This window comes from Halichoerus grypus, chromosome 7 (assembly GCF_964656455.1).
Source record: "Halichoerus grypus chromosome 7, mHalGry1.hap1.1, whole genome shotgun sequence".
Classification (NCBI taxonomy): domain Eukaryota; kingdom Metazoa; phylum Chordata; class Mammalia; order Carnivora; family Phocidae; genus Halichoerus; species Halichoerus grypus.
The window spans coordinates 121,940,910-122,012,998 of NC_135718.1; the positions used below are offsets into that span (position 1 = coordinate 121,940,910).

General features: G+C 42.4%; 2 long non-coding RNA genes across 2 annotated transcripts; both read left to right on the top strand.

Annotated features, from left to right (window-relative positions):
- Positions 1 to 12,271: 12,271 nt before the first annotated feature.
- LOC118528353 (uncharacterized) lies at positions 12,272 to 43,609 on the top strand. Its single transcript, XR_004913587.2, has 3 exons — positions 12,272 to 12,497; positions 42,543 to 42,708; positions 42,963 to 43,609. It is a non-coding gene; the product is annotated as an uncharacterized LOC118528353 (long non-coding RNA).
- Positions 43,610 to 53,991: 10,382 nt separating this feature from the next.
- LOC118541126 (uncharacterized) lies at positions 53,992 to 59,622 on the top strand. Its single transcript, XR_004919965.2, has 3 exons — positions 53,992 to 54,052; positions 54,609 to 54,709; positions 58,679 to 59,622. It is a non-coding gene; the product is annotated as an uncharacterized LOC118541126 (long non-coding RNA).
- Positions 59,623 to 72,089: the final 12,467 nt, after the last annotated feature.

A 72,089-nucleotide genomic window follows, 5' to 3' on the forward strand; every position in this document is an offset into this window, starting at 1 on the left:
AATTCAAAAGTAGCTTGATGGAAACATCTTAGCCTCAAATCCAATTGCTTTCAACAGGGTAGTGATGAAACTGGCTCTGTTGATAAAAGCCGGCATATCTCCCCTCTCTAATTGCATCAGCTTGACCCTCTCTTCTGATTAAATGCTTATAATTTTTCTCCCAGCATGTAATTTTTTAATTATAATATGTTTGAAGAACATCAAAATTATTTGGCTGTTTGCAGGGTGATTGTTGACAACAGAGTCAATAAGTTTCTCCTCTGATGTGCTGAGCACCCAGTGCGTGCCTGTGAAATAGTAATTGATGATGGAGACAGAGATGTCCCTGTGGATGGGTGATGGGCTCACAGAGAGTTATGTGTGGGGAGAAGTCTCTGGATCCACCAGGTGCTGAATTCCTGCCTCCCCATGCCTTTGGGTTTGTATGAAAGAGAAGAAATACTGGATTATATAACCATGCTATTACTCACTGTAGAGAAATTTCTGCTCAAAGGCCTCCAATTAGTTCAGTTGGTTTTCTCTGGGTTTGGGGATGGGATACAAAAGGAGATCAGGCTTCAGTCTCCAAATTTCAGTGAGAGGGGGATAAATGGTTGGCCTCAAAAAACTGTCCTCGGACTCTGCCTCATCACTTACCAGCTGGGTAACCTTGAGTAATGTATTTGTCCTCTCTAACCCTTGCTTTCCTCATCTGTAATAGTGATGATGGTGTACCTAACCACATACATGGTGATGCTTATATGAAGCACTATCTGTAATAGTGAATAGCATACTCCTCCACATAGTGAAAGTGCTTGAAAATGGGCAACATCCGGTAAAATATCAAGAAGTTTCTGAACCAGCATCAAGGGGCAGGCCTCTCCCTGTGAAAACTGTAAACACAGTTTAAATCCATAGCTGTCTGGACCTCTCTGAGTCTGTCCTTTCTGGAAGCAAGTGGCTGGACAAGATGCCCTCTGGAGGGTTCCATCTGAAGGAGCTATTGGTTCCCATCTCTGAAGGCATGGCCCTCTGGCTCCCTTACCTGCTTTTCTGGTGTGTGTGTTGGGGGAGGGGTTGGGGGGGGGCTGTTGTTTGTGTTTTTTGTTTTCCCTGAGTCAGCCCCATGACCCTCAGACCTGAAAAGGATACTGAATTGCCAATTCAATTTACCTAAAACTGGTGGAGCCTGAAAGCCTAGCCTACATTGACATACAACTAATCTAATACAAATTGATTTTGGTTTTAAATCCAGGCAAGTCAAGAAATTGCTGTGGATTTTTCCAAAACACAAAGGACCCTGCTTTGCTATACTGCAGAGCCTCTGACTTAGCTTTCTGGGTCCTAGTCTTTGAAATCCTATTCATGAGCCCCATAGCTGAGGCTGCTACCCCCATTTCCTCAAACACTTCAGCAGCAAATGCCAAGGATCTAAGGAGATAGAGCTCCACACTGTAGTGCCCCTTTCCTGCCCTGAGTACCAGTTTGGCTCCATCACTGAACCTGAAATCTGATCACTGACTGACTCCATAACCATACACTATTGTTCTGCTAGCTACATGCTTGGGTGTGAGCCCTTATCCAGAGTAACTTGTGACTAATTCGGGTCCCATAGAACTGAGAATCTGCACTGTTTGGGGCCTCTATTTCTATCAATAAGGACTGATTTCCTGAATTCTGGGGCAGGGCTCAGAGCCCTACAACTCAGGACCCTTCTCCATTGCCAACTGTCTGCCTGCTTGCTTGGGTTTCCTCCACCTCCTGATGTGGGACTCCCCATTGTCCATAACTCACTTCAGATTTCACAGACATCTGGGCTGGTTTTCTCTTGCCCAAAGCAGCTATAGTTACCTGTCTACAAAGGACTCTCCAAAAGCATTTTTATTGAGCTAGCCGTAAATCAACTTTAGTCTGGATTTCCGGATATGAAGGAAAAGCCAGGATCCAGATGTGACCACTGGGGGGCCCATGGCAAGAAAGATCACTGTGTCACATGTTTGTGGCAAATTAGAAATCACATGTTAACTTTTCCAAAGATGTGTCCAAATGTAGCAAAATAATAATACCTACTGAGTGAAGTTGGGGCAAAGAAATGAGATCATGGCACGTAATAGTCACTTAACACATGGTGACTGTAGTCTTACGGTTTTTGTAAAAGATTTTCTTTGTTTATTAGAGAGAGAGAGAGAGAACAAGTGGGGGGAGGGGCAGAGGGAGAAGCAAACCCCCCACTGAGTGGGGAGCCTGACTCGGGGCTCGATCTTAGGACCCTGAGATTATGTCCTGAGCATGTCAGACACTTAACTGATGGAGCCACCCAGGCACCCCTGTCATCTTACATTTTTTTAAAAGCCTGAATCAGCAGGATGGGAAATAGGCCAACTGAACAGCATCAGAACCTAGAAGAACCAGCCAACTGAGGTGGAACTGGGCCCAGGGGGAAGGATACCTCCAGTTGCAGGTTTCAGAAAGACGTATGGTCTAGTAAATACCTCTTTTTTGTGGAAATGTGGCAAACGTCAGCCAGCATCAGGCTGCATGTGAAGATCCAAACAAGCAGTCAGGTAGGCAAAAAGTCAGCAAGGGAACAATGGAAAGGTCTTGGATCTGAGAAAGGGATAAGGAGTTCAGTTCTTAGTTGTATGGGATAGTCATTCTTAAATCTAATGTGTGTAAGAATTACATGGAGTGCAAATTAAAAATGAAGATTCCTGGGGCACCTGGGTGGATCGGTCTGTTAAGTATCTGACTCTTGATTTCAGCTCAGGTTATCTCAGGGTTCTGAGATCCAGCCCTGCATCTGGCTTCGCACTGGGCAGGGAACCTGCTTAAGATTCTTCCTCTGTCCCTGCCCTGCCCTGCTCTCTCTCTCTCTCTCCTTCTTAAAAAAAAAAAAAGGAAGAAGAAAAAGAAAAAGAAGAAGCTTCTCTGCCATCATCTACAGTTTTTGAATCATTTAGTCCTAGACAGGACACTTCTAACAAGTTGTTTAGATGGTTCTGATGTTGATGGCTTAAAGACCACTCTCGGGGAAACCTGAATTCAGAGAGATAAACAATAGCAAGCAATCCCAAGGACTAGAGGAACCAAGCCACTAAGAAAGTTAATCAGAGGAAGACTTAGGTCCAGGATTTGGTTAGCATGACTGCAGTGTTAGGAGACTGAGCCTTAGGAAACAGAGCGAATCCCCTTATTCTTTTGACTATTAAGGGAATCAAGTCACTCTAGAGGGGGTATGGAAGGTTTCAAGAATGAAATGAGTCAAATATACATGAAAAATGTGTTTTTCTAAGCTCAAGAAAAGTAATGATTATTTTGCCCCCAAATCTGATGCTGTTTGCCTTTTCTGTCTTCCATTCATTCCGGTAGACACTCATTTATTCATTTATGTATAAGTACATCAAGATTCCTTCCTCTATTGCTCCAACTATGATCTTGCTCCTGAATCTAAGAATTACACCCCAAAATCCTCTTAAGAACTTGATATATACAAAGTCTAATTCATCATATTTCTTTTCATCTCCAATTAACTTTCTCTCCTAAATTCTTATTCTTCAAAGGATCAGGAGAGAAAATGAGAGTCTCTTGTTATATCTCTGTGCCATGGACTAGAATACCAAGAAGTTTACCTATCTTTGCTATGACAAGTGGCAGAGGGACAGGGGATTTCTGGCCATTTCACACACCTTGAAACAGAGGCTCAGAGAGGGTGCGTGGAGAGGTAGAGGTATGAGCCCTGCCATCCTGATTCCCAGATTGGGGTTCTTTCCATTTTGTCCCCCACTATTGAGCTGAGTGTCCCTGATGTGGTGTGGACATAGAAGGAAGGGCTCCATCTCTGTCATCTGCAACAATAGCTTGAGGCAATACCTGAAATTCTACCCTCAGCAATTCATTCTTTTTTTTTTTTTTTTAAGATTTTATTTATTTATTTGACAGAGAGAGACACAGCAAGAGAGGGAACACAAGCCGGGGGAGTGGGAGAGAGAGAAGCAGGCTTCCCGCGGAGCAGGGAGCCCGATGCAGGGCTCGATCCCAGGACCCTGGGACCATGACTCAGCCGAAGGCAAGCGCTTAACGACTGAGCCACCCAGGCGCCCCTCAGCAATTCATTCTTTAGAAACCTTGTTTTTCAATGTAAATAAGTGCCATGGCCCAAGGAACTAATAACAGCAAAGGTTTTTCAAACTGAGTTCCCAGGACCCCTCACAGGGTCTCCTGACTCCTTTCCCAGGACGACCAGAGAGGGCAGGACACACCAACCTTACCCACCAGCTTTGCTCAGAGGACCTTTTCTTCTCCCTCCGGGGAGTGTAGCAGCTTCCATGCAAGAGCATTTACAGAAAAAGGTAGTTTATGTTCAGAATGTTAAAAATCATAAGCTTATTTTGATCTTTGAATAAAAACTAGTTTTAAAATTTTTGAAAGTTATGGCACCAAGGTACCATTGGTCATCATTAACATCTTGGCAGTTATTACTTATTGCTTTCTTTCCACAGTGACAATTATCTCAGAGAAAAGGAGCCCTGAACAGGTAAATGTCTGAGGAGGAAAGGGCTCACCTCTGGGGTGTTGCCTCGCAAAGAGTTAGGAGGTATGGACAGTTCTGGCCTCTTTGGGGCGCTGACATTTAACAGGAAAATACTGCCTGATCGGGAGAAAGAATGAATAAGAGAAAAAGACTCTCTTTTTCCGTGCTTTTGCTTAGTCCTCTTATAATATCATGCAAATGATTTTCAGCAGAGAAGCCGGGTTCCTAGGGCAGGAAAGTGAGAGTCAGCTATTGAAGGAAAATCATTTTGTTTGAGGGATGGGAAGGCTGTTATCTGGGTTGGACAATGATTCTGATGAAATCAAACAGACTGTGGCTCAACTCCTCCTCCTGAGCCTGGGTAAGAGGCAGAGGACTTGTAGGTCTAAGGGTACTGGAGTCAGAATGCCTGGGTTTGTGTTCTAGCTCTACTAATTAATAACTGGTGACCTCTGTGCAATGAAGGAATTAGACCAGATTTTCTCTAAGTTCCCTTCGAACTCCAAGCTCTGTTATAATTCACACACAGGCAGAAAACTTCCAAGGGCTTCCCACTCTCTCCTCCACCTCTGATCCCCTCTTCCAAATAAGCTCCAAGAATAAAGTATCTGCCCCCCTTGCTGTGGACCAGCTTCTCCCTGGCTCACGTGGGCATGCGTCAGTGCAAGTGTGCCCACGTGCCAGGCTGAGCCCTTGTCCCCATGCTCCCTCATCAAAGATGGAACCTCTGTTCTTTTACCAGGGCCCCATGGAGCAACGCTGTCCGGGCCCTCAGTCGCACTCACTCAGATGGAGACCAACTTGAACATCACAGCTAATGAAGCTGCATCCTCGAGTGGACTCTCAGTGTCCACCTGGGAGTGCAATTTAGGTGGCCCTGGCCAGGTTGTCGTCTGATATACAAAATCATTCTTACTCTCTTACCCTCTAGATGGGGAACCCCAACTTTCCGCACCTCCCCCTCCTCCCACCCTGGCGTTAGGGGAAAAGTCGGTGGTGACTTGGAGCTGATGTCGGAGTGGAGCAGGGGCACAGGTCAAATGGGGGGCACCTCGGATCCAGCCCAGAGCAAAGCCCCACTATAAACAAGCTGCTGCCTGGGGATTCTGCATCCTGTTAACTCAGCCTCCCCCCCGCGTTGCTTGCTCAGCTCTCCTGTGGGTGGTCCTGCTGGAACCTGTGGTTTGGAGAGTGTCAAAGAGCTCGTACGTGTAAACAGGGCGTTCCAGCCAGCAGAGGCAGAGCACACAAGCCAGCCAAGCTAGGAGTTCCTGGCTCCTATTCCTTTTCCCTGCTTGCTCAGGCAAGTCTCTCTCCGTGAGCTGGATGGGTTTTCCTGCAGGTCTCAGGTTATGAGAGCCACAACTTCTGAAGGATCTGAGAACTGTCCTCGACTTCTCTCCTTCACCCACGATCCAATCAGCCACTGAGTGCTGTTAATTCAATTTCCTAAAGTTTCCTCAAATCCGCATACTTCGCTTTATCCCCCCTCCTTCTCAGCTTTTATCACCCCTTTCTGAAGACTTGGCCTCTCAATTGGCTTCCCTGTGCCAGCCTTCCTCTTGAAAATCTATTCTTGGCTTCATTGCGCAAGCATCCAAATAACCAAAAGCAATCATGAGACTTCCCAAATGCAATCATGAAACCCATGGGAAAACATCCAGTGACCCTCACTTGTTTCCACACACACACAAGGGCCAATCTCCACGTGGCCTACAGGGCCTTGGGCAGCCTGGCTCTAAGTCCACCCCATAACAACAGCAGTGGGAGCAGCTCCTGGGGGCTAAACGACCAGCAGGTCCCAGATGACAAACTGGGCATTTCACATAGGCAACGTATTTTAGAAAATCAGATGCAACTGATTGGTTGCTATTCTTAAACATGTCCAGCTCCCTTAAACCTCATCACTTCTGTATATGCCATTCATCCTGCAGAAAGTGCTGTTCTCATCAATCTTATTCTCTGTCATTCAAAATCCAGCCCAGTGGCTTCCTTGGAGTCCAAGCTCCCCTGCACATGGCTAACTGCTCCCTCCTCTGAGTCCCCAGCAATCCTGGAGCATCCCAGTGCTTGTGGCAAGGCTTGCAACTGTGAGCACGCCTGTCTCCTCATTGGGTTGGAGCTCTTCAGGAGGCAGGGACTGTTTTTTATTCGTCCCTATGTTGTGTCTTCCACTGTGCTTGGGGCTTATTTAACTCCGCTTTCAATAAATGGAGGAGAGAGGAGGACTGTGTGGTTGGAAGGCAGGAGTTCAAGTACAAAACATCAACCTGCAGAGTCAGGTTAGGGCACTCCACTAGGATCTCAGGTTGCCCCAGAAGCGGAGAGCTTTCCTTCTCCTCCTCACACCCCCTCATCATAAGGTGGGGCTGAGCGGGGAGCACAAAGCCTCCCTCCTATAGGGCTGGGGAGTTTGCCACTTTAAGCCTTTGCAATTTGGAGCTTGCCTTCCCCAGTTCCTGGCTGATGGTTGAGTATAAAGCAGGCTTAGTCAGGCTGGATGCAAACACTATTTTATTGCAATGTGATGAAAACCCTGAACCTCCGTGACCCAAATAGGTAAGTTGACACAAACAACCTTTAGTTGCTAAAAGCCTGATGAACCTGTACTCATTGATCAGGCTCTTTCAATCACCTCCAGGCGAATGCCGCTGCCGCTCTGCACCAACCCCCACTCCAGCATCTGGGGATGAGCGATTCCGGTCCTCGCCAAAGATAAATTAGTATCTATGCAGATTGTCGAATCTTGGTCAAAGGGTTCTTTTCTACCCACCCCCCATCTCTAATTTCCACTCAGGGAATCCCAGCTGTGACAACCACTGAGCCTCACTGCTTCATCAGCCAGTGGGAATGGTAATAATGTTCTCCACCTCAGAGACATATTGTGAGGATTGCAAAGGTTAATCAAGGCCTTAATGCAGATAAATATGACCTAATAATAGCAACCAGAAACTCCTTCCATGGTACAGGAATGCTTTAGACGCTTTTCAAATTGTCATCATTTGAATTTCTCTTCCCAGCTTATACAACTGGATTTCCCCAAATCACCATCCTCCAGAGCAACTGGTGTCTTCAGGTCATCTTCTTAGGTACCTTCAGCCAGAACAAATCATTCTGTTGTCTGACCTCTTTCTTTCCCTGTTTCTCCCCTTCCTCTTTGTACTCAACTCATGTCCCGGAAAAGACACGAGAAACCTCACCTTTCCAGACCTCTGTCCCATCTGCATGTCCCAGATGTACAAATGAGTCTAGGATGTCGTATACAACTGTCTTGGGAAAACAGAGGGTAGGGACAGAGAAATGGGGATATTTACCCCCAGATGGTCATCTGATCTTTTTCTTTCATTTGAAACAGACAAATTCTCCCCAAGTATTACTGTGTAGGCCCAATCTCCCAAAGCAAAGACGGAGGGAGAAAACCAAACTTAACATGACTAACTGTGTCTCTCCTTGCCTAGCCCTGCCAGCTCAAAGAAGGGGGTGGGAACATCTAAGAGTGCCCCCATCTCATGCCTAAACACTGCCTGATTTAGACTCTGAGGCCCCCGGCACTCAGGGAAGAAGCAGAGCTGAAGGAGTCCAGGGAGTCTGCGCTATAATCCACATGCCTGTGGGCCATGTTGCCCACACCCTGCTTGTCTCTCCCCACTGGAACCCACTCTGTCATTTTTCTGAGGATGGCATCTCACCATAGCATCCCTCTGCTCCCCCCACTGCCAATAAACAGAGCCATGCTCCTCTGGCATGGCGCTCAGACACTACAGAAGATCCTCCTGCGATCATCACCAACAACACAGCAGCTCTGCCCTTCTCCCTGCCCACTGAATCATAATTTCTGGTGAAGAGCCTGGAGCTCCCCATTTCTAGAAAGCACTGCAGGTGATTCAGAGTGGGAGAACCATTTTATCATAAAAGGGTCAGCATGCAAGGCTCTGTGCTCTCGGGTTTACTACAACCCTGAGCATGGGGTTCCTGCCCTCCTGGAGCTTTCCTATTGAATGAGAGAGAAGGCTGTGTACATCGGCAACGACAGAGAGGTAAAATAGATAAGAAACTAAAGAGTTGGTTGGAGGAGGGGGAGCAGGTGGAGAGAAGCACGAGGCTGTCCTTGAAGGTGTTAGAGGAACTGGAGTTTTCTGGGAGCCTTGCAGCATGGATAGGACCAGAAACTTGGGGAAGGGAAGGCCTGGCCAAGGGAGGAGTCAGCGACTGCAGAGGGGCACAGGGACAGGGGAGGGAAGAGAATATACAGAGAATGGGAAGTCTGGCACCTTCGCTTGGCTTACACTAGAGTCATGAAGAAATGTGCAAGATTGGGCTAAAATATAGATAAACATGTCCTTAGCTCTTACCCTCCTTTGAACTCCTTTAACTTTTACCATCTGTATCAGCTCAGCTAGATCACTTAGCACAGATGCCGATGTAGTTCTTCCAATTGCCATCAATCGATTTCCAAAAGCAGGGCGCCTGGGTGGCTCAGTCAGTTAAGCATCTGCCTTCGGCTCAGGTCATGATCCTGGGGTCCTGCGATCGAGCCCCACATCGGGATCCCTGCTCAGCGGGGAGCCTGCTTCTCCCTCTCCCACTCCCCCCTGCTCTTGTTCTCTCTCAAATAAATAAATAAAATCTTTAAAAAAAAAGATTTCTAAAAGCAAAGATTTTTCTCATTATAAAACATTTTCATTAAAGAATATTTGGAAAATATAGAAAGGCAGTAAAAATTAAAACTTAACCCCTAAATCTACCAAGTGGAAATAAGCACAGTTAGCATTTTGGTTGATCCTTAAATTCCTTCCTCCGCATCTACATTTTGTATATATTTCCCTATAAAACTGAAATAAGATGGCATAGAATTTTGCATCCTATTTTTGTTGCTTAGGGTATAATGGGCACAAACCCACATCAGTGGATATTCCTTGAAAACATCATTGTTAATGGCTGCCTAATATTCCAACACACAAGCATTCCATCTTTATTTTACCTAGTAATTCCCAAGGGTAATTTTGTGGGATGTTAATAAAAGATTTATTAATAGGTTAAATCAAATTAAAATAATTTCTTTTCTTCCAACATTCTTTAAGTCTTTGAGAAGTCACAATGTAGATTTTGACTCTTCAAGAAGGGAGTGCAGCAAGCAGTAATTTCCTCACATATTAGCAACAGACTCTTTTTTTAAAAACAAGCATCTCATGGGGCTCATTTTCTACCAAAGTCTGGGAAATACTGGTTTAACCTTTCTCCCATTGTGGAACATTAAATCGTTCCCAGTTTTTCACTATTATAAATAATGCTTTGATAATGATCTTTGTACAGAAAATTCAGGCCACAGTTCTCAGTATTTCTTTAGGATAGATTCCTGGAAGTGGGATTGTGGGGTCAATGTGTGTGGCTTTAAAATATTTTTTTAAATGTAATACTCATATTCTCTGCGTGAGTGTCTCTCTGTCTCTGGCTCTATGTCTCCCTCTCTCTCTCTCACTCTGTGTGTGTTTCTCTCTCTCGACAATGAGCCTCCTGAGCTCCATGATTACGCTATGCATTTTTTTTTTTTTTTTTGCATCTCCCTGTTAAATAGCCTGGTGTCCTTTCTTTGAAAAGTCCTCAGAAAGTGTTTGAGGAGAGTGAGGACGACGGTAAGGAGGAGAATGATCAGGAGAGAGGGTAGGTTCAGACCAGGGAGGAATTGTGTCTTTCAGGAGAGAGTGCCAGTATAAAATGGTCCTTAAATACAGGTTATTTGAAGTCAGCCAGCCTGCGTTCAGTTATTCCACTCGTTCTCTGTGTGACTTTGGCCGAATTACAGTGATAATAGTATCTAACTGCTAGGTTAGTGGCAAAACCTAAATGAGAAAATATGGGTAAGACTTAGAGCACATGCCTGGTCACACATAAGCACTGAATAAACATGGCTATGATTATTATTATATTATTATTATTATTATTATTATTATTATTATAAGCTGATGTCTGAAGGCCAAAGGAAAGGTGACCATTTCTTCAAAAAATCGGAAGTGTATGAGAGTTGACCAGGATTGGAGCCAGTAGGAGCGGATTCAAGCAAAGTTTGCAGCAGAGGAGGCGTCCGGGAGCAGTGGTTAGGGAAGAGGTAGATTCTACAGAAATGGCCACATGGCAGTCGGGAAAGACTGAAGCCAGCCAAGGCAACCAGGGACTGCATTAGAGATAAAAAAGTCAAACCTGTGTTGGTGCAGTGAAGACTAACATTTTCATTTTAACTTCTCTCCCACTGGAAAACTCTGTTCTGATCTCATTTCCCATTTTAGAGGTAATCAACCATCTCCCCCTGGACATACTCTGGCAGCCACTAGCCTGGCGCTTACCTGTCAGCTCCCTGTCACTGCCTAAGTGACAGCAGGCCCTCCAAGCTGGAAGCCCCAGAGGAGACCCTACAAGAGCAAGTCAGATGCCTGGCAGCTCCCTGGACCCTCTGGTTTATTTCTCTATTCCAAAGAAGGATTCGTCTCTGTGTGTTTGCAGCCACTATCACCTTCCTCTGGATTTTCTAGGTGCATCCAATCCAGCACCAAAAGCTTGACCATTTGGCTCCAACTCTAAAACCTGAAAGGAGCTGCAACTCAAAAGGCTAAGAAGTGAGCCCAGAGCAGTGGGGGCTAATGACTCCCGGCTGGGTCCCAGCCCTCCTCCAGAGCCTTCCTCTCTCCTCCCTACCCTTCCCCCTTACTCTCAGAGCTGCTGAGAGTTAACAAGTGTTAAAAGCCCTTAGATCTATTTAGAGGGAAGGCCAATTTACTGTGATTAAATGCAAGGTAGCGTTCAATTAGAGGAAGATAAACACAACATATCAACCAACTACGATAATTTTTAAATCAAAAGTTAGAGCACACATAGGCTGCTGCAATAATAATTTACTAATTTAATGATGATGGAGCTTTTTAAGATCTTGCCATTCTCCAAGAGTGTGTATGAAGGACACCCCTAATGTTAATTACAGCTTGCTTCATTAACAACTTAACCAAAAGGCCACACTTTGTGAAATTATTTGGGAGCCTATGAGGAATGAGAGCTGATGGAAGGAAATTACCATGAGGATCTTTCCCATCAGCTAATGAAGGCTCTGATATATAAATCATTAGCAGGGGCCATATGGTGACAATCAGTACAGGAAAGGAGCACTTGGAGTGGATGGATAGGACCAGGGTGGATGGATGGCTATGAACGATGTGGGAAGGCACACAGCTCTTCATATCTGGGCCCCGGTGGCAGCAAAGGCCCGCTCCACCATGCAATTGCAGGGTATTTTATTTGGCAGACAGATGTTGCTTACACCTCTGGGCTCTGCCTGACAGTTCGAGTCCCCTCCAGCAGAGTGCTAAAGCTCTGACAGCCAGCCAGCACATGGGAACTTAGGATGAATTCATCAGCCTAGACTGCAACTGGAGGGATGACTCTTAGATTCAACCCGGGTCCTTCTGTCCCTGCTGGCCGGCGCCTTTGCAGACGTGTGTGCTGGTCCACAACTGTCCAAACTGACTTGGGAAACTGATGGGCTGTTACAGCAGTCCCTAAAGATTGCTACGACTGGGGATCTTTTAAAAACACTAATTTCTGGCTCGCACCCCCAGACATTGACTCCATATAGGGGATGCTGTGCACGGAATGTTTGTGTCCTCCCCAAAACTCCTATGTTGAAACCCTTATCCCCAGTGTGACGGTATTGGAGATGGGACCCTTGGGAGATGATTAGGTCATGAGGTGGAGCCCTCATGATGGGATGGGCCCTTGTAAGAAGAGACGTGAGAGAAGTTGCTTGCTCTCTCTGCTTCCTGACTGGTGAGGATATCAGGGGAAGACACCTGCAAAGCAGGAAGAGGGTCATCACCAAATACTGAATCTGCTAGCACCTTGATCTTGGACTTTCCAGCCTCCAGAATTGTGAGAAATAAACTCGTGTTGTTAAGACCACCCAGTCTGTCATCCTTTTGTGATAGCAGCCCAACGGACTAAGGTAGGGTATGATCTTAGCATCAAGATTTTTTAACGCTCTGCTTCCCTGAGTAACTAATGTGCAGCAAAGTCTGGGGATCACTAGTCTATGATCCATGCCCAGGGTCTAAGGTAGCTGAAAGGTTCTGAGCCCTGTAGCAAATCCTAGAATCTGGAAAGAGCATATTCCTGGCGAAACTGCTGATCATTAAAGGGTGGGGTCTTTAGAAGAAACAAGGTCTTTAGAATTGACAGAACTGAGTCTGAATCCCAGCACCACTGCTTACTCTGGGTAATTAATTACTCTCTCTGGGTTTTCTGCTCTGTAAAATGGGGGTAACAATGTTTTCCTGAGATGTATGAGCAGTAATGAAATAATATATGTAGAAAGCATAGCCTGGAATATAATAAGGGAGAGAATCCTTTATCTAACCAATGAGAATTAACTAACAAAAAAAGAAAGAGAGTCTCATGGGCCAATCTGGATCTAGTACTTGTTTGAAGTTGCCAAAGGAAGAGTGAGCGTTTGTGCAAGTGCCCAAGCTAAACCCAGGCTGCTATGGGAGTGACTGCACTATGTTGTGTGTCAGCTAGAAAGCAGGCACTCTTCCAGGCACCTTATAAACACTTCTTAGGTTGTTAACTGCTAGATAGTCAGCAAAGATTTTCTGGCAAAAGTGGGCCAGAGAATAGTTGTCCATGGGGCGCCTGGGTGGCTCAGTTGGTTAAGCGTCCGACTCTTGATCTCAGCTCAGGTCTTGATCTTAGGGTTGTGAGTCCAAGCCCCCCATTGGGCTCCACATTGGGCTCCACACTGAGCATGGAGCCTACTTTAAAAAAAAAGAAAAGAAAAAGAAAAAAAAAAAGAAATTCCAATAATCCAAAGCACATGCTGCCCATGGCTCTAAGCCACGGGTGTTGAGAGAACAGCTGTTCTTCTCCCAGCAGATAAGATACGATCTGGTGGAAAGCAGACCGGACTCAGGAAATATCCAGTTACACACCTCAGGTCTGCCACTCCCAAGCTGACCAACCGTGGGGATGCTTGCTCACCACTCAGAACCTCGTTTGCTCTGTAAGCTATAAAGTGACCTCACGGAGTGTAAATCATGAAATAAGCTAATATCTGTAAAGGTTCAGGTCATTGTGTCAGGTTCAAGCAAGAATCCAACAAATAGTTTGCAGAGTTACACACTGTAAAGAGCAGAGGGAGGAAACACGGGGTGGGATGTTTATGGGTGGGAGCCTGGGAGCGGGACTCCGGGTTCTAAGAGGAATAGGATCTTGCATGCAGTGCAATGGCCCTACGCCATTTCCCAGCAAACATGGGGTCTAAGGAGCTCTTGCAATTTGTCCTCCTCTCACTCCCAGACATAGTCATCCACCCATGGGTACTTTGTTCCAAGCAAGCTCCTCAGCTGGAGCTGAGTCCACTGAAAGGGCCGGGCAGCCGGCTGGGCGCCCCGCAGGCACGAGGGCTTGGCACCTCAATTAGACTGCGGTCTGAGAAAAGCCAGGCCCAAAGCCCCACTCAGCACCGATCCTTTCTGCAGAAACAACCATCCCCCAACTGGAAAATCAATGGATTTTTCTCCCCACCGATATCTAAATAGCTATTTGAATGTGTTCTGTAACAGGAGGAGCTGTTGAACAAAAGGTCAGGGCCGATTTGAAGTCGGTCTTTATATCAGCAATTGCTTTTAAAGACGCAGTTCTCCAACTCTGCAAGCCCCTGAAGATAAAAAAATTATATAAATGTACAAATGACTTTATGACTTTGATTATGCAACTTCTGAGAAAATGTCCATATGAACTGTTAAGGAAGACTAAAGATATTGTGATAAAGAAGACTCTTTGAAATTCTGCTTTAAAAAAAAATCTATGTCATGAGATATGAATGTAGCCAAAGCCTTGATAAAAGTCGTGTCATCCTTTTGCCATAGAAGCTGCTGAGGCATGAAAGGGACCACGGGCCTGGAGATCTTTGCTGCCTTTAAAGTCTGGCTTATTAACATGCATTAGAGTCATCCTGAAGATGGGTCTGGCCAAAGGTTATCAACGGAAACTTAATTTAATGAGCCCAGAACACAGGGAGAGGAGCCCTGTAAAGCCAACACCGAGAGGAATTTGGGGCAAGGGCATTTCATTTTCTGAAGAGGAGAAACAAAGATAAACTCATTAAAGCAGAAGGGACTATGTTGTTGGTTTTTATCCTCAGAGTACCATTCTCTCAGTATGGGAGTGCCACTCACTCTCAGTTTGGAGGCTAAAACCCCTCCCCACCCAGAATGGAAGCTGATGATAATAGAAGCTTGGGGGGAAGAGAAGAGCCACAGGGAAGGCTGTTCTTTCAGACCAGCAACAGTGCTGAGATGCGACAGCTAATGTGCACCGGAGTCCAACCGGCTCCTCCAGGGCCGCGGCTATGCTCTCGGCAATTTGGTTAGAGGTAGATCTAACCATCATGCTTGTACAGACGCAGGTACAAATTCTGGGAATCCAGAGGACGGAGGGAGTTGCTCAAAGCAATGTTGCAAACGCTCCCCAGCCATGAGAATGAATTGTTCCCAGGCTAGAATGCTGAGGACACCTTTCTTTCTTTCTTTTTTTTTTTTTAAGGTTCTATTTATTTATTTATATTTAGTTATTTATTGAGAGAGAGAGCACGTGCACAAGTGGAAGGAAGGACAGAGAGAAAAGGAGAGAGAGAATCTCAAGCAGACTCCACGCTGAGCGCCGAGCCCAGTCCAGGGCTCGATCTGATGACGCTGAGATCATGACCTGAGCTGGAATCAAGAGTTGGAGGCTCAACTGACTGAGCCACCCAGGCACCCCGAGGACACCTTTCATACAAGGGTCACAGACTGACATGCTTACAGGACACAGGCACCTAGCAGAAGCTAGTGAATCAGGCCAGCAGTGAGATAGAGGGTGTGTTGGGGTGAGATTGTGGCTCTTCTTAATGTGGCAGCAGATCTACCACTCTGATGGATGGTTGCCCTACTGGAAGGGTGACATGTTGCCCAGTTGGATTGTTCAAGGGAATCTGGAAGCTGGAATGTCTCTATAAAATCCCCTAATTTTAAAGTATTGGTGACTAACTTACTGTTTTTTTGGTTCTTTTATTTTTTAAGATTTTATTTTATTCATTTGAGCGAGAGAGAGAGAGAACGGGGAGGGGCAGAGGGAGAGGGAGAAAGAACCTGAAGCAGACTCCACACTGAACGCAGAGCCCGATGTGGGGCTTGATCCCACAACCACAAGATCATGACCTGAGCTGAAACCAAGAGTCGGATGCTCAACCGACTGAGCCACCCAAGTGTCCCTAGCTTATTGTTTTTTAAACTTTTTGTGAGCCAAGCAAAACGTGTCTATGGAATGGATATAGACAAAAGCCTGCCCTGATTTGGGGCATATTATTAGACCAGTAGATGACACTGGATACCATGCACTAATACTGAAAGTCAGAGAGAGAAGTACCTGTTCTAAGGCTGAATGAGTTACAGCATTTGCATTTATTTGTGGAAGAAAATACCATCCAATTAGGACTCTCATGAATGGTCATGCATGTTATATATTACACAACTCCAGGGGGCACCATTTATAACAAAGACCATATAAATGGCTCCTCTTGAAGTCGCAGAGTACACAGTCTACACAACCACACTTCTGCAGCCCTGGTTGTGACACACACCCAGTCCTTCATTTCCCTGGGTTCCTGAGAGATAGAGAGAAAATGCATTCAAGTCCTAATCCTTGATTCAGATGGGCCAGGACACCCATTCTTGACCCTCAAATGGACTTTCATCAAAATCGATTAGAAACGGGTCCTTGGCATTGTAAACAATACCCAGAAAGAATTGAATTTTTTTCTTTCATCTTGCTGGCTACAAAGTAGGATGATCCCGAGTGTCATTAGCATAGACCCAGTAGATTGTACTTTGGTAGTGACAGCCTAAGTATACTCAGTGCAGAATTTTTTTTAATGGAAAAATGTAAGTTATATAAATTCCAGGGGCTTTGTTTGTGGTAGATTTATAAAATTTGCCATGTAAGACTGACTGTTGGGCTGTATATTCTGTACTAGATTAATATAATAATGAAACATGACTTATGCCCTCACATACACAGGGTGTTTAAAGTTGTATCTCAAATGACCCAGAAGTTTCAAAGGCAATGACTACACTGGCTGGCCTCTGGAGTAAGTCACCTGCACAACGGACCTCATGGTAAAGGATAGAAAGGGAGCTCCAGAAATTGGCAGAAGGAAACTTTTGTAGCATCTTGAATCAAGAAATAGTTATTGTCCTTGGAAGCTCAATAGGGACAGAAATATGTGGCTGCAATAAGTATCTTCATGGAAGAGAAATATACAAATGTATTAGCGAATGTGATGAGCTGTATTTCAGTGGCTCGGAAAATATGTAACCAGTAATTCCTATAAATATTTAATAATAAGCCAGATATGTAAAGACAAAGGGGGATACAAACACATTTGTTACACAGTATTAAAAATGCATCATAAACATTTGTTGACTAAAACGATATTTCAATTTACACAATCCCCCAAAGACAGAGTTTCATTCCTGATGACAAACAGTGACAATCCCTAAGGGAGAGGATGAAAAAGGAAGTTGGATGTCTCAGCTGACCCTGCCGCTGCTTGTCTTGGTGGCAGTGGTGGGGCATGACAGATCTCTGGTTTGCTAGATCACTAATGAGGACCTTAATACTCACCCATCTGCATAGGCGCTCTCCTGCGACATAGTCTCCAGAACATAGGGGAAAATACTTCCGAGACACTCATCTCTTTGGTTAACACTGGGTCAGTCTGCAAATACAAATCGAGTGTTCAAAATAAGAATGGCTAGATCTGACGTGTTCAATGCTTTACACGGGGGGGGAGAAATGAACTGCCACAAAGAAATATCAGATCAGAACAGTGTAGGAGCCTAATAAACATCTTCATGAAAAGTTAAAACGGCTGCCTCATTTGTCTGCAGCACGAGTCAGGCACCACTGTGAGGGTGCTTCTACTTCCTTTCCAAGTCAAGGACAATTTGCTGGCTTCAAAGTAAAGAAAGGAAAAGAGAGGGGGCCCTGTCTGGTCAGTGATTTATTTATGGAGCCAAGAAAACTCTTCTCCTCTAAAATGTTATTTTTCCTGGGTTCTAACCCTTCAATCTTCTCCCAGCCTGGGAATATATGTTTCTCTCATCCATGTATTTTTCAGTGGTTTTCATTACTACACGACACAGAGTTCATCTCAATCTACATTGCCAAGATCTCAGCAGGGTTTCCCTGGATCTGAGAATTTTGCTGCTCCAAACTTCAGAATCCATGCTTGGTCTCGCTGGAAGACATGAGTCGCTTCCCCTCTAGAGGAAGGACTGCCCCACCCCAGGAAGAGGTTGTGAGCAGAGTGATGAGAAGCCATGGCATCTGCAGTTGGCAACGTCAACGGTTTGCACACAAATGACTTTTGAAAATCAAGCAGAGAGAAGGGTTGATGATCAAGTGGCCCAAGAGATAGCCTGTTTCTAGGCAGAGAAAATCAGCTTAGCCCATCTCCTTGGAGGGGTCCCAGTTGCCTCAGACTTTAGAATGATTACCCATAGGCACTTGCAGATTTGAGGAATGGGGATATGTAAGAGACTCCAAGCAATAATCCCTGGGTATGGGTTAGCCTGCATGTCAGAGAGTTCAATGTGAACCGAGTATCAATGCCTTCATAGAAAAGCAGGCAGTGAGGGGTGAACGAGCTCCCAGGACTACATAAACATAACAACATAACAAGATACATCCTAGTCCAATGTCCAGGGTGTGAAGGGAAACATCAGTTGGATTGAGAAATGGAGCCATCTGCTTTCTTCTCTGGAAACTCAGAGAAACACACTTCAGGGGATAGTATTTATTTACAGAATAATTCCTTTAGGTAGGTGCGTAATGGTTCCTCATTCCCTGCCCATACATCTACTTAGAAAACTGGCCATAGACCAGAATGCAATTCAGATATCACTTTCTTGAAGAAGCCTTTCTTTCTTCTCTGTATCCTGTACCTACTTATGTGGTTGCACCTGTCACAGAGCTGCAACTCTTGGTTGAATGGATATTTCTCCTTGTAGAATGAGAGTTCTTGAAGGCAAGACCAAGGCTTATTCAGCTCTGCATCTAGTAAAGTGCCCGACACATAGCATAGAATCAATAAATAATTGCTAATTCTGTTTGTTAAGTGGAATTTTATTCTGATTTCCATTTTTCTCTCCCTGCCCACTATGGTAGTTTGGGCATTTTTTTTTTTTTTACCTTTTAGAGTATTTTTTCTGGTCTTCTGTCATTCCCCTTTTGGGGCACTTTTCTCCATCCCTTCTTTCATTCTTATTTGTCACTATATCTTCCCCCCACCCCAATCCTCCTGTTCTAGACTTGGATTTGCATCTACCAATGATTCCCATGGGTGTTTCCTAATAAAGCATCCCCATAATTTTCTTGAAGAAAGGTTATTTTTCAGTTCTTTGACATTCCTTAGAATCACCAGAGAGATGAGATGGTATGAAACAGTGAAATCTTTCAATGGGGTAGAAGGGAGGAAAAAGGAACAATGTCACTTATACTCCCAATGGAATAGGGAACTGGATAGGTAGTGGGGATGCTATGGTAACAACCAGCTTTAAGCCTCACTGGAAAATAGCACAGAATCCATAAGGAGATCCACATCCACTATTTAGGGATTCCCTTACTTAGTAAAATAGGTAGATATAGGTGGCCAGCTCTACTTTAGGGAATCAGTCTTGTTTTGTTTTTTTCCCCCCTATTCAGTAGGGCCCAACCAAAACTGACACATTTTTCTTTCTTAGAAAAGGATACTCTAAGTCTGGAAGTCAGGAAATGAATAGAATCATCCAATGGCAGACTCCATTAGTAACATCTCAATGCTTTCTAAACATAGTCCTCCCAGAGATGCCACATTCAGCAATTCTGAGATGTGCCCATAGAGCCTGTGATATTAATCAAATTCATGAAGGGAGGCTGAGGCCAGAATGCTTAAGGCCAATACATCCTAACATGCTCTTCCTCCATTACGGGGAGAAAGCAAACCTCAGTGTAACGTGACATCATCAATCTAAGTAGGCAAGTGGAATAGATTTCCTGATTACCAGGTTAAGCGATGCATCAAACAGGAGCAAGCTTGGTCATTACTAATCATTTAAATTTAGGAAGACTGAGCTCAGTGACATTATCAGGCCCACATTAAAGAGTGACTTCTCTCTGCTATCAGGAATGTATTGGTGGCCCCTTTAGGATTTATTACTCTGGGAAGCTGCAAGATGGGCTGAGGCAGCAACTATCTATGGCACCAGCACCCCATCCATCATTCCCATGACCCCAACTCTGGTCGGCCTTGAGGGGCTGGGTCTCTCCCCTTGTTGGGGGCCCTTAGGTGGTCAAGTCTATAGGCACACTAAAGAGCAAGCATTTAGAAATGAGTTCAATTAGAATACTTTGTTACATTATCATTAAATCCCCAACCCACTTATTTCTCTCTGATATTCTTTTTGGGAAAACACAATGTTTTATCATACTCCAGACTACAACAACCATCTGAATCCAAAGATGGCTTTTCCCCCAAGATACACAGGTTCAGACCCATCTCCAGAGATTCTATTTCACTGTGCTACAGTGGGCATCAGGTATGTAAATTTAGAATAAAATTCTCAGGTGATTCTGAATCATACACATCATTAATAATCACTGATTTGTAGGATCCCCTTTGGGGAAAACTAGGGAGTGGAGATGATATTTGGGGACTACCCACCAACAAGATGACTAAACAAAGAGTCACAAACTGGACTTGAGAACCAGAGTAAAGACATGGGTCAGGAACAAAGTCTTGGGCATTATCCTCTATACCAGTACTTCTTAAACTTTACTGCACATGTGAATCACTTGGGAAACTTGTTGATATGTAGATTTTGATCCGGTAGGTCTAGAGTGGAGCCTAAGAGTCTCCACTTCTTACAAACTCCCAAGCAATGCCAGTGTTGCTGGCCCACTAAACACAATTTGAATAACAAGGATCTATAAGAATGGTTCTCAACCTTGACCTCACATTAGAATCACCTGGGCAGGTTTTAAAAATCCCAGTGCCAGGCTTACCCCAGATCAATCGAATTAGAATCTCTAGGAGTGAACCCCAGGCATCGGTATTTTTTTAAATCTCCCTGGGTGATTTCTTTGTACAGCCTAGATTGAGAATTATTGATCTATACTGATGAACAGCTCTGCTCCTGTAGGTGAATTCAGTAACTACTCAGTCTTCTATGTTGGCTATTTTGGTGGGCATTTAGTATAAAAATCCACCTTCATCCCAAACACATATGCCAAGTGCTTACAAGGAAGCTGACCCCAATGTCCAGCTCCAAGTATGGATCTGAGCTGTTCAAAGGTTATTTGACTTCCACCAGTGGTTGCCAGTGGTTGTTGAGGAATATGTATATCGCCTAATATGAGTCAATGGGATGCCAAGAGAGGTTCCTGAAATTTATCTTACATATAGATACATGTGAACCAATAAATTTCTTACTGCTTAAGGCAATTTTACTTAGCTGAAGATACCGTCTCATATTGGCACATGGCTTATGTAGAACAAAAGACTGGATAATGCAGTAAAGCCCTCCTAATATGTCCCGAAATGGGAACAGGTCTACCAAATTCAACTAAAACTTATCCCACCTTCCTTAATCTTCCCTCTCCTCCATTTTTTCTGCCATCCTCCTCTCTCTGTAGAAAAGGCAGGGTAGGTGAAGGGAATGGCCTTAGGATTGCATCCTGTGTCCACCCTCTCATAAGAAGAATGACCTAGGAAAAGTCCCCAGCTTTATTTGAGCCACAGTTTGCTGATATTTAGCAGAATAAGAGTAATATCTGTGTCACAAGGTTTTTGTGAGCATCAAATGAGATAATGGATGTGCAAGCATCCTGCAAATGGTAAGTTGTTATAAAAATGTCATCTGTGGTTTTTTTGTGGTTGCTGCTTGCCGTTAGGAAAAATCAGCAGTGATCCCAGAGGTGGAAGTTTATTCATAGTGCTAGTCATTGTGCATCCAGGCACTGTCTTATGGAGAATCCAGGCAAAGCTGGGTATACTGCTGACTCTGGCAGAGTTCCCATCTGAGAAGGTGTTCCTGAGTTATCTAGAGCATTCAGGGTAGAGGAAGAGACATAAATCCTACTGTTCCTTGCAAGAAGCGGGGGGAGTGGGGTGGAGGGAGAGAAAGGGAGGTTGCAACCTAAATGATTTTTAATTATTTTCTAATTCACTACATCATTAGGAAGACAGGGAAAACTCTGAAGACTTAAGACACAGTGATCTAATGTCATTGATTTTCACATATATTTTATGAGTGATGAAATATGATGAAGCTGGGCGAGAAAAGCTTTTCAAATATGATAAGACTAGAGAATCTTCAAGCCCATTTATAAAAAGAAGTCAATTTGAGGGTGAGTTTGCAAAAGTCAGGCTTCAAGATGCCCCCCTGTGGGTGGACCTGAAAGCTTCCTGACTCCCCAGACCTACTGAGGGTGTTTTTACTATCTCCTTGTCAATTGTAAGTTTAAGAATTATTAAGTCTGTGTCTACTAAATGTAAATTTCTCCCTATCATTCACCATCACATCCTCAGCCCTTAGCATAAGGCATGGTGCATAGTAGGCCCTCATATATTTCAAATGAATGAAACCCAAGTATCTAGCACTGCACTGGATCCTTCAGGGATCAAGGAGTATGACTCTCTTACTATTTTCACTGGGCTTATAATTATTTGGAGGCCTATATGCAAAAATAATTTAACAAGAAACAGACAATGATGCAAATCATGCAGTTAAGTACCAAAGAGCTACTACGAACAGTGAGGTACTAGCATTAACTGAGCAAAAAAAAAAAAAAAAATGAGTATTGGCTAGAGTTACATAGACCAGCAGATGAAGTAGAATGTATACCTATTCCTCCAGGCCTAGCATCCTGCCTTGAGCAATTAGGCAGTCTTTACTTTTTAAAAATGTTTTGAAGCAAAATGAAGTCTTCAATTACTCAGTCAAATAGCTTCATTTCCCATTGATAATCTCTTCATTTTTTTCCCCAAGGTGAAAGTAAGCAAAATTCAATCAACCCACCTAAAGTATAAATTCTGAGTAATATGAAAATACACATAGTGAGGCTCACCGTACAAGGGCATATGTTGTATTCCAGGTTTGAAGTTACAATAAATTGTGCATGGAGGGAAAGGTAGTAGAAGGGAGACCAAATATCCCCACGAGAACAACATTGCCTGCCTGTGTTGGAAGGCTCTCTTTCTTGGGTTGTGTTAGGCTTAAGCCATAAGTCATAGTCGGGTACAGGCACAAGGAGGGGAAGTTGGAAGAAAAGGACAACTTCAGCCATTACAAAGTTCATTTCATTCACATTGTTTTGCCATTCTTCTCTCCTCAACCATACCAATACCAAAATCTGGAAAGCAGAATCTATCAAATACTAATAACAACAACAACAACATTTACTTGAGCACCTTCTATGCCCAGTAATCAATAAGTGATTTATTTTTATTTCCCATATTCTGACAACAATTCTAAAAGGTTTATCTCCTGTCCTTATTTTACTGATAGAGAATCTAAGGAACAAACTTCAGTAACTTGCCCAGAGTCACATAGTAAGTAGCAGAACCAGGATTAGAACACAGATCTAGCTGACTGCAGAGACGATGCTCTGAACAGGATGCTACAGCACATCTCTCTCTTGCTGTGTTATTAAACTAGAGATTTTCCAAGAAGAGAATAGGGTTCCACTGCTTTAAGACCTACTTGGAAACAGAGGACAGCCCAGACAGGGGATGGAAGCCTTTTCTCTTCTTCTTTGGGGCCGAGAAACTGTCTGCAATGATCTGGAAGCCTGTGAACCACATGACAACTATAGGTGAACTAGGTTTCAAAGATTACTAGAGTTTACAAGAGTAGGGAATGAAGCTTGGAGTTGGGTAGTCATTGATATGGTGATGCAAGGGCAGAAATGGTAGTCCCTGAAGAGGATGACATAAGGAAACCAATCGAAGATTGGGCTACATCGAATGAAAGAAAACTAATTCTGAGTTCACTACATCTGCATGGGGGTGGGAGGCAAGGAGTCAGAACTCTTTCTATAAGATTGGGAATTCACAAAAAGCCTCTGCTGTGATTGGAGAGATGGAATGTATTTCAGGCCATAAAGGTAAGAAAAGGTCAATAAATGTTTTTGAAAATATGAATGCCAGTTGAAAAAACTATCTTATGAAAATGAGTCTATTAGTGAAGTACAGGACAAACGAAGGAAGGAAGAGGTTGAAGTCAATGCCTCAGGGATTCAGCAAACTTTTGCTACAGTCACAATCCATTACAAGGTTATTATAACACAAGAAATCTTGAAAATGATGATTGATAAAAACATTTGGAGTGGATATACAGTAGGACAAAATGTTTACTTGGAGGCTAGATTACTTAGGGAAGACTGATATCATCAATAAAATAATAGAAAAATACAAATATCCAGTTAGGAGGGAAGTTAACAGCAGTAATGGCTACCATTCATTGAAATATTACTGCACCAATCATTGTATCAAGCACTCTTCAGACCCTACGTTAGTTAGTCTTCATAAATATCCTGTGCTTTAGGCAATTATCATTCTCTTTTACAATCAAGAAAACCAAGGCTCAGGCTAAGTCATTGGCCTAAGTCACATATGTAGGAAGAGACAGTGTCAAAATAAAGAGATCAGCTTTAAACATGTGGTGACACACCATCACAAAAGAAATACTGAAATACAATTTGGAAAATGGGGTTGGAAGAAAACCAACTGGAATTATCATTGCAGTGATTTTTGTTGCCCAAAAGTGCCACCAAGAGCTGTTCCTTAATGGCGTGAGGTTGGAAATGCAAACTAGGGAGCATTTCTCAGGACCTGACCAAGAAAAGATGATTTCTTTAAGAAATACCCAAGAAAGGTTGGAGAGGAGACCACATGATAGGCTTTTGGGAATTCCCATAAATCAAAGACTAGTTGGCCAGTAGGATGACCATTATCCAAAACTCAGAAAGTAAGATGTATGTGGAGAAACTAGAGCATTTGTGCACGGCTGGTGGGAATGCAAACCAGGGCAGCCACTGTGCAAAACAGTATAGCAGTGCCTCAAAAAATTAAGTATGAGTTACCATATCCACTTCTGGGTATCAACACAAAAGAATTAAAATTGGGGCCTTGAACATATTTGTGTCTATTTATATGAGATATCTAGAGTAGTCAAATTCACAGAGACGAAAAATAGAATGGTGGCTTCCAGGGACTGGAGAAAGGGAATTGAAATTATTATTTAATAGGTACAGAGTTTGAGTTTGGGAAAATGAAAAAGTCCTGGAGATGGATGGTGGTAATGGTTGCACAACAGCGTGAATCTACTTAGTGTTACTGAACTATACATTTAAAATGGTTAAAATAGTAATGGCAAATAACTACTGTATTTCAACATAATGGAAAAAAAATTAATGGCTAAAATGATAAATTTTATATTATGTGCAGTTTATCACAATTTTTTAAACAAGTGGTTGGCCAAACTTAAAGATGGGCAGTGAATGCAGGTTCTTCTACTTTGCATTGTGTGTGTTGTGAGGAGGTGGGAGAGCTCCAATTCACCATCTTAAAGGACAGCCCAACTAACCATCTTAAAGAGGCCAGTATTAGAAAAACAACTTACAGGTGTGTGGTTGCCAATTTTTATGCTATGACCCACAAAGAGACTGGGACTAACAAAATGATTTCAAGAATTTAATAGCAAATTCATTAATTTCATTCATTAATTTAACCCCCCAAGAAACATTGTATAGGACATAGCCAGCTCTGGTCCCAATACGACATCAGGGGACCAAGCATCTATAATTGGGATTAGGAATCAAATAACAAAACTAAAAATAAGGACAAATTTTCTCCTGGTGAGAGTTCTTCATCCTGGTACCGAGTGCCTCAGGGAGTAAGAAATCTTGTTTTCTGGAAGTATTTCAGCACAGGACAGGGTCAAATCATCTAGGTTAAGATAAAAGCAAGGAATGGCCACCAATCACCCTCCAGCTTCCTCTCTGCCTTACGATCTTGTAGGCCATTTAGCTATGTGTTGTTTTCTGTTAAGTGTCTCCTACAGACTTGGAGATTCCTCAAGCCTTCTTAGCTTGAGCAAAAGAACAAGCTATGCAAACACTTAAATGGGGGCTGAGGCAGAGGGGTTGGCATTTAGTGGAGACAATTCTCACACACATTTCTCATCTCAGAGATGTTACAACTCCTGACGGCTTCAATCTTTCATTTTAGAGATTTCTATTGATTGGGTAAGAATCACACACATTTCATCCACAGCACAGAGATATCAAAGCAAACTTTTCCCCTAGCGCCATTTCCCCAGGGAATGGAAATGATTGATTTTTATTGGTTCAGTTTCTAAGATACTCACATCTCAATACAGCCAATTTTCTTTGGAGAGAGCCGACTCCAGTCCACTTAATTGTATTTTCTAACCAAAGAGTTGAGAGAGATTTGTCATCTTTACAGTCCAGAGGAGATGAATCTCCAGACTCCTCTTCCAATTGTGTGAGCTTGTTTCTGAAGTTGGTAATCGAAGAAGGGAGCCAGGGCTTCGGGGGAAAATCATGTAAAAATATAAAGCTAAAAATACAGTGACTGAGAGGCCGGCAAAACAAACAAACAAACAAACAAACAACTAATCAGGGCATGAAGGAATTGAAAGTTCTGAGGAGAAACAATTTGCTCCTCGCTTTCCTAACTTTTATCGGACAACAATTACCATAAGTAGTCTTTTATTTCATTCCGAAAGAAGAAGAACCACCTACTGGCTAATAAAGTCACCCCCTTCATCCCTTGATTACATTTTCCTTTCTGTTTGCCTTTTCTCAGGGCTCACTCTGTATTCCCATGAGCCTCCCATGACCCCCACTTCTGCTTCTCTTTCTCTCATTTTTAAATTTTTTATTTAAATTCAATTTAGTTAACATAGTGTATTACTAGTTTCAGGGGTAGAATTTAGTGATTCATTGGTTGCATATAACATCCGGTGCTCATTACATCCAGTACCCTCCTTAATGTCCATCACCCAGTTACCTCATCCCCCCAACCCCCTCCCCTCCAGCAACCCTCAGTTTGTTTCCTAGAATTCAGCATCTCTTATGGTTTGCCTCTCTTAACCTTCATTTAAGCTTACACGGGTTCCCGTGTCTCACCTGGCTCCTCAATAGCTTGCTCTGGAGCATGCAAATGAAGATCCAGAGCAAATTTGGAATGGCAAACTATTTTGAGACTTTAGAAAAATCCATGCCTGTGGCAAAACGGAAGTCCTCCTCCATTGTCTTGGCAAAAGAAAAGGTGCCCAAATCAGGTTTCTTCTGACACTGCCACTTTCCAGCCTTCAATTATGCATTTTTCCCTATTAAAGTGTAACGCTGTATGTTAATTATACTTAAATGAATAAATAAATAGATAAATACTATATAGATAGATAAATAGATGGTAGATAGATGATAGATAGAGAGAGAGAGAGAGAGAGAGAGACAACCAGTCCTGATAATTTCTTCACACTGACCTCCTTTTCATCTTCCCTATTATACTGTAATATTCCCAATTAGACTATAATATTCCTGTGGACCCTCTAATATTGTTTCTTTTGCTTCTTCCACAACACCTACCAAACACAATGTTGGGCAAGATTTTGGAAATGTTACAAGATAGTACTGCAAAGTGGTAATATTACTTATGTTCTTTTTTTTAGAAAAGCACACTGGTTGGGGTGCCTGCGTGATCAATGGGTTAAGCGTCTGACTCTTGATTTCGGCTCAGGTCATGATCTCAGGGTCGTGGGATTGAGCCCCAAGTCAGGCTCCAAGCTCAGTGGGGAGTCTGCTGGAGATTCTCTCTCCCTCTCCCCCCACCCCCCTTCCGTTCACACACACTCTCTCTCTCAATAAGTAAATTTAAAAAATCTTGAAGGAAAGAAAGAAAAAAGGAAGGAAGAAAGAAAGAAGAAAGAAAGAAAGAAAGAAAGAAAAAGAAAGAAAAGAAAGAAAAGAAAGAAAGAAAGAAAGAAAGAAAGAAAGAAAGAAAGAAAGAAAGAAAGAAAGAAAAGAAAGAAAGGAGGGAGGGAGGAAGGAAGGAAGGAAAGCACACTGGAAATCAAATGACCGAAGTAGTACTGGGATGGCAGAGAAATCACCAGAGTTGCTCGATTTTCCCCCCAATGCTGCCATTTCCTTTTATCATAACCTTCACTGACAATTTGTAAACCCCTGGAAACAAATTGTCTTAGTTTATAGTCAATCATCATTTTTGACACGTTGTTTTTTTTTTTTTTTTTTTTTAAAGATTTTATTTATTTATTTGAGAGAGAGAGAATGAGAGACAGAGAGCATGAGAGGGAGGAGGGTCAGAGGGAGAAGCAGACTCCCTGCCGAGCAGGGAGCCCGATGCGGGACTCGATCCCGGGACTCCAGGATCATGACCTGAGCCGAAGGCAGTCGCTTAACCAACTGAGCCACCCAGGCGCCCCGACACGTTGTTATTAGTTTATTTTTTACCTATATTTTTATATTACTCAACTTGATCTACTGCTTTTTTTTTTTTTTTTACCCCACTGGCTCAAAATATTTGATGGTTTCCAAAATTATCACTATGATTTCCTCCAAGCATAAGAATTAACCACTGTCAAAGTAAAAACAATGTAACAGCAGGTCTGAAGGCCATCCCTAAGCAAGGACACAAAAGAGTCTTAATCTATGGCTACTGAAGATAGCCTCTTTGAAGAAGATATTGGGAGACAACTCTCCATGGATATTTTTACCTTTCTGCATGGCCCAGGCTTTCTAAGCAAAAGTACTGCAAACTGAGTTAAAAGGGTGATTGAATGGTAGACATCCAGTCAGAGATAGTGTATTGTTCCAGGGATTTAGATACTCAGACGAGCTATTTTGCTGTTCTCTTAAACTCTAAGTGTTGAAAAGAGTTTCCCCTCTCCTCCTCAGGCAAGATCTCTCTCTCTCTCTCTCTCTCTCTCTCTCTGTCTCTTTCTTTCTCAAGGTTAGGGTGAGTATAGGTGTGCCAGATATATAAGCTCCACTCTCATAATTTTAGGGCTCATCTTCTGTAGTACTAAGGGTTCTGCACCCAATTTCGCCATGAGGTGAGCTTCCATCCTCTCTCCAGGCGCACAAGTTTCCCAAAATTTTTATATGTTCACCAACACAGAAGCTCAATGAACTCCATTGGGAGTCGGGGAATGGTTATGGTGGTTTCATTTCATAGGCTTGGTTGATTAAATCACTGGCCATTGGTGATTGATTCAACCTCCAGCCCTCCTCCCCTCCCCAGAGGACAAGGGGTGGGGCTGAAAATTCCAAGCTTCAAATCACGAGGGTTGGTTCTCCTGGCAACCGGTCCCCATCCTTAGGTACTTTGCAAAAGGTGCCTCATTAACAAAACAAGAGACAATGTTAAAGCTCTCATCACTTAAAGAATTCCAAAGTTTTTAGGAGCTCTGTGCCAAAAAAATGGGATGAAGATCAATTGTCATTTCTTATTATAAATCACTATATCACAGGTACAAACTCTCCTTCATGCACAGGTAACCTTAGGCCCTTGTCACATCATCCCATGGATAATTGGGGCATAGGAAAGCAGTGTTAAGGTACTCAATGAGTTATGATGTATTCTTTAATACAGAGGTCTAGTGTTTCTTCTGGTGTGTATGTGTATATACACTGTTAGGGTATATGTGTGTTTATACACACACACAACACACACAAATTATATATATACTCACACACACCTACATGGCAGGTTAATTTGTTAGCTTGCAAGTAGGGTAACATCTCAGGTTAAGTGTCACAGTCTGGGACTTAATAGAAGACAATAATCATTATAACATCACTGGGTATTAATCAAATAAAATACATAAAGAAGAGCTTAATTGTGTGTAATTAGGAGCCTTGTGGAGGGATATCAAAACCTCTGCCCTTGTCCCTATATTCTTTCCTTACAAGTGCTTGCCTACTATGTGCAAGCTGGGATCATTGCCTTGGGGCTACAACTGTAAATGCAACTCATTCTCAGTCCTCAAGGACTCTGTCATCTATAGGGAAAGAGAAGGTCCTCCAATCAAAAGACACAGGGGGATGGATGGGTTAAGAAAAATAAGACCCATCTATCTGCTGCCTACAAGAGACTCATTTCAGACCTAAAGACACCTGCAGATTGAAAGGGAGGGGATGGAGAAACATTTATCATGCAAATGGCTGTCAAAAGAAAGCCAGGTTGGTAATACTTATATTGGTCCTTAATCCCAATATCTTGAAAACAAAAGAGAAATCATTCCTGTGAAAGAAATATACTTAGTTCCAGGAGGGATATAAGGAAGAGGCAGTTGTTATTTTTAGCCACGCATGTTGTGAGTAGGGAGCAGCTGACTGAGGAGTTCCCATGAAGGGAAAATTTCAACATCTGTATCCATCATTTAGGCAAAGCCATAGAAGCCACACTTCTGAATTTGTGAATGATACAGAGCAGGATGTGATGGTCAGTAAACTGGTTAGCAAAATCAAGATTCTGAAATATTTCTACAAACCCGAATAACAAAAAAAGTTAACAAAATGAAACTGTATAGTTATAAATGTGGAGTAATCAGCAGGTTAACAGCAGTACTTACGGAAGAGAAATGAGAGTTGTAGCAGACTTCCTAAGCTCGATAGCAGTAAATGTAAACGCTCAAATCCCTCTTGATGTTATTGTAAATGCTTTCATGGACCTGGTCACCTTTGAGGCTCACACGAACCCTAAGAGGGCTACACTGGGCAAGTTTCACTGTTCCCCTGAATAGAAGGGGGGGTGGAGTCTCAGAGCATGAGTGACTTGACCACGGTTGTGTAGCAATAAAAAAAAGTGAGATCCACCTTTGGTCCTGTTGATTGAAGAATGCCCTCATCATCAAGGAGCCTCAATAACAGAGTTCTGTGGTCAGTTTCTGTGCAACATTTTACGAAGGACATCGACAATAAGGTGCCTTCCATCCAGTGGAGTCAGTCATGATGATGAAGGGTCTGGACATCAAGGCATATAAGGAATGTTTGGAGGACCTTGGCCAGGAACAGAGAAGACAGACGAAGAACTCCTACCCACACATATCTGAGTAGCTGTCATGTGGAAAGGAATTAGACTTTCTGTGAATTGGCTGTTCTGTGAAGTGTCACAGTGCAGAACCAACATCACTGGATGGAAGGTACAGTGAGGAAGATTTCAGATTACTGCTAAGGAGAGCGTTCTATCATTTAAAGGTGGGAAAGATGGGCTGGCAGGAGAGTGAACCCACCACCACGGGGCCAATTACAGCCCAGGCTGCGACCAGCTACAAATCATGGCTGTTGTAGAAGGAATTCCTGCCTAAAAAATAAAAAGTCCATGGCTTCTCAGATCACTTCCAACCCTAAGATCCTATTACTTAAATAAAAATCCACAGTCCCAGGAAATTCATGTCCCAACGATAGATCTTCCAAATATGCTTTGACATTAAGGACCATGCTGACACCATGAGTTAGCACCATATTCATCTGGGTTATAAAAACACCATAAATAGTCATAAGGCTACTCACATTTCATGACTTTTGCTTTTTGCTAGGCTTCATACCCCTCCATGAATGAGAAAGAGGATTATTGAATTATTATCACAGAAAAGTTAAGGGATGAGTTTAAGGCGATATGGCAAGTTAGTGAAATCAGAGCCAGCAATCCAGTCTCCCCTTTGATGGCATTGAGATCTCAGAAATAATGTGAGTAACAAAATGATTAGTATGTGTAAGGACAGCTCTTACTATGGGACATGCGCTGCTTTAAGCACTTTACATCAACTATCTCATTAGATTATTTACTCCTTTGTCTAATTATTTATCCGTTATGTACATCTATTCATTTATGATTTACATCTATTATCACAAAAACTCTGTCGGGTGAGAATTATTACATCCCCATTTTATAGATTAGGGAACTAAGAGGCAGAGAGGTTTAGGGACTTGGGTTAGATACCAGATGCTCTATGGCAGGGCTAGATTTCCAGCTGTGGCAATCTGACTCCAAAACCTGTACGACTCTCAGCTGCGGTGCTGTGTCTTCCCCCTAGATCCATTTTATTTGTGGGAGAGAAAGGGACAGTCCCCACATTTGTACATCACAACTTCTGTGGCCCATGTTGCCCAAAGCACCAAATAATCAAGTTTGGAAAGACTCTACCTTAGGAGATGATCTCCCTGCCTCGCTCAGCTCCCCCCAGAGAGGAAGCATGGCTAGAGAAGATTCTTCTCCCTGATTCGACTGAGCAAATTAACCGAGCAAGCTGCAAACTTGAGATCCCAATGTCCTGATAACCAGGCTGGACCGAAGTGTGGCGGAGATTCCTCTGGACACGATGGGGGAGGGCGCTCGGTTGGTAAGAGTAGACAGCAGAATCCGTGTTTGACCCTTCACTGGAGTGTGAGAAAGACAAAGCCAAACTAACAGGTACACAGAGAACTGTTGATTCCTTAATCTGAAATCTTCCTCACTGTACCTTCCATCCAGCACAACCAGCAAATAAACTGCCATTGGTGCCTCAAAACTTCATACAGGGTAATATTCCTTTAATGGAATGCTTTTAGAGAAGAGTCATAAAAATAAATTGAAAAGTGCTTTCTGCTGGCTACAGCCGGCATACGCAGCATGTGAGCAAACAGGATAACACAAGGCTTAACTTAGCATCGCCATTTTTATTACTCACCCGCGACAGGTCTTATAATAGTATAAATTCACTTAAAAAACGGACTCTTTCCCCCATCGGTGTCCCTCCTTCCCTCCACTGCCACACGCCCAATAGTCTTCTGTGTTAATTCTGAACAGCATAATTACAGGTCTTTTTATGATTTAGGTTTGAGACCAATTAGCTGATCCTGCAAGCCTTTCAAATGCCAGCTTCCTTCTCTTGGCACTCCCTGTTCTGCTGAGATTTATCTGTGTGCTTGTAAAAGGCAAATGTTTTTGTGAGGAGTGGAGAAATCGAATCTGCTCAAGAATGGGGTCCCCCTCCCCTCTCTTCTCCCTTTCTCAGCTGCCTGTGCATCTTTGGTGCACCTGGTCTCTAAAATTGTCACGGTGTGACATGCACACTGAATATTCATGCTGGTTGCCCACGCTGCTTCTGATACCAGGTAGCTGGGTCAGAGAGCTTCCAGTTGCTTCCTCTACGAGAGGCCGTTCCTCCGGTTGGAGCTGCAGACCCACGCGGGGCAGTGTGCTGCCACCATTTTGGAACCTGGTAGCCACTGGCGGGGGGGTGAGGGTTCAGGAGCTCAGAAAGGCGCTGACAGCCCTGCCTCCTCCATCATCTCTGCCCCTAACATCCTCCACCCTGTGTCCATCACGTGGTAAGGCTGCCTCATGGGCCTTCACATTGGATATTCAACAAAGATCTACAGAATCGACCAACAAGCATGAATCTTAGAAAGCCTTCTGCCCCATTGGAGGGTTCATGGGTAGATAAAATAAGATTCCTGCCTTCTCTGGGCTGTCAATTGAATGTAAGAAGACACAACTGATTTACATAAAAAGATAATGCAGAATAAATGGCAGGATGTAGTGAGGGCTGTGCAGATCAGGCAGTGAGTTTAGAGAAAGATTTTGCCATGGGGACCTGAGAAATCAGGATCTTCAAATTTCTACTCTGTAGCAAGCGCTTTACAGATAATTGTGTTTAATCCTTACACAACCCTTCAAGATACATATAAGAGGCATATAATGTATACGTAGGCAGCCCTTCAAGATACGGATAAGATACATATAACATATAATTATGTATACGTTTCAGATGAAGACATTTTCCAGATGGAGAAATCACAGCTCACAAAATTAGGTAACTTGTCCATGTCACAAGATCCCCAAACTAGTAAGTGTCAAAAACTAGAAATTTGATTTCTGGCCTGACACCAAAACCTTTACCACCATAATACTGCAGGGCAGCAGAAATCAAGTTCAAGGGCATTCTGCTGTTGGTCGTGGGGGCAGTGATAGAGGGAACTGTAAGGATATTTGAAAAAGGAAAAGTAGACTAGTTTGGATAGAATAGAGAGATTAAGGAAGATCATAAAATACTAAAATATTCCACCAGAAAAGGATATTATTAAACTAACAATTCAGCAATTGGGATATTATGCAGCCATTAAAATAACTGAAGATCAGGTAGAATTGTGAAAAACGCTAATGCTATAGTGTTGCATACAAAATAAAGAAGTAAGAGAAAGCAGAATACAAAGTACTCTCTGATTGCAACTATGTGAAAATAAGTATCAATAGTGTCTTCACATAAAATTTTTAGTTAAAATTGTTTAAAAAGAAAAATAAAATAAGTCCATCCCCTGGGCATAAGCATGACTATATTTATACTATTCCAGACAGATGGTTTTCTCTCGTCTCCTAACAGATTTCCATGGAGGGAAAGCTAATGCCCTCCCTCTGTGATTTCAGAGCCCAACGACCCCATTTCCTCAAGTCTAGCCTCCATTTTCCCACTGAGACAATTTCACCCCACAGTTGGTTTCTGTCTCTTGTGAGCAAACTGCTGGTTCAACATTTTTAACATGCTTTGGGTAACAGAGCTAGAGAAATCAAGATTGTCATTTTCCCTGCCCTCTTCCTGCATTGCCGTACCTGCTCTTGATTATTTTGGTATGACTGAGGGGGTAGAAGAGGGGCAGTTCTAACTGAGGGAAAAACTAAGCCTCATAATTCACCAAACCTGTTACTTTCCTATCTCGTGTGCCTCTTTCACGCTGCTCGCAATGACTCCACTTAATCTCCTGATATCATTCATATCAGCTCCCATACTCTAGAATCTCTATCTCTCATCTGCTGTTTGTCCAGTGGGAAAGTCACGTATCTGGCCTCTCAGCTGTCCTTACTGTTCCCAGCTCATCTCCCACCTAGCCTCATCCCAGAGTAACACAACCCTGGATGAGTTTAAATGAACCACATCCCATTTCCTTTTATGCGTAGAGATCAATAGACCCCTTTAAGAGAGGGTTTTGCTTGTCCTATCTGCTCCTCTGTGTCCAGAATAGTACCCAGCACTGTCACACCTTGTTACTGCCTAGCTAGGCAGACCAGAAATGTCTGTATTGAAGATGAAAAGAAGGCTTTGACTGAAAAAAGGATACAAAAGAGGACATGAGTAGATCAGGAGAGAAAGAAAGAGAGTGAGGGAGGGAGGGAGGGAGGGAGGGAGGAAGGAAGGAGTCACCTAAGCCGAAACAGGGATGCTATGAAACAAAGTCAATAATCCAGCCCATAGGTTAGTCTCCAAATCTGTGGCAGCCAACTGGAAAGGCAAAGCCAGGAGGGAAATCTAAGCTCAAAACCAGATGTAAAATTTTCAAAGAAGGCAAAATCAGAAGCCTATATAAGAAGTGGCTGAATTATTTGGCTGCACTATATTTTGCTGTTGCCCCTTTGAAAGGTCCATGGTCTTCTCCTTGTCTTATCAGGAGGCAACCTGAACCTAAGATCTGACTTTGGCAATGGAGGAGCTCTGATACCATCAGCCCCAGCCTACCTTTCCAGGCTGCCTCTTCACTCCCTTGGCCCCCACTCACACCTTCTGCTGGGTTATACAACACTGCTTCGCATTCCTCCAGACTTGATCGTTGCCTCTGCCTAGAGTGCAATGCCCCACCTCCTCCATGTGACACGCTCACAGTCATTCACAGTCTTTGTCATACTGTCCCCAGTACTCCTCGGCAATTTGTAACTCCATCTCCAAGGCTCCCATAACGTTTTGTAGAGGTTTCTGTCAGTGTTCTAATTGTGTGTCTGCATGTCTCTGTCCTTTACTGTACACAGAGGACCTCAAAGATTGTACTTTTCTCATTCATCTTTGGGTCCCTGCACCTTAGCTCATTGTTTGACATATCATCGGCACTCAATGTATGTTGCTCAGATGAACGAAACAAGTAGCACTTATTATAGTTTCACTTATTTGCTTTCTTCTCCTCTAAGATCTTGCAAATCAAGAGAGGCAATCTCCTAAAACAGAGTATGACACCTAATAGATGTATCTATCACAGTTAACAGCCAGTCAATGGCTTCAGACAGGAAAAATCATTAGTATGCCCAGATACTGTGTTTCTGTTGAGCCCTTTATTCCCAGGGCCACTTGCCGAGGGAAGGACTCTGTGTCTGGGAGCACGAGCAAATATATTTTCTGAGACTCGTTCCATAGAGTACAGTGCAAGATTATAAAATTCAACACACACCTGGGAAATTCAGACGCGATCTCAATAATAAGAGCTGTAATCAAGGAAGAAACCCTTACTTAAGCAAATAATTTGCCTTGGGAGTAAAGGCTGAACACGACGTTCTTCACACACAGGGACTTTAGCTGGCATTCTGTCTTCATTCTGAATAGACCTTGCTGAACAAATCACAAATATAAAACATTTACACTATGCCAACCATCAGTACAAGTGGTCTTCCAATCAGAGAAACCTGCAGTGGGATGAGAATGAAATGCCTAAGTTCAACTAGGACATGGCAGGGGGAGAGAGAGAGAGAGAGAGAGAGAATGGGGAGAGGGAGAGAACAAGTTTAAAATGAAAGGGAAGTGTCATCCAAAGGCAAAGTAATTTGAATGAAATTCTCCTCAAGGGAGGGTAACGTAGACGGTAATGAATTCTGTCTCATCTCTGCGATTACGGGGAGGACTTGCAGACATCAGATTTTGTGATGTTACAGACATGGTCCCCAAGTTGGAATAGAAGGGGAAAGTTGATGCAGAACAATATGCCTGCACTGGATAAACAATAGCCAGACAACTGGATATCACAGCACGATGTATTGTCAGGTGCAGAATCAGATAAATTGCAAATAACAACGGGGGAAGAACTGAACCTTGAGGACTATCAGCAGATAAACCAGATGGAGTGGAAAAAGCCTCACTGGGTAGAGATGATGGGACGCCCTGGCAGGAAGTTGGGAGGGAAGCATGGACATCCAGATAAAAACTGCAGTCAGCTTCCAAGTTAGAGAAAATCATAGCAAGAAATAATAGGGTAGAAAGGTAGTGGTGTCAGCTGTGATAAGCAGATAATTTGTTACTCTTTACGGCCCTGGGGCCCCTTTTCAGAGGCAGGCAGAAGTCCAAGTTCCTGGTCTTATCAGCCCGCACAATCAAGAAGAAAAGATGTAAAGCAAAGAGCAGCAAGAATCAGCGTTTGCCCTGAAAGGGACCTTAGGAATTATTTAGAGCAACCTTCTTTTTCACCACAGCACATTTCTTTGGTTTTCTTCCCACATCCCTGGCCATTTCTTCTCAACCCATTTTCTGGTTTCTCTTTCTCTGCCTCTCTTCTAAATGTTGAGTCTGGGATCCTTTCTCTAGCGACACTCATTCCCTAAATTAGCTCATCCAGTTCCCTGGATTTAGATAGCTAAATGTGGATGACTTCCACATCTATATTCTCTAGCCTTGACTTCTCCCAACTGAGCTCCAAACTTGGACATCCAACTGCATACTTGTTTTCTCCACCTGAACGGCTTACAGGCATCTCTAGCATGGCATGTCCACGACAGAGTTCTCGATTCTGCTTTTTCCACTAAAACCTGTTCCTCTCTGGCTTCTTCCATCTACATAAATGATACATTCTTCTACCCATTTGGTCAAGCCCAAAACCGAGGCACCATCTTTGAGTCTTCTCTCTCTCTCTGTCTCTCTCTCTCTTTCATACACACACAGCATATCCCATCTATTGGCAAGTCATGCTAAACTATTTGTTAGTGACAGATAGATGTCTCTGTCACCCTAATTCAAATCATCATCAGAGTTCATCGACAGTAGCTTTGTAGGTGGCCCTTGCTTTGATTCCTCTTCCTCAAAGTTCAATCCTTGCTCAGAAGCCAAAGTGATCTTTTAAAAACATTTTTTAAGTAGTCAAAATTGGCTAAATATTTGTTAAACAATGAATGGGACAGAAAAAATGGATGGGCAGAACTTCCCTGGAGTAATAATCGTGAGTGTAGCTTCACTCTAGCAAAATCTTTCAAATGCATAATTGCCCACTGAGCACCCAGTATTTCCATGGGCACTGCCATGGGCTTGAACAAGACACCATCTCTTCTTAGGGGCCACTTTGACTGTACATCTGCTCACTCAACAGAAAAAAAAAAGCAAACACTCTTTCTATTCCTCTCTCTTCTGGAACATTATTTCTAAATTGCCGTATGACTGTTGCCAAAAATCTGGACATTTAGAAACATGTGGATAGTTAAAAATATTGCTTACCTTTCTTTTGGAGGCCGAATGATGCACATAACTACAAAATCTCTTGGCTTAAAAGAGAGCAGAGGCAATTCAGGATTTGGGTGACTGGCTCATCCCCATTCATCCCCCTCCCAAACTGGAGCATATAGGTCAGTGGTTATGTCCATAGTTGCATTAAACCCATTAAGCTGGGGATGAGGATGGGCAAGAGAATGTGTTTGCTTGTTTATGATGAGCGCTCGGATAAGGGCTTTAAAGTGCCCTGGAGACTCTGGATTCTGAACAATATAATGATGTGCACTTCCCAAAGTGCCAGCACATTCATTAAGCCATTATTCAGCCCAATAATGCTGACATCTCTAGTCTCCAGGAGAGGAAACTGAGGCTCAAAGGGTAAAATAGAGTGGTAAACAGCACAGAGCTATGTTGTTTTCAGACAAATCCTGAGTGCATTCTAAAATGAGTAGATTGTGCAAACACCTGGCACCTGTCCCCTGAATGAGGTTATGGGGAAGACATTTCAGCAAGATTACCTGGTACTTATCAGGCACCCAGGGAAGTGCGTCCCTCTCAAGGAGGCCCCATGGCTGGCACTCTTGCACACAGCCAACTGTGAGGACCAGAAGGGTCCTGGGTCAGTCTGTCTCCAGGGTGTCTGTTTCCTGGTGCGAGGTCCCCCAGCGGATCTGCAAATTGTCTTTTTGCCTCCTCACCTCACCGGCCTCTTTCTGCGGGTCTGTCCTTGCTGCAGGGACATTCACACTCCCCGACCCACCCCAGGGAATGACTGCTGATTAGATTGCGGGCTCTTCCCACCCACAATCCAATCTGAGGCCGGAGGCACTGTCAGACGGCCCCTCCGTCATCTTCGGCGCTCTCTCCCGTGTGTTACTGTGCAGACAGAGGAAAATGACAGTTTTCATCATTTCCTGCTAAATGATTCAGTGCTGATTCAGCCAGTTTCAACTCCACAGCAAAGCAATGAAGAAAAAGGGGAATGAAAAAAAAAAAAGAAGAAGAGAAGAGCAAATGCTTATCAACCATTCTGAGGTATTGCTATGGTGGGGCCTTTCTTTCCCTTCACCCAGGAAAAGTCCTTGTTACCCTCTCCAAGGGCATCTGGCTGCACTGGAGAGGAGCCTCCTTGGGGCTGTCCCTTCATCTACCCTACTTATTTCCATTTCTGGGGCTCTTCTTGGAAAGAACCCTCTGTTTTTAATGTCCCAGCAATGGGAACCGCATCCCCGAGTAAGAATCAATAGACCAGAAATGTAGTGACTCTGCCACAGAATGGAGCCATGACCTTGGATAAATCATTTTGCGTCTCCAAATCTCAGATCCTCTTTATAGAACAAAGATAATCAAACCCTCTTCAAATGTTTGTGAAACACTTTGCAAGCTATAAAGTAATGGAAGAAAGCAAAATGCATGGGGGTCCCTCTCTTAAAATCCTCAATATACTTCTCGTCGAATCTAGTTATGGAAGAACATGAGGGTAGGCTGACCCAAATGAGGGGTTTTCATGCCCGAAAAACAGCCAGGAGAGAGTTATGTTCTGCAGATGAATTCAAGGAAGAAAGGCTTATCTTGGCATCTTGCTGGCTAAGAGAAGAGAGAAGGGCTTATTCCCTTTGGCCTTTTAGTGCCTATCCCCCTTGGGGGCCCCCCACCCTGCCCCAGACACTGTTCTTCTCCAGCCACCCCCCATTCCACTGCTTTAGTCAGTCAAATTCTGCCTTCAAAAGATAATCTGCATTCCTTTCACCCCTTCCAGATCACTCTAATCGACGCCAAAATGTGTGCATTCCTTCTCCAATTTCCCCTACCTACACTTTTAATTTAATATAACTAATTAGGCAGTGCAAATAAATTCTCAAGATTCGTCTTGTGTACCACAGTTTACTTTGCCCAGACATCAAAGCTGAAGTGTTATCCCACAGGTGAGGCTTCTCTTTCCTTCTCAGCGTTTCAGACACACTCTTCTCTTTGCACGGGGTATTTCTCTCTCTTTCTTTCTCCTCCGCCAACCTCTCCTCCTTCCTATCCCTAACCAACTCCTGTTCACATTTTAGGTTGATCTTAAAAAATCACCTCCTGTAGGCAGCCTGCTCTCACCCTGTCAGGTGACATATCTATGACATGTTCCATGGCGCCCGCATCTCTTTACAACAACCAGCACACCCATACCTGTTGTTCGCTTTCCGTCTGCCCCACCAAGCAGGAAGACCCATGGCAGTGGGGGTCTATGCTTGGGTGTCGACCTCCTTGTCCCCGAAGCCTAGCACTTGGACCAGCACATAGTAAGCACTTACTGAAGAAAGGCTGACTGTATAAATGATGGTGGCAAGAAAGATAGTTTGTGCCAACTTGGGCTTGGCAGGATCTCAGAGGTCATCCAGACTGTGTCCCCACCCAAGCCTGGCATCCCTGTGCACTATCCCTGGAAAAGAGAGAGGCAACTGGCTTCCACACAAACAGGAGCAGATAGGGAGAAATCACGTTCTTACAAAACCATTCATTCTCTCCCTTGGCAATTCCAAATATTAGCACATTCTTTCTCATCCAAACTGGCTCCACACACTAACTGCTCCCTTCCTGCTGCAGGTGAGGTTAGAGATGCGCCTAATGAGCCTTGCAGTTGTTCCAGCCCTCACAGGATTCATCCCACTTGGGATCTCTTGATTCCTTTTTGAAGTCTTTTGCTTCGTCCTGTGGCCTCCTGTTTCCATCCCACTGCCTCATGTCAGATTTCCATCTTTTTGTCCAGTTCTTTCAGATGGAGGCTTCCTTAGGATTTGCTGACTTTTCCTTCAAGGTTCACCCCCTCAGCACCATCTTTCACATCTCCTTTGACCCCATCCACCCCATTCCATACTCAGACACGAGTCCCTGAACCTCTAATGGAATGCAGCACCCTAGACGCTCTCTTCTCTGGAAGGTGATTTGGGACATTATGTAGATGGAATGACAGTATTTTCTCTGTGAAAAGTAGGCACTGGTCCAGATGTGCCTTCTGGGGCCACATGCCCCCTCCTAACCCTAACCCCTTCAATCAGCTTCTTCCCTCTACCCTCCTCTGCCTGAGATTGTCTCTTCTTCAGGTTCTGCTGTTATTTCTCACATGGCATGGTTTTCAAACCTTCCACAGCTTTGACCATCCTTCACAGGATGATTATTAATTGGGATCTTCCCCCCAAGTCACAAACCTCCAGTCCTGACTCCAGCCACATCCACCTGTGCCCCCAGAGAAACAAATAGTACTGTGAACCCCACCGGGAAGGTCTCAGGTTTTCATTTATATGCACAAAACACTAAGAAGGGTCCCCATCACTATCAGATAATTATTCTTTCTCACAGTGGAATATGTTATGTTCAGCAAGGCAGAAGTTGTCCCGGGGAAGGACTGGGATATATACAATCTGCTCTATATTTAAAAAATGAAAAAGAAAATGGGGGAAAAAATTCCACAACTTCTCCTTTTCTGCGCTGTTAAGATAAACATCCTTTCCCTCAGTTACGCAGCTCAAGCTGATGGTGAATACTTTTCTCCCTACAGAAATCACTTCTGAAAAGCAGACATTTAACATTTCCAATCTGTCTCTGAAGCCGAGATTAAATTACATTCTGTTTTGAAGGAATCGAAAACACACTTGTTAATATAATAAATGCTTTCCGTTAGTTCTAGAATTTGTCTTTGTTAGGCACATAATTCAAGAATTATCTATTATGGTAAAAAAAATTGAGCCATCTGGGTCTGTGCTAATATCTGTAAGCAATAAGTCTTCGATCTCCTTCATACTTCATTACTGGCGATACACAGAGAGCGATCATTCCAAAATCAGAGCTTGTTTTCTGTTGTGGGACTATTGTTCATCAGGATTTATGAAGCAACAAAAAGGTATTTTCTTGATTTTCATAAGTTAAGCTAACAGTCCGGTGATGACAACCCCATTAAAACTCAGCAAGTTAGATGTTTAAGCGATGGAGTTTTATACCATATCTATCATTTTTACAAAGTGGCTTTCTTTCCTCCTTCAACTTTCCGTAGAATCTTTTGTCAATAGAAAGGACAGGAAAAATGCTTATTTACCATATATTTGTTAAGCCATATACATTTGCAATGTTTCTTACCTGACAGTGTGTAAAGGATATAAAGCATTATTAAACTGACCAATTTTGATGATGTAGGAGGAAGGGATGGTAGGCAAATAGCATTCTCTTCATAATGGACTCTGTGGCATTGGCTTTTTCATGCATTTCTCTCAGTGGATGGAGAAGTGGAAAGGGACAGCTCACTGGTAGTTGGGGTCAGCGGCACATTTCCCTGTAGAAATAGTGGTCCTGCTGTCTCTGGTGTATCAGGTGCACGTTCTATACCCGCACAGCCTGCAGATGTGCACGTGAGAGTCTTCTTGTGACTTAGGCTGCTGCAAACACGTAGTGCCACTGAGACTTTGAGAATGAATGGGGGAGAGGAATCTCCGACTGGAAAGAAAAAGACATTTCTTGGCTTTCAAGTCTTGCCTTTTGGGGTCTCCTGTTTGCAATGAGGAAATCCTGGTAGGTATTGGGATCATACCTCTCTTTCCTTCCTCGGGGTTGCCTGTTGGATTTACCAGCAAAAGAGATATCCAGGGCGGAAAGTAATTTTTTTTTTTTTTTTTTAGGAAGGGAGCCCTTGTCATCTAAGAGCCAAATAGCTCTCAGGTCAGTTCCATCTGAAATCAGCTCACAACTTGCTGGTGGCCATGGCCTTAGCAGCAGGAACCAGAGACCCACATATGCATGATGCTAGAAAGAAAGGAGTTTGAAGAAATTTCATTCTAAGATGAGGTAAGCTTCCTAAGCTGTGAGTTAACTGTAAATTTGCATGGAGCCAGAGGTGGATTGAGTTCTGGAGAACCCAACCAAGTCTTGTCTCTAGACACGTTCCATTGTCTTGCTATTCTAGAGACACAGTGGGAAAGAAAAAATGGGGGCTGACATTTTTTGTACCCATTGTATTCTGCACACTGTACCAGGCATGTTTATATGTATAGTCTGTGGTTTTCAAAGATGCCTGATCTGCTGTTTTCCCAAAAACATAGCCTTTCATGAACCCAATGCTACAAATTCAAGCTGTGATGGTGAGATAATGAAAAAACCGTGTGGCCGATTGTATTTGATGATCTTCCCCCAGGAGGTGACTGATGCGGAGCCAGCAAAAGCCCAATCACTTTGATAGATGACCGGTTCCTTGAGGCTCTGTTTCTAAGAAACTCCAAGTCTTCCTGTGGGATTGCCGAAGATTCCGGAAAGCCTGGGCTTTGTTTTTTTCTGCCATCACTGTGGCTGAGGTCAGATGCCATCTACTGTGTGACTAACTCCCTTTCCTGAAATGAAAACCAGTAGAGACAGCTACCAAACACTGTTTTCATGAGCCAATTGGTAGCTGAATTCCCCTATCTACCCATTTGGGCCCCTTGCTCTCTCTGTCTGTTGGGTTAATACCATAAACTTAATTCCTATTAGTTCTATTACTACTCTTTATCTGGCTTCCCTTGGGGCCACCCAGTGGAATACTGTAACACAGACTCTATTTTTTTTTATGAAACTGCCCTGTAATAAAATAATTTTTAAAATGATAGATTAGATCTTAAAATATATGAGCAGCTTATGTTATCGCTTGCCTGGGAAACTTCACCCCTCCTGTATGGTTCTAACTCTGTTTCTGATTAAAGAAAAAAAAAATTGCTGTTGTGAGCGTTTGGCTTCTGATTTTCCATAATTCTTATTTGTAAGCACTTTTGTGCTGGTACCTCCTTATAATTTACTAAGTGCTTTGCTCTTAAAGAGCACTTAGCAGAAAGAGGTGCAAGGAAATTACATCTGGCAATTATGCCAGTAAATTTAACTCCAGGACCCAGGCAGTATAGGTCATCGCTGGCCTCAGGTTTCCTGTCCCTGTCACCCACAACAGGTTGCCTGGGGGCTGCTCCCGACCATGTTGAAGGAGGCATGGTGGGATTGTCTGCTGTTAAGTTGTCATTTAGGGCTCTGATGGCCCCCAGAATGCATTAGTGAGACTCATTCAAGAGCCAGAACAAAAATAGTACAGCCAAGGCAAAACTCAGGAAGCCTACATTCCAAGAAGTCATGTGGTCTTAGTTTCTTGTGGTGCCAACTAACTCAGCCCTCAAAAAAAGAACGTGGCCAAACATTTTTTCTCTGCCTTAAAGTATGCAACAGTGAGCTTGCCTACGACCTGTGCCTCTCTCTTGCCTAACCATTCCCCATCCTTTCCACATGTAACAACCATATAATATAGCTCCAAATGAAGGCACTTTTGAGAGGGAAAGCAAGGAGCACGAGGAAATGGGTGTAAAAGAAGATTCCAGGGCAAACGAGGGATGAGTGGACACTGTCTCCCACGCCTCCCGCTTCTAGAGTTAACAAGAAATAGGAATAAGAAACAAGATCAAAGAATGAGTGGTTTGAGTCATTAGCTCTGAGTCCAATTCTCCACGCTGCCTTTTCCAAGGAGTTACTGGTTTCAGCCTTCTTGTGGCCAAGAGGAGAAAACACAGTTGATATCATGTGTACTTCATCTTCTGAGGAATTAGCATGGTGAACCATCAAAGCGTGTGGCCTCCAAAGCCAGACTGTCTAGGTTTAAGTCTTAGCTCCCCACTTACTGGCTTGGTGACCTTGGGCGAGTTACTTAACTTTACTTGTGCTTCAGTTACTCAGTGAGTGAGGAAGAGAAAAGCCAGGAGGGTTACACCAATGGAACTACATCTACCTGGAAACAAGAGGCACCAGGAAAGGAGGTGGTATCCTAGCCAGGGTTACTGTTGATGAAATACCCACTAGCATCTGACCCTACATGATAACTTCTACCTGAATGACAGCTCCACCAGGTGCATGCTTTGTCACCCTCCTTGTCATCACCACCATTGTTATGTCTGTGTCACACGTGTGAAGATGGAAGCTCCGAGGCAGTAAGTTTCTTGCCCAAAACCATATAGCTAGCAAGAATGAGAATCTCCAGCAACTTACCTCTGACTTGAAAGTCCACATTGCTTCTAGAATGCAACTGTCTCTCAGCTGGAGTATGTGTGTATATGACGGGAGTATTCTGCTTCAGGGGGATCCCCAGTCAAACTTACCTCCCCTTGCCACCAGCACACACTCCCTAGAGACATTTAGCCCTCACTCAGATGCTCTTCTTGCCGGAGTATTTCTCTCTCCTCAAGACTTTAGTGACATCCTCATCATGTGAACTAGGATAAGTTATTTAATCTCTCCTTGTTTCAGTTTCCTCCTCTATAAAGTGGGGTTAATATTCACACCTACCTCATGGGAGCTTGGTGAGCATTCGATAAATGAATACCCACCAAGCCCTTAGGATGGTGCCCGGCACATGGTGAGTGCTCAATTACTATTAGCTGTCCAAATCATGGTCCCAGCTAGTTGCAGGAAGTCAGAGCACTGGACAGACAGGAACCCCTTCGCTGGGTTGGGAAGAATGGGGAGAACCTCAGGTTCCTCTGCCAAATAAGAACGAGGTGAGCCAGAAAGACGAAAGATTCTCCTTTCCTGCCTTCACAGAGAACCTTCTCATGGACATGGCTCCCAGGCAGCATTCTCCCCTTCACTCACACGGTGGCAAGCATTCTGTCCACATTCCACATCACTGACATCCAGGTCCGCAATTTCTGCCCTTGCCTACTGACACCCTCATACTTCCATATTACCCACAAATTAGTGAAATTCGCTGGCACGAATACCCCATCACCCTGCCACTCTCTGCCGACCTGGAGAGCATGAGCAAAAGCAGAGCAGCCGAGCCTGCAAGGCACGCACCCCTGAAGAAAGCTTCCTCATCTGTGAAATGAGGAGATTGGACTCACCAGGTGATTGCCCAGGCCCTCTCCAACTCCCACATCCTCTGGGTCTGTGATTCTAAGGTACCCCTGGGGTACCAGGGCTGAGCCAGTTGCATTTCTCATGCATAATGGACTAGAGAGAAACAATGGTGGGAATTAAATCTCGGGTCCTGAGCACTGCAGTTTGTCCTTGCTGCTTATTGAGGAGCCAAAGGTCAGGCTTCGCCAGAGTCTTAAATATCAATCTCATCCATAAACCTCATTCAGGCTGCCTGGAGAGCCAAAGTTTCTTATTCAAGAAGAGAGCAAGGTGGGAAGAGGACAGAGGACAATGGAATATTTTAATGCAGGCAAACAGCTTTGGGAGTCAAATCGCCTTGTTCAGCTTTCCTTTGCAACTTGCGCAGTTTGATCTCCTTGCCATTGGGTTGCAAATTGTAAAAATATTTAACTTGCAAAACAGCATGGTGAATATGGTTTTCTATCCACCAGCTTTTAGGAGGCAGTAAATGCATTAGAATGCTATGATAACCGGAGACCATGGACTGAAATCATCAAGGGCAATAGGTCCTGGAGACAGGAATGAAGGTCACAGGCTTTGTCCTGTCCAGCCTATGAAGTGCAAATTTGAGAATGAGAGGGGTGGGGGGGGGTGTGGGTGTGCGAATTCTCTATAAAGCAAAGTAGAGGCTTCCTGGATGTCACATTCAGCATGGCCCTTGGCCAAAGGAGAGAGAGGGTTCTCCTAGTCCCCAGAAACCTAATCCAATCCCACTTGCTGTTGAGATTCCACTTACCTTCCAGCAAGTAGTGTCTCTACCATATTACAAAGGCATATTCAACAGTCTAATGAGCCCTTTGCCATGGGTTCTTCTGCCAGCTGGTTAGGGAATCGCTTGATTCTATTTCAAATGTCTCTCTGATTCACATCCCATAACTTGGCTCTGCAAACCCACCAGTGAGGTTCACTAGTGATTTCAGGCGGTCGGTGCTCCAGACATACAGGATCACAGCACTGAGAGGCAGTATAAGAGGCTGCTACGTACTGAGACCCACAGCCATACCATCTGGGCTCAAACCCCAATTCTGTCACAACTTGACAAGATACTTAATTTTTTGACTCAGTCTCCCCATGTGTAAAATGGGGAAGCAAATATAATTTACCTCAGCAAGTTGTGGAAGGATTGATTGTGTGTGTGTGTGTGTAAAATCACCTGGATTTTCTTCTTCATCATCAGCAAATGTGGGCTAGGTATATTGTGTTAGAGACTGCTGGAGAAACCCTTTAAAATCCTCCTTCAACCCCTAAGAGATTTATTCCTTCAATATCTAAACTTGAATTCTAGTCTTTGCTGCTGCAGAAGGGAAAGGTTACCTACCTCACTATCTTGGTGTGATCAAACCTTGTCTTGGTTTGAAAGGAAGAGGAAGAAAACAGGAAGTTAGCAAGAGCTGTGAAGCAAGGAGCGAGGAGACTGGGCAAGAAGTGGAGCAGGGGCCGAAGCAGAGTCTCCTTGACACCTGAGAAGTTTGGTTGACTTCACAGATTTGCTTTTCTGGTCCCACCGATTGTGCTCCACTTCCATCTGTCACCAGAAACTCCCATATCTCTTCCTGCCTTACCCTCCTCGCGCTCTGCCAGCTCCCCACTGCCTGGTTCCCCCCCTCCCCGCCGCAGAGGCCCCTCAGAGTTGAGGAAAAGAAGCCGGAGGGATGAGATGGGGTTTCATGTGACTTCGTGGTCACCGCCCATAGCACCAAGCCCTGCTGGTGATCACTAGATGCTCAGAAATAAGCCTGGGAACACGCTTTAAAATAGTGCTCAGACTGACACTTGAGCTGCATTCTCACAGCTGTGCTCAGTGCAGAGTCCCTGGGAAGGTGGAAACTGCCAGCCAGAAACTTCTAAGGGAGGGGGATCCCACCTCCAGGGAAAAGAAGAAGCTGTCTCCTCCCCTCATACCAAGATTTGATTTCTTCTTCTTTGTAGCTCTGAGGTATTAAGGATTCTGCAAATGGCTCATTTTATTGACTAGGAACTAGTGCTTTCTCTGGAAAGTATCAGAGACCCAGGCAGCCAGCCATAGAGCCCCATATTTCACCCCCTGTGTCAGATTCCTCCCCTCTTCTTCCAGTTCTGGTCTCTTTTCTTCACCTGCAGAAAAAGCCCCTGGTGGTGCAAGGGACTTGAAGCTTTACAGGGCGAGAGTATTACAAAAGTAATACATGTTCCTTGGGGGGAAAAAAATGAAACAAGAATTCGTGAAGCAAGGGGCACCCTGGCGGCTCAGTCAGTTAAGCGTCTGCCTTTGGCTCAGGTCATGATCCCGGGGTCCTGGGATCTAGCCCCACATTGGGCTTCCCGCTCAGCAGGGAGTCGGCTTCTCCCTCTCCCCCTCTGCCCCTCCCCCTGCCACTCATGCTCTCTTCCCCCACCTCAAATAAATAAATAAAATCTTAAGAAAAAAAAAATTTGTGAAGCAAAAAGGATGTCATTCCCATAATGGCTTCACCCAACAAGTCCCCTCCACAGGGTGATCTTGTTAAACACCCTGCGGATGTCTTTCCAGAAACTTTTCTATGTACACATAAGCATATGAAAAGAAATACAGCATCATTTAAAAAAAAATTTACATAACATTTATTGGTCTGCAACTTGATACATTGCTTCATGATAGATCATAGTTTCCTAGGGCTGCTATAACAAAATACCAAAAACTGAGAAGCTTAAACAACTGAAATGTATTCTCTTATGGTTCTATAGGAGTCCAAAATCAAGGTGTTGGCAGGGCCAGGTTCTCTCTGATGCCCCTTTTGGTTCCTGCTGTCTGCCAACAATCCTTGACATTCCTTGGCCTGTAGACACATATTATTCAGTTAAATGGCGGTCTTCTCCCTGCACGTTGTTACATTACCTTCCCTCTGTGCCTATCTCTGTATCTAAATTTCCCCTTTTTATAAGGACACCAGTCCTACTGGATGGGGCCCGCACTTAATGACCTCATTTTAACTTGATTGTCTCCATAAAGATTCTTTCCAAATAAGGGAACTACTGGGGGTTAGGATTTTAACATATCTTTTGGGGAGAACACAATTCAACACAGAACAATGGGCATACATCTGGATCTACTTCATTTTCTTAATGGCTACCTGGTATCCCAGAGTTTTTTTGTGCTATAATTTACCATGCCCCAAATGATGGATATAAGGCCATCTTCAATTTTCTGACATAACAAACAGTACTTAATAAAAATACTTAGAGCTCACATATTCTTGCACACTTACTTTTGTAATTTTTTTTTTAGGATGGGTTTCTAGAATTAAAATCTCTGGGTCAAAGGATATGTACATATTAAATTTTGATGGACATTGTAAAATTGTTCTTGCATAAGATTATATCAATTTTACACCCACCAACAGTATATGGCAGTGTCCTTGCCCCTCACACCTTGATTAACACCAGATATCATCAATCCTTTTTATTTCTGCCAATCTGATGGATAAGAAGAAAATTCGTCTTGTTTAATAGGTAATTCTCTGATCATTAGTGAAACTGAACATGGTATGTTTATAATCCATTTGATTTTTTATTCAGTGAATTTTTTTATACTTTGTCCGTTATTCCATGGAGTTATATATTCAATGAACAAATATTTATAGAACACACATAACGTGACAGAGTGCTGGGTTCTTTCTGTGTTCGTTTGTTTGTTTGTTTTCTTATTGGTTTATAAATTTTTGGAAGGCATCTTTATATTGGGAACATTATTCAGTTGTTTATAATATACTTAAATTCTTTTCTTAGGTTTTTGCTTTTATTTTGTTTATAGTATCTTTTCCCCTATACAAACTATAAAAATTTAATTGACTTACTCCTCTCTCTATTTTTTTTATTTATTGGAAATCTCTGTTTAGAGGGCTTTCCATAGGCCAAGATTATGAAAAGCATTCTGATAGTTTCTTCTATTACTTTATAATTTTGGTGGGGTGTTTTGCATTTAAATTTTTAATCCACATAGAATTTGTATGTGTTGCTGTAAATTTATCTTCTTTTTTTCCAAAATGGTCTGCTGATATTTAAATACCACTTGCCAATGATTCTGTCCTTTCTCTTACTAGTTAGCAATAAAGATATTAGCTAACATTTTATTGTATATTTCTGTTTTAGCTCTAGTTCCCTGAATGAAGAACCTGAGACAAAAACTGTATGTACTTAGAAATGTGATCCCATGAAACAACAATTCCTAACAGGGACTGACTGAGACCTGGCAGGAACAAAAGTCAATACATGTGCTTTTGAGTCAGCCATCCCTATGGGCAACTGCTGCCTAATTCCCCTGGACCTTCTCAGAAAATTGACTACATATTCTGGAACTGTTACTAAATACACTGGGAATGTAGGGGAGCATTTATCCCTTGATTCCCATTCCTCACTAGTCAAGCGTGTCCCCATGGACAGCCACTCCCCTACAATTTCAGGTTGGGCATGTATGAATGCAGAACCCATTTTTACTTGTGTTGTCTCACATTGCAATGTCCCACAGTGGAAAATGAGAGTTAAGTGGTGGGGGCCAGAGACAACAGTGCTGTCTGATTGCCTCTGCATGAAGCTGGTCAAAGCTTGCAATTCATGCAACTGCTTGTTGCAGAAAGCTCTGGAACAGTGCTGTCAAATAACACGTTCTGCAATGATAGAAAAGGTCACTGTCGGCACTGCCCAATATGGTAGCCACAAGCTTCATATGGCTATTGACTCTTAAAATGTGTCTAGTGAAATGGAGAAACTCGATGGTCAGTTTTGGGTTTTAATTAATTTAGATTTAAATACACATAGCCATATGTAGCTAGTTTCTACCTCTGGACAGCATGGGTCTGGATTAAGAGGTAGATGAAAAGAATTTTGAAGTGGCATTTAAGTGGTGCCAGTACACCTTCTATGATATACCAAGCCCCCCCCACCAGAAAAAACTTAGCATTTTCTATGATGTACTAAGATCCTTACGTGTATTGTCTTATTTAACCCTCACGACGACACCATTGCCATGGATATTATTATGTGTGTTATATAGATGAGGTGACTGAAGCTTAGAAAATTTAAATAACTTTCTTGTGTTTGTATGGCTAATAATTGGTGGGGTCAGCATGCAAATCTAGGCAGTATAATTCCAGAGGGTGTACTTTTAATGATTATATTATGAGGTCCCCTTTGCACTCAATTCCCATATACAGATGGATCTGTATCTGGATTTTTTATTTGTCTATTCATGCACCAGTACCACACTATTGAAATACAGCAGCTCCAGGATAGGTTATGATCCCTAGTTGTTTTTTATCATGCAACATTTTAAAATGTTGTGGCCATAACTGTTTTCACTATGGAGGCCAGAAGTAATTAGAAAGGCAGAGGCCAATTAAAATGCTTCAGGCTTCAAATAATAAGAAAATCAACTAAAAAACAGTGTTGTTACTCCATATAATAGGAAGTCCATAGGCAGGCATTTCCAGGATTGGTTCATATAGCTACTCAGAGACTTAAGGTTCCAGATTCATTTCTTTTTTCCTCTTTTCCAGCATATTGGTATTTGCACTATGGTTTGTCTGTCCATGGTCTGATATGTCTACAGCAATTCCAACATCACCTCCTCACACAACCATGCCAGAAAATGTGGATTTGGATAGGCAACAATAGTGTCTGCTGTAATCACAGAAGAAACCATGATTCAATTCAGAGACAATGTAGATGTAATATCCAATAACACTGAAAATGCTCCAAGTTTGTTTTCTATTTAAATATGATGTCTAAGTTGAAACCAAAATAAGGGGGAGAGTACAGGGGTTGGTTCAGGGAATCGAAATCCTTTTCATTCAGCTCTTCATTCTTCTACGTGTAGAAGGTAATCATGTCTGAGTTCAAAAAATACACTGTAACTATTTCTCTTTTGGAAGAATTCAGTCTTTTTTTTTTTTAAAGATTTTATTTATTTATTTGACAGAGAGAGAGACAGCGAGAGAGGGAACACAAGCAGGGGAGGGGGAGAGGGAGAAGCAGGCTTCCCGCTGAGCAGGGAGCCCAATGCGGGCCTCGATCCCAGGACCCTGGGATCATGACCTGAGCCGAAGGCAGACGCTTAACAACTGAGCCACCCAGGTGCCCCTGGAAGAATTCAGTCTTGCCACAATATCTTGTCAATGTGAAGAGAAGCTGACTTCCCGCCCACTGCTGACTTTCCAGCAGCAGCTTTCAGTAGAGACTTAAACAATAGCATCTTAAAATTTTAGATCTGGGGAAATCTGGAAAATCACGTGGTCTCGATTTTCTCATGGCAGAAGAAACTCAAACCCGCTCAGAGTTAGTAAGGAGTAGAACCTCAGTTCCTAATGACTGCCATGCCCTCTCCCCTCTGATGGCCCCCCAAATGAGCTCTGATTACATTTTCTGCAAAAGCCCTTGAGCAATTTTTGACCCACTTCTAAAACAGGCCCTGCTAACAGAATGGTCAGAACCCCAGTATGGCTGTTGTTCAGAAGATCTGGATATTTTCTAAACAATTTAGATTATGTTTAACTCTTACAGACATTCTAGAAGACTACTGAGGCATTTGATGGACATTGTACGCTTAAAACCTGAAAGGACAGATAGAAAGTGTGTTGTGTATTTTTTAACGACAAGGGTGACGTGTACTGATGACCGAAAACTCAGCAACCTCTTGAAAAAAGAAAAAACCCAAAGAAACAAAAATCATCCAGGAACGTCATGGCTTATATGTCTCCCTACTTTTGTAGTGCATTCATAAGTGCATTATAAAAGGAAAAATTCTCATATATTTACTTTTTTGCAGCCTCCTTTTTAAAAAATTTAAATATGAATCAGGATCATTTTCCAATATCCATAAATGGTACACGGTTTGATTTTCTTTTTAAATGCAAAGTATCATAGGAGATAAATAAACCACATGTAACCTAATCAATCCTCCATGATTCAACGCGTAGGTTTATTACTAATATTTAAAAATTTTAGACATATACCTGTATGCATTTCCAAAGGTAGAAATATCCCATCAAAAGACATACACCTTGTTAAGGCCATTAATATATTTTGCCAAACTGCCCTCCAGAAAGCTCTTACCAATTTTCATAGCTCCTAGCCATGTGCGAGCTTCCCTGGTCCCCCTCCCTTCCGCACACTGTCGGTGATCATCCATTGTAATCTCAGCCAAGGGCAGTTCTGTAAGAGCCACGCTTACCTTTGTGATTGCATTTTATTTGTCCCCCTCTGCAGCTCCCGTGAATTCTTGTCTTGGCCAAGGCTGCGTGAGGGGTTTCTGGCCTCACTCCGCTGCGCTGACATTGATTCAGCAAACAGTTTTGCCAAAAGGACAAAGCTAAAGGATGTGCTCACTTGAGAGACCTGCCAGCAGTGGACCATGAAGAGGGTTTGTGGGGAGGAAACCGCAGCTTCTCCAGATGCGCCTATGATGTTCTGGAGAGAGGCGATCCCTTCTTTAATTGCTTTCACCTTCCTCTCCTGCAGGTGACTCCCCACTAACCTCAGGTTTCCCTAGGTAGAAGCTCATTTGCATTTCCTTTTGCACCTCTTGCTTCTGGATACACAAAGGTGAATCTGGGAGCAAATTTAACTCACTGGCAGGAGAATCTATCCTAGACTGTCCTGGATAAGCTCGGTATACTAGGATATTTTACTCACTGCGAAATCAGTGCAAACAACAGGGTGCTTTCTTTCTTTCCACACGAGCTTTAAAAACCCAATGCAGTCATAATGAATTCGGGGCAGAATTCATGTAAGGGAGTCATGGTGATTAGGTAATTATCAAGTACAGAGAGTATTTAACCTTCCCCGTGACAGAATTGCCTAAGACTACCTGATATCATGGATGCTCTCTGAAAATAATTAATAATTTAAAAATTATCCAATCTCTACTATTAATCAAGAAATAAGGATCCAGGAGCAGCGTCAATCAAACGGAGTTTTTCTTCCATTTAACATCTGCCAATGCGCTCCTTCTCTCTAGTGTCTTTGAATGTGTCGGCCTCTTTGATTTTTATTTCGGGCTGGCCAGACTTGAGCTGTTGCAAGTCCCTCAGAATATCTCAACAAGCTGAGACACATCACCCTCTAAAATTATCCACTCTGAGTGAAATGCCAGGGAGTAACCTTTGGCCTCTGCCTTTTTTAATTGCAACTCAAACCATTTTTAAGCCACAAGCTGTGACAGCCCCATGTTCTGCTCTCCTTCATCCACCCTCCACTCCCCTTCTCTGTCTTGGGCGGTCTACTCAAAAGAGGATGAGTGAGAGAGAGAGAGAGTGTGTGTGTGTGTGTCTGCGCATGCATGCATGTGCATGTGTGTATGTGTTATGTACTGTATTATGTCCTAATAAAAAAATATATATAGATATGTCTTCTCCCTGAACATATACTTTAGTTCCACAACAAAGGCAGTTATACACAGATAGACTTTAGCAACCCGTACATACATGAGTGCCCATGGGTACCCACAAACACATACACGTGCACACATAACAAGGAGAATAGAACAATTTGTCGTGCTCAGTGACAGAACATGTACTATGGGGAGATTCAGAGTAGAATCACCAGAAAGGACATAAAGGTTATTTTTTTCAAACTCCCTACAGAAATAAATCCTGAGACACTGAGAAAAGAAGTGACTTTTCCAGGGTCATATGATTAATTGAAAAGAGGAAAATAACTAAAATAGTTTTCTGACTGCTGATCCCAAAACTCTTTTCCCTAAATGTAATACAGTCCAAGACCAGGGTAGTCAAATAATAAAAACACAAGGAATCTAATTTTAAAAATATGTGCTTTTATGTACCTCTTCCTAGAATTCCCATCCAGCTTCCTTCTTTGGCTGGCTGACTTCTTCAAGATGTAGATCAAGGAGCACTTCCTTCAGGAGACCTTCCCTGATACACTCAGGGTTAAGGTAAGATCCCTTCTGTGATGTCCTGTAGTATTCTGTTCTTAATCTTACGCTAGCACTGTTTACATTGTTTAGCCAGCACTGGTTTTCTGGTCTTGTATTTCTCCCTAAATTCTAAGTTAGGAAGGGTGCATACTGTTCCCCTTGGGTCCCCAGCCCCTCGCCCCAGTGCACAGTGCTCAATCAGATATCATCAAATTATGCAAAATCCCACAGATTCAGAGAGCCAGACAGGGCAAGGGGGCATATTTGCAGAAAAGCTCAAGCCAGAGAGTCTGTCAACAATCTGGGACAAATAGGAGAGCGAAGGGAAGTCACTCTGAAAGTGTCTTCTAAAAGGCGAGCACAGCACAACCTCAGAGAGCCTTACTCCTTCGTGAAGCAGAAATGCGCATCTGGTGAAATCCGTGTGGGCCAGCGGAGGATAAGGATGTGATTCCACTTGTAGAGAAAAGCAGAAAGGGAGCAAGGAGACTGCAGGGGGACATAGATGCCACTAAGAGCCCAGAAAGGACAGCAGTCCGGATGCCTACTTGGGATCTACCCCTTGTTTCTGTGAAGAGCACTATTGTGGGGGTAGGGGCAGGTCTAAATTCCTGCCCGCTGAATCAGCTGACTATCTGCTGACTCCAGATCCAGGCTCCATGAGGCTAGTCTGAGGATATAGATGGGGGTGGGGGGTCATGAGTGTCTGAAATACACTTAGTCTCTAACCCAGTACTAGGCTCTCAGAAAACAGAGGATTGCGCCAGCTTTTCCCATGTGTCCCTCTCTTCCTCATTAGGCTAGGCCTGCATCATTAATCCTGCATCCTCAGTGTCCTTTATTCTTTGCCAACGTTTGCTGGGGACTCTTGGTGCCAGTCACTGGCTGGGCACTCAGTTATATCGATCAGTGGTTCCCAAACTTCTGTGATGAGAAAAATCATTGAAGCCACCTCATTCTATTTTTATTGACAAAATCTTGGGCAACAATTCTATATCTACTGATTTAAGATCTAGGGAAGCAGCCTAAGAATATGTATTTTTTTCAAGTACCCCAAGGAATTCATACCATGAGATAATTTTGGGAAACCCTGGTAGAGATAAATAATACCAATAATAACATAATAATCATAAAATAAAATAAATAAAGATAATGGCTCTTTTCTGCAATGAGTACAGTCAGATGAAAGAACCTTCTTCAAAACAATCATTCCTGACCCAAGGGACACTCACTTTGCTTTCTAAGAAGACACATGAAAATAACTAGAAGTCCGTGTTTTTAACTCCATTGTTTTAATTTGTGTGATTTCCATGCAAGCATTTCTTGTGGGGATTGACTTGGAAATCCTCACATGAGGACAAGTAACCAAGGAGAGAACCCCAGAGTAGCTACTGGCAATGTTGGCCCAACTGGAGGATCCTTTGCAAAGCTGTGATTAAGAATCGAAAATGTAAACTTTCATATTGTATAAAATGTAGAAGTTATAATGTATAACTTCTATGGGTTCTGGGAAACATTTGCAGATAGTTTGGAGAATGAGTAAGAGTAAAACTCAGCCACCCCCAGCAGAAACTTATGATAGATGAGACACTTAGTACGTACGTCTAATGGAGGCAAAAAAATCACCCAGCATGGGCCAGTAATGCAGAACTTGGAGCAGCTGGGCAAATTGTTCCCAGAAATTACTGGACAATCAAAATCCTATTTGGCTGCCACCATGCTGGTTGCCCAATATCCCTCCTCTCATCCCTACACCAGCATCTCTGCCTTTTTATCCACTATTATCCGTACCCTCACCCCATCCCCCAATCCAGAGAACTCATTCCCTTTCCATCCACTGGACTTGGCTCCCTTTCAAATGCTCTCACCCAACCCAGGAGCTTTATCAGTCCTTGAGGCATTTAATGCATGTACCAACTATAGAAACACAATGAAGCTATTTCTACGTGGTGCCAAGATAATCAGAGCACTTGTTAGTGGGGGAAAATAATCTGTCTGATTGACAGTTGCTAGATACAAAGACTAAATGATGGACTGTGTTGATCACTTTTCAACTGGTACATTTTAGTGTTAAAAATTATTAAATGTTGGGGATTACATGGTCCAAGGTTTTTGTTCCAAATTTGTTTGTTTGCTTGTTTGTCTTGCCTTGTTTGGCAATGGGGTCCATCTTTCCAGTGAAATATTATGCAGAAGCCTAATACACATGTATGCAAGTCAAGCTACTCTGGATAAATGAAGGGAAGGGACTGGATTCCTGCTGCTCCCTGCATTTGTTCTCCCTCAGAGTCCTGCACATCATCCCACAGATGCTTAAGACTCTGAAAAAAAACCTGTCTAGAGTCCTCTCAGCCCCTCATTTTACAAATGAAGAAACCGAGATCCAGAGATTGGAATCAGCAATGAGGTCCTGAGCAAAGAGGCCCACTGATCAGGAAGGAATATGTCTGAGACACAATTATCTAGCAGGGCTGAATTCAGGAATTGAAATTCTTGCCAATGGCAGCAAGACAAAGAAGCAAAACTCAAGTCGCTTGAATTCTCATCCATTGCTCTTGCCTCCACTCCAAGAAGCCAGCCTTGGTCAATGAGCCAACATTCCTCCACAGGTTCTCACCACCCTGGGACAGTGGGGCAGGGTGGCAAGAGGAAGAAGCAGATGTTTCTGAGGCCAGCCATCTAGTGCACACTGTACCCCTCACTGCTTTCTCTGTAAGCACTCTCTCATTTCTTTGAGGTTCTGAGCTGGATCGAGGTCAAAAATGATGAGTTAACCCCTTGTAAACTAGATAGATATCCCCAAAGGAAAGAAACTAGAAAGTTGCAGCTTTCATCTCCAGTCCACCATCAATTTCTGTGTACTCCAGACATGCCTATCAAGGAGACAAGTGTTCATATAGCTCTGTGCATTCCTTTCTTCATCCTTCCACCTCCCTCTCAATTACTGACCCAGTCCACATCTCTGCATTTGTATCTGTCACTATCCCCTTCTCCATCAAATATTCTCAGCTTCTGTCCACACTTTTTGCCCTGTCCTGGAAAGCCTCTCCTTTTATTATCTGCCAATAAGGTATTAATACATTAGTTACCTCAAAGTGCACTCTTTAATGAAGGCCATGGACATTCATTTAGCTGAATTTGATAGTGACAACACATTGACATTGGTAAGGTTAATGATCCAATGCTTTATTTCATTGAACAAGTTGAACAACACTTAGCACATTGATCCTCAATGTCCTACAATCCGTCTTTCCTATTACTTTAATGGTGCCATGGCATCGATGCCCTTTAAGTAATTGGCACCACGAAAAGATGGACTTGGCCTTGTCATGTTGGATTAGAGCTATGCTGAATTGTGAAAGATTTTTGTCTTTTCTTTATTCTCTCTTCCCTCTCATTTTATGTCCTCCTGATTGAAGAGGCAAGAGGGGGCCCATAGAGGCCAGGAGGGAGAGTCTGGCTATACTGCAAAGAGACAAAATTGGGTGTGGAGAGATAAAATGACCAATGTCTTCTAAGCCCTCATTTCCTTCCCAGATCATCAGGCCTGTGTGACCTCAGGTAGGCCTCTGAACCTCCTTAGATCTCAGTGTCTTCATCTATAAAATTGGAGATAACTAATGTAGTTTACTTGTCCTCACTGCCTCACAAAAGATGGGTCCTAGCTTTAAAACATGGTGCTCTGCCCCTGGGTGCTAGGAGATGATGGAAGAAAAAGAAAAGAGTGGGCTAGGATCTCACCTGAGCCCCAAGCCCCCTGAGACTAGGCAGATATTGGTTTAGGGATGCCATGTACCAGAGCTTAACTCCAGGGCAATACCTGAAAAAGCTAGAAATAGTCTAAGATCTTGGTAAGCTCATGGATCTGCTGGGAAAGGTCAATGAGGTCCTGACCAGGTAGGCAGAACACACTGATTGAGAAGGAATATGTCCTTGAGACACAGACATACTTGTCCAGCAGGGCTAATTTTTTTTTTTTTTTTTCAGGACAAGCCTCCTGACCTGAAGGTAGGCCTTAGATGGGTGAAGACTTTGAAAGAGGAGCCCTGTTGTTGGGAAAATGGGCTCCAGCTGGAGGACCACACAGAGCTCAGTGGTCTCGTAGTCAAGCTATCCCACTATCGTTTAGCAGGATAGTGTCTAATGGTAACTAGGTCACTAAATCCAGCTAACTCTTAAGCCTACAAACTCACTGGATTAAGAATTAAGTCTATTCAAAGTCCTGCTTGGTTGGGACAGGCTGAGAATTTGAAAGAGAACACAGAAACATGATCTCTGCGCTAGTAAGTGAGAACTCCGTAACACATGTGGACTCTGGAGGCCAACACACAGACCCTGGCTTTACCATTGCTTGTTGGCTGACTTGATCAGTAAACAGGTTACTAAACAACTCTTGAGTTTCATTCCCCTCCTCTATAAAAGAGGGAGGAACACTACCTCACGGGGGCGTTGTGACATTGATTGGTGTAACGTTTGGGGTAGGGTGTAGCCTGGCAGGGGATAGGGGAGGAATCAGCAGCATCAAACTTTTGTTTGAAATGAATGGAATGAGGCAGAAGAAAGAAACATGAAGAATGTCTAACATCATTCATTAACAGACCAGGCGCCAAACTTGAGCTGAGAAAACAAAGACAGACTATACGGTGTTCCCGCACCCAAGTTCCCCACAGCCGAACAGAAGAGACAGACTGTATATTTTGATGTCAACTCTGAAATATTTTGTTCCCAAGAAGGAAAACATTACCAATCCACAGAAAGAGAAAGTATGGGGGCCCCAGTCTTTCCATCGTCTCACTCACTGCCCCCCACATTTGTGGTTCCGTGTAGGAGTGGATGGGTGAGTTTAGCGCTGGGGCGAACCACATTTGGCTGTAGACCTAAGCCATGTTCTCTAGCAAATTTTACCAATAAAGTTTATATTTGTATTTCCATCTGTTTGACAACTGTGCCTTATTTCTCAATTGATTCTGAATTCAATAGGGGAATAAAGAGGGTGTTGTTTATTGGTTTCACAAAATCCAACATGATGCAGGTTATTGTACTGCAAAAGCATTTTCAAAGCATAAAAATAAAATGCAGCATGGAAGGATCTGTTCTATATGGTGTGTGTGTGCGCACGTGCACACATGCACATGTGAACATATGGAGAGGGGGTGAGTAGGGGAAAGATTTACAGAAGGAGGGATGGGCTGCTAACCAGAGAATGATTTGGAAAAGGAAAAGAAGCAATCCAGACAAAAAGAACTACGTGTTCAGAGGCCTGAATGGGAAAAAAGAGCATGTAAAATGTATCAGAAAGGGCAACATGATGTGCAAACTTTGAGTATGAGTGTTAGTATTATTTTGTCCACATTGTACAAAAGGACCTATATCTCAGAGGATAGCACTTCTCAGATTCCTCCCTGTCTGAGTCAACAATGCCCGACTAAACCAAGGAAATACCCCCATCAGACCTGGCCCTGTACACACTACAATGACACAGAAGTGTATTCTGGGGCATTGTTGTACCTCAATAACTCTGGATCTTGAGTCTGGGTCCCACCATGCCATCATCAGTGCAAACTCTGGAACTCCGGTTTCCCCACGTGGAAAAGGAACAGTATTACATAATCTCTAAGACTTCTTCCTGACGTTCCATGGAGTTCTCATCCTTTCACATTGTTTTTTTTAAAATCAGTTCTTTCTTGACCTTTCTGACTCTCAATAGGGCTCTCCATTCTCAAGATCTGGATAGATTAATTATCAATATTTCAGATCTAACTCGTCCAACTCTTGGGGGCATATTCCTGTAAAGCCTCACTTGGCACTTATTTTTATCACTTTATTATCCACATAGGAGGATATGGTCAATTTTGTAGAGAGGAAGCAAATATTGAGCTGAGCCAGTGTTTGGTTTAGAATCAAACACAATTCTTGAAGCTCTTCTCTTTCCCTTAAGAACTCCATTACCCACTAGTCATAGACCCAAAAAAAGGTTCATGCCGTGATTGTCTCTCTGCCAAAAATTGGGCACATATGGAAATGTTTATTCCTCAGGGGCAGGGTTTCTCAACTCCGGCACTACTGACATTTTGGGCTAGATGATTCTTTGTCGTGTGGGGCTGTTCTATGAATTATAGGATGTTTAGCAGCATCACCTGTCATCACGCACGGGATGCCAGTAGCACTCTCTCCCCAGTAGTGACAACCCAAACTGTCTCCAGACACTCTCTAATGTCCCCTTGAGTTCACAAATGCTTTCTCTGAGAACCACTGTTCTAGGAGGTTGCATTCTCTCTTCCTAAAGTGAGAAAATTGATAATAAGCATATGTGCATGTCCTCAGAAAGAAGCTAAGGAATGTACTTCTCTTTGATACTATTCGTTCCTTTGTTCATTCAACTAATGGAGTTCTTACTGGATGTTGCTACACTTTTTGTTATTTAAATTCTCATTGTTAGACCCTAACTCTATCCACTTCAAGACAGACAATGCTGACATTCTCCATGTACCCTAGTTGTTTCTTACAGCATGGCTGCGATGGTCCTTTCCGTTGTTCATCATTCTGGGGCTCACTCATTTCCAGCTCTGCACTTCCACACCTGCCACTCATCCACAGGAGATCGTATTGAAAACACCAAGGACCTGACAGGAAGCCCTTGAATTCTACATCTGGTTCTGCCACTTCCTAGCTGTGCAACCTTAGGAAAGTGTGAGCATCTCTGAGTGCCCCACCCTGGTCTGTAAAATGGGAATGATGACGGCACATTTCCGCCTGCCCACCCACTTGTTTTGAGGGAAAAGAACATTGCAGAGGGAGTGATCTAAAAACTATGAAGCACGATACAAGAGAGAGAGATTGTTGTTATCATGATCATTATCCTGTAAAACAAAAGATCTGGAAAGGGAAAGAGTATTAGCATAAACTGCTTATCAAATAAGAGAAAGCCAGCTGAGGGATGAAACAATAACCACCTAGACTGGAGGCAGGAGAAGGAATTAGAGGAGGAAGGCACAATCCCTTTGCTTCTTTGCGGGCAACTAAACTCACTTCCTCCAGGAGTGTGAGCCTAAAGATAGGAAGCACCAGGGTGGCTGTGAGAAGGGGCTCTACTGGGCCCCACAGGCAGAGCTGCTTGATGGAGCCCTGGCCTCGGGCCTCCAAGTGCAGTATTTTGATGGCAAGAGATAATCAGGAAGTAAATCTGTTAGCATATATTAGATATTTCCTATGTGCCAGGAACTATGCAAGGAGTGTTCCTCAGAATGTCTTAAGCACTGCATCTAGAAAGGATGGTAGGAGTCTATACTGCTCTCATAGCCCAAGTGGTCATGTCTATGCTGGAAGTCCTGTCTATGCCACCCCAGTAGTCCAATGGAACATTTCTATATTCCAGTAGGGCAAAATTGGTAAGCTTTGGAAACTCTAGAACGTGAAACAGGATAGTCCATGAAATCACTTAGGTAAATTATGAAGCATGTGTCATAGTTCTATATTTTATGAGGATGATGATGATGGGGGTGCCTGGATGGCTCAGTCGGTTAAGCATCTGCCTTCGGCTGAGGTCATGATCTCAGGGTCCTGGGATCGAGCCCGGCATTGGGCTCCCTGCTCAGCACGGAACTTACTTCTCCCTCCTCCCTGCTCATGCTCCCTCTCACTATCTCTGTCGCTATCTCTGTCTCTCTCTCAAATAAATAAATAAAATCTTTTTTATGGTGATGATGATCACAAGCATGTGTGTACTGCTTAGTATGTATCAGGTACTAACCTAGACACTTTAAAGTCCATTCATTAAGTAACACAAACTAAAACTGAAGATAAATATGAGCACCATCACATGGAGAGGCCTGCAACCCTACCTTCTCACTACCTAACCATTTCCATGGTTCTATACCTCTGGATTTTCAATGAAACGGAAAAACAGAAGTATGTCCAAAATGGGCAACTGTTCAGGCAGTACCCAAGAAAAGCACTCCCAGCAGAGGTGAAAATGACCATATCACATTCAGTAGACAAGTAAGAGGATAAGTGATGGTGGATGAGGCTAGAAGGTGCACTATGTGGCTTCTCTGGCTGGAAGAGAACCAGTGAGCAGCAACAATGGGAAGAGAGGCAAGGGCAACTTGTCGGCAAATCTGGGGTTAGAAACTCTGAGGGAAGCTGGAGAAGATGTCAGTTTACAAGACACCACAGAGATTTCCCCTTTTCCACTCAGGTAGACATTTCAGCAAATGAATCTTGGCATGATTCTTGGAGTTGGAAGAGAATAATTTAATAATTGTTGCTTGCTTGTGTACAAAGGTGCATGACCTACTAAAAGGGCCATCACAGTCCCATAAAGAGACATTTTCTTCAGCACTCAAGGAAAACATTCTATCTCCAGACAAGAGCAGCATGGTGCTCCAGGGACATTTACTTTATGCGCTGCCCCCTCTCCTGACTAAGGAGACTGTGGCACCCAAAGATCTCAATTTTTGTAGACAACTGGTGAACACAAGTCATTCCAAGACCTGGAAGTTGTGATTTTTTATTTTGCCTGAGGTTAAGCCCTTCTTTCTGAGGCAACAAACAGGCTGTGGTTTCAATCTGTTTGAATCTGAAAGCCCATTCATTGTCGTCATGGCCATCGCTATGACTACTTGCTGCCCCGACTTGACCAGCAGGCTCAGGTCCAAGGAAACATCAGCAGCAGCCACAGATTGTCTTTTCAGCCAAATACCATGGGTCCCACATTTAACTGGGCTGTAGATTTGGAAATTTCACTGAGGGCCCATTCTGCCTCATCCACTAACAATGCAATGCCTTCCATGGCAGCAGCTGGGCTTGGGGGCACTGGGTCACCCATAGCTCACACCTCTTATGGCGGCTTTCCTACTTGCATGTCAAGCTATTAGAATGGGGCCTGTGGATCCCAGTGCAGTTGCTTGAGATCCGAAAAGCACCCAGAAGCCTCAGAAAGGGGACAGTTGGGGCACAAAACTTTCTAATGTCATCGGATATAGGGTCTGTCCTTCTTTCACCTTCTTTTCCTTCTAAATTATTCTTGATTATGCAGCATCTGCTTCCTTCTGAGATGCATATGCTTCTCCCCCTAAATCAGAATGCCTGTCGAGTAGCCCATACAGAGAGCTGCATACAAATACACAGCTGAAAGTTGTCTTTAGAAGTCCTCCATAAATCAGATCTACGAGCTCAGCTAGTACATCTCTGGAAGTGGCAGATAGCAGTAGAGGCAAAGATAGAAAACACCAGACCTTCCCAAGTCATCAGATAGCTCAGAAGCTTTCCATCGCTCTAGGCACAGGCAGCAAGCAAGACAAATAGCAAGGAAACACTTCCCCTTCTTCCATTGGATGGATCTGCAACCTTCTTGGCAGTGGAAGAAAAAGGGAGTCTGGGTGTCAGGATAAGGCCATAAAATTCAAAGAGGGAGGATCAGATGATATTCTAGTCTCAGTAACCCCCATGTCAGTTTATCTGCAGTCTCCCATATGCCATCCCTACTCTGCCTCTCCGTAAGTCACTAGTATTCTCATGTGAGCCCCCAAACCCTCCTCTGCTATGAGTTCCTTTTAGACATAGGCTCTTATACATCTTTGTCACGTATCTTACATAGACTTAGTATTTAAAAAATATTGGTAGAATTAATTTGGTAGGGTTGGATGATTTGACTTGCGTTAGCGGCCATAAGAAAATTCACAAAATAAAGAAATAATTATTAAAGCCAAGACACCAAGAAGGCCTAGTGTGAGCACAGAAATGTTATGGACTAAAAAAACCAGCCTTTCTTGGAGAGCATAAAGAGAAGTCTTTGCTGACCTCTTTCCTCTAACAAATGTCTTTTGGGAGGGGCATGGGCAACTCTGAGAGCCGGAACTGGGTTCCAATAGGGAATCCTACTCAGGCCAGGGTGGGAGGTTTCTCCTGCCTGTAATCTCAGAGTGTGGAGCCAAGGGGCAATTAGAGAAAACAGACTCTCACTGCAAGCCAGAAACTTTAAATGGATTCTCTTTGTTTTTATACCTTTATTGAGGTATAGCTGACATACAATAAACTGCACATATTTAAAGCACACAATTTGATAAGGTTTGACATATGCATGTACCGATAAAATTATTACCGCAAACAAGATCGTGAACATATCCATTTACCTCCCAAAATTTCCCTGTGACCTCCCTCCTGCCCCTTCCCAGCCCCCTCCCCAAGCAACCACTGACCTGATTTTTGCTGCTATAGATTTGTTTGCATTTCCTACTGTGTTCACATAAATGGAATCATGCACCGTGTACTCAATAGTTCATTCTATGATATTGTTGGGTAGTATAGACCACAACTGGTCTATCCATTCACCTGTTAATGAGCATTTGGATTGTTTCCAGTTTTGCACTACTACAAATAAAACTGCTTATAAACATTTATGTAATGTACAAGTTTTTGTATGGATGTTTTCATTTCTGTTGGGTAAATACCTAGAAGTGGAATAGCTCAATCATGTGGTAGATGTATGTTGAATGTTCAAGAAACTGCCAAGTGTTTTTACACAGTGTTTGTACCATGTTACATTAGCAGCAGCAGTATGAAAGTTCCAGTTCCAACACATCCTTGCCAATGCCTAGTCAATCATTTTAATTTTAGCTATTCTAACAGGTAGTGGTGTATCATTGTGGTTTTACTTTCCATTTTCCTAATGACTAATGATGTTGAATATGTTTTTATACGCTTATTTGCCATCTGTATATCTTCTTTGGTGAGCATGTGTTCAAATATTTTGCCCATTTTTAAAATGAGGTTGTTTTGTCCTTATTATTGAGAGTTTTTACAAGATCAACTTTGTTGTGGATTCATTTACATACATTGCAATGAGGTTTAAAAAACTTATATGTCCCATTAACCACTGCCAAGATCAAGACTCAGAGCATTCCCATCACCCTAAAAAAGTCCCACTTCCTTTTGGAGGGTCCATCCCTCCCCCTCAATGTTTATCCTTTTTGAAATGGCAGGTTTATTGAGATATAATTCATATACCAAACAATGCACCCATTTAACGTGAACAAGTCAGTGGTTTTTGGTATAATCCCAGATTTTGAAATATCATTATAATCAACTTTCAGCATTTTCAACACCTCCAGAAGAAACCCCGGCCCCATTAGCAGTCACTCACCACTTCCCCTCCTTCCTCCTCTATTTCCCCACCACCAACCACTAATCTACTTTCTGTCTCTACAGATTTGCCTATTATGGTTATTTCATATAAATCAAGCCATGTAGTAAGTGTCATTTTGTGACTGGTTTCTTTCACGAAGCATGTTTTCAAGGGTCATCTATGTTGTAACAGGTGTCAGTACTTTATTATTTTTATTGCCAAATAATTTTCTATTATATGGCTATGCCACATTTTATTTATTTATTTATTTATCAATTGATAGATATTTGGCTTTTTTTATTTTTTGGCTATTATGTATAATGCTGTCATGAATATTTATATACAAGTTTTTGTGTGGACTTTCATGAAATCATAAAAAATATATATATTGGTCTCTGCCCCCAGTTCCTAGCACAGAGCTTTTGAAACTTTTGTAATTTTCTAAATGATAAAAGTGCTAGAAGCATCTCTGGTTCTAATATTTGGTCTTTAGCCTTATCACTGACACAGGGCTCCTAAATCCCTTGTAAATTCCTAAGTGCTAAGAGCAGGAGGAGCATCTTTTGTTCTAATAAGGAGATTCTGAGTGGGCTCCTGGATGGCGGCTGGTCACTAGAGAACCCAAGCCATAATTAGAAACTTGGAATCTTCCCCATCCCCCACCCGGCCCATTTTCCAGAGTAGGGAGAGGGGCTAGAAATGAAGCTAATGATTGGTCATGTCTATGTGAGGAAGCCTCCATGAAATCCTAATAGTATGGGATTTGGTGAGCTTCCAGATTGGTGAACACAGCCACAAATCAGGAGGGTGACACACCCTCACTCCATGGGGACAGAAGCTCCTGTCCTCGGGACCTTCCCAGACCTCGCCCTAAGCATCTCTTCATCTGACTGTTCATCTGCATCTTTTATCGTATCCTGTAATAAAGAGGTAAACACAAATAAGCATTTCCCTGAGTTCTGTGAGCCACTCTAGCAAACTGATTAAATCCAAAGAGGGAGGAGGTCATGGAAAGCTCTGTTTTATATCCAAGTTGGATGGACGTTGTAGGTAACTTGGGGACCTACTACAGTTGACCCTTGAATAACGTGGGGGTTAGGGGTGCTGACCCCTGTACAGTCAAAAATCTGCATATAACTTTTTTTTTAAGTAGGCTCCATGCCCAGCATGGAGTCCAATGCAGGGCTTGAACTCACAACCCTGAGACCAAAACCTGAGCTGAGATCAAGAGTCAGAAGCTTAACTGATTGAACCACCCAGGCACCCTCCCCTTTTTAAATTATTATTATTATTATTATCTTTGCATATAACTTTTGGCCCCCCATAAACTTAACTGCTAATAGCCTACAGTTGACCAGAAACCTTAACAATAACATAAACAGTCAACACAATTTTTTTTTTATGTTATAGGTATTATATGCTGGTATATATATAGGTATTATATACAGGTATATACAAAGTAAGCTAGAGAAAAGAAAATTCTACTAAGAAAAATCATAAGAGAAAATACATTTAAAGTGTTGTATTTAATCGAGAAAAAAATCTGTGTGCAAGAGGACCCACGTGGTTTAAAACTGTGTTATTCCAGGGTCAGCTGTACTTGTGATTGGCACCTAAAGTGGGTGGCAGTTTTGTGGGACTGAGCTCTCAACCTGTGGGATCTGTAGATGGTGTCAGAATTGAATTAAATTGCAGGACACCCAGCTCGTGTCGTGGAGAATTGCTTATTGCTATGGGGAAAACCCCCACACATTTGGTGACCAGAAGTGTCGGAAGTCAAGTATTCTGTGTAAAAATAAAGGAGACATAGGAAGGAGGACTGGGTTTTTCCAATACAATTATGTTTTATTTGTATGTGTGTGCAGAAAGAGGAATTGCTAGGCCATATGGTAATTCTATGTTCAACCCTTTTTTAGAAATTGACAGACTGTTTTTTAATGATCTATACCATTTTGGTTTCCAACCAGCAGTGTGTGAGGTTTCTGATGACTCCACATCCTCAAAGACACTTATTATTATCTGTCTTTTTTATTACAACCATCTTAGTGGTTATTAAGTGGCAACTCGTTGTGCTTTTGATTTGCATTTCTCTGACGGCTAATGATGTTAAGCATCTTTTCATGTGCCTGTTGCCCATTTGTATATCTTCTCTGGAGAAATGTCTATCAAATCCTTTGCCTAATTTTAAGCTGAGTTATTTGGTGTTTAAAATTATTGAGTTGTAAGTGTTCTTTATGTATTCTATATAAAAGTCCTTTATCAAATATATAATTTACAAAAATTTTCTTGTGGGTTGTCTTTTCACTTTCATGATGGTATCTTTGAAGAACAAAAATTTTAATTTTGTTGATGTCTTATTATGGAGACTTAAGAGTTCTATGCATATTCTAGACATATGTATATATTCTGCATATATATTCTTTATCAGATATATGCACTGCAAATATTTTCTCCTAATCTGATTTGTCTTTTCATTCTCTTAACAGTATCTTTTGAAAAGCAGAAGTTTTAATTTTCATAAAGTCCAATTGATCAATATGTTCTTTTATAGCTTATCCTTATGGCATATTATCTCTGAAACTTTTGTTTTCTTTTAGATGTTATATAGTTTAGGTTTTACATTTAAGTCTGTGATCCATTTGAGTTAACTTTTCTATATATGCAAGGTATAGATTGAAATTTCTTTTTTTTTCTTTTTTTTCCTATAGATATTCCACTGTTCAGCATTATTTGTTAAAGACTATCCTTTCTCTACTGAATTACTGAATTGCTTTTTAGCCTATGTCAAATAAGTTGTCCAGATATGTGTGGGTCTGTCTATAAATTCTCTTTTATTTTCCATTGATATATTTGTCTATCTTTAAACTAATATCACACTGTCTTGACTATTATAGCTTTATTAGCTTTGAAATCAGGTAGTGTTAGCCTTCCAACTTTGTTCTTTTTTAGAGTTATTTTGGCAAGTCTAGATTCTTTGCATATATAGTGAATTTTAAAATTAGCTTATCAACTTGTACAAAAAAAGCCTGCTGGGATTGCACTAAATCTATAAATCAAATTAAGGACATTGACATCTTAACACTACTGTGTCTTTGTACATGTGATAAAGTATATCTCTTCATTTATTTAGGTCTTTAACTTCTCTCAACAAAATTTTATAGTTTTATTGTACAGGTTTTTCACATCTTTTATCAGATTTGCCACTAAGTATTTCATATTTTTTGATACAATTGTAAATGGTACTGTAGCTTAATTTCAATTCCATTTATACATTGCTATTTTATGAAAATATAACTGGTTTTTATATTTTGATCTTATAGCCTACAATCTTGCTAAACTTACTTATTAGTTCTAGTAGTTTTTTTGTAGATTCCATCAGATTTTCTGTATCAGTGGTTCTCAACTAAGGGTGGATTTTAACCCTTGAGGGTCATGCAGTAATGTCTGGAGACATTTTGAGTTTTCATGCCTTGAGGTCAGGGCATAGGCAGTGATATGGGCATCTAGTGGATAGAAGCCAGGGTTACTGATAAACATCCCACAACCCATAGGACAGTCCCACACAACAAAAAATTATTAGACTCAAAATGACTGGCAGACATTGAAAAAAAAATGTTCTACATAGACAAGTATGTCATCTGCAAGTGAAGTTTTACTTTATCTTTTCCAATCCTCTTGATTTTTACTTTTTTTTTCTCCTAGTTGTGCTAGACAAATCTCCAATGTTAAATAGAAGAGGAGAAAGCAGACATATTTGTCTTGTTATTGATTTTAGGGGAAAAGTATTGAGTCTTTCACTATTAACTATGATGTTAGCTGTAGGTTTTTTGTAGATGGCCTTTATCAGGTTGAAAACATCCCCTTCAATTCCTAGTTTGCTGAGAGATTTTTAAGGAGTGGATATTACATTTTGTCACATGATATTTCTGCATTTATTGAGATGATTATTAGTTTGATAATATGGTGAATTACACTGATTGATTTTCATATGTTAAACCATCTTTGTTTCCCTAGGATAAATCCCACGTGTTCAATATATTATTCTCCTTTTTTTATGTTGTTGGATTGGATTTAATGAAGGTTTGTTTAGAATTTTTTTGTCTACATTGATGAAAGATATTAGTCTATAGTTTTTTTGTTTGTTTGTTTGTTTGTCTGTTGTTTTACCTGTTGTGTCTTTTTCTAGTTTTAGTATCAAGGTATCAAAAAAATGAGTTGAGAAATATTTCCTCCTCTTCAATTTCCTGGAGCACTTTATGTAGAATTAGTGTTATTTCTTCCTTAAGTGTTGGGGAGAATTCACCAGGGAAGCCATCTGAGCCTACAGTTTTCTTTGGAGAAAGATGTTTACAGATTTAACGTCTTTTTTGCTATATGGCTATCCAGATTACCTATTTCTTCTTGATGAGCATCAGTAGTTTGTTCTATTCAAGAAATTTGTCAATTTCATCTAAAATGTCAAAATTATAGGAATAAAGTTGTTCACAATGTTCCCTTATTATCCATTTAATATCTGTAGTGAGGTTACCTCTCATATCTGATATTGGTAAATAGTGTTCTCTCTTTGCTTCCTGAGCATGGGACTAGTTCTTGGAGATTGATAAAATTGAAAAACCTCCAGACAGACTGTTTTCTATTTTGGTGATTTCTGCTTTGATCTTTATTACTTTCTTTCTTTTTACTTTAGATTTAGTTGTCCTTTCTTTCCAAGTTTTTTAACATGGAAAGTGAGATCATATGATTTTAGACTGTTCTTTCCTAATATAGATGTTTAGTGCTATAATTTCTTCTCTAAATACTGCTATAGAGCAGCCCACAAATTCTAATATATTATGTATTTATTTTTATCCAATTCAGAATTCTTCTGATTTTATCTTTGACCAATGGGTTATTTAGAAGTGCATTATTTAGTTTCTAAATCTTGAGGGATTTTCCAGGTATCTTTCTGTTATTGATTCCTTATTTAGTCCATTGTGGTTATAGAACATATATTGCTGGACTTGAATCCTTTTAAATGTATTGAGACTTGTTTTCTGGCCCAGAATATAGCCCATCTTAACAATCAGCAATAGCAAGCAAGCCCCACCCAGAGGGCAGGCATTTAAGGGCAGGCTTCCATCCCTAAAAAATACCTGACCATGTTCTAACACATAAAAAGAATATATATTCTGCTGTTATTGGATGGGATTGCTCTGTAAAGGTAGTTCAGTCCAATTGGTTGGTAGCTTTGTGCAAGTCTACCTTGTCCTTGTTGATTTTCTGAGATCTGTAACTTTGTAGTTTTCATCAAGTTTAGAAAAACAATTGTCAATTCTGTCTCCAAATATGTTTTTGATTCCCCTTTCCTTTTCCTCAGGGATTCTGATCACATGTGTACCAAGATGCTTGAAGTTGTCCCACGGCTTTTTCCATTTTTAAGTTCCTTTTTCCTGCGTGTGTTTCACTTTGGGTAGTTTCACTTGCTATGTCTTCATGTTTAAAAACCTGTTCTGCGATGTGTAATCTGCCATTAATCCCCCAGTGTATTTTTCATATCAGACATTGTGGTTTTTATTTCTAGAAGTTCAAAGTTCATTTTGGATGCTTTGTATATTTTCCATGTTCCTACTTAACTTTTTGAACATATAAATACAGTTGAATGATTTTTTTTTGTCCTTATCTAACTCTATCACCTATGTCAGTTCTTAATAATTTTTAATTGATTTCTTTTCTTCACTATAGGTCATATTTCCCCATTTCTTTGCATGCCCGGTAATCTTGTATTAGATTCCAAGCATTGTGAACTTTATTTTGTTCGGTGCTGTATTTTTTAAATTCCTATAAATATATTGAGCTTTGTATCCAGGCAGAACTGAGTTACTTGAAAATAGTTTGATCCTTTTCTGTCTTACCTTTAAGATGTGTTAGGTGAGACCAGGTCAGTGCTCAGTCTAGGACTAATAATTTTCCAATACTGAGGCAGGAGCTCCCCAAGTATGCACCCTATGCCTCATTAATTGTTAGTTTTTCCAGTCTGGGTAGTGGGAACAGGCACTATTTGCTGCATTGTGTGGGCACTCAACACTATTCTAATACTTTTATTTATTTATTTATTTATTTATTTTTAAAGATTTTGTTTATTTAGAGAGAGAGAGAGCATGCACAGGAGGAGGGGCAAAGGGAGAGGGGGAGAGAATCTCAAGCAGACTCTGTCCTGAGCACGGAACCCCATGCAGGACTCGATCCCACAACCCTGAGATCATGACCTGAGCCAAAATCAAGAGCTGGATGCTT